General features: G+C 41.3%; 2 protein-coding genes across 6 annotated transcripts; one reads left to right on the forward strand and one right to left on the reverse strand.

Annotated features, from left to right (window-relative positions):
• Positions 1–25948: 25948 nt before the first annotated feature.
• On the forward strand, positions 25949–35716 carry ENPP5 (ectonucleotide pyrophosphatase/phosphodiesterase family member 5). 3 transcript variants are annotated; one of them, XM_032862014.1, is made up of 4 exons: positions 25949–26053; positions 28305–29168; positions 30848–31024; positions 34391–35716. In XM_032862014.1, the coding sequence occupies exons 2-4, from the start codon at positions 28340–28342 to the stop codon at positions 34816–34818; spliced, it is 1434 nt and encodes a 477-aa protein (XP_032717905.1). In that variant the 5' UTR covers positions 25949–26053; positions 28305–28339; the 3' UTR covers positions 34819–35716. The 3 variants fall into 3 exon arrangements, with proteins under 3 accessions (XP_032717905.1, XP_032717904.1, XP_032717906.1); XM_032862013.1 differs by lacking the exon at positions 25949–26053 and adding an exon at positions 26060–26195; XM_032862015.1 differs by lacking the exon at positions 25949–26053 and adding an exon at positions 26060–26195 and having other exon boundaries at positions 34394–35716.
• A 9523-nt stretch (positions 35717–45239) lies between these two features.
• Positions 45240–58093, reverse strand: ENPP4 (ectonucleotide pyrophosphatase/phosphodiesterase 4). 3 transcript variants are annotated; one of them, XM_032862019.1, is made up of 4 exons: positions 57909–58093; positions 49388–50246; positions 48567–48737; positions 45240–46619 (listed from the first exon to the last, which is right to left on the reverse strand). In XM_032862019.1, exons 2-4 carry the CDS (start codon positions 50211–50213, stop codon positions 46258–46260), a joined length of 1359 nt encoding a protein of 452 aa, XP_032717910.1. In that variant the 5' UTR covers positions 50214–50246; positions 57909–58093; the 3' UTR covers positions 45240–46257. The 3 variants fall into 3 exon arrangements, with proteins under 3 accessions (XP_032717910.1, XP_032717908.1, XP_032717909.1); XM_032862017.1 differs by having other exon boundaries at positions 45240–46622; positions 57909–58090; XM_032862018.1 differs by lacking the exon at positions 57909–58093 and adding an exon at positions 57825–57891 and having other exon boundaries at positions 45240–46622.
• Positions 58094–71708: the final 13615 nt, after the last annotated feature.

Below are 71708 nucleotides of genomic sequence, written 5' to 3' on the forward strand. Positions count from 1 at the left end.
GCCCCCATGCTGGTGTTCTTGAGGTACCAGAGCTTGACTCTGGGGTTTTGGCCCGTATGGCTACCTCCACGTCTCTTTCATTTTTATGGTCTGTGAAGTGGTCATTTGACTTCTGTACCAGATACTATTGGCTGCTTTTCCCAAACTATGATACTATCTTTTGTCTTTATTGACAGAGGTTTATAGAGTCTAAAAATGCCAGATACTTCTTTTCAGCATCTTTGAAGCTAGAACTTAAGTTCATAGGACCTTAAGGGAAGCCTGAGTGGGTTTTCTGGCAAGGGCTTCTCTCTAGAAAAGGAAACATATGAGAAGGAATACCTCCTTTTGTTCCCTGCTATAACAAATTACCACCAACTTGGTGGTTTTAAGCAACAGAAATTTATTTTCTCATAGTTCTCATAGTTCAGGAGGACAGAAGTCCAAAATCAGTATCACTGAGTGAAAAGCAGGGTGTCAGCATGGCCACACTTCCTCCAGAAGCTCTAGAGGAGCACGGGTTTCTTGACTCCCTCAGCCTCTGGAGGCTGTTGGCTTTCCTCAGTGTGGCCACACCACTCCAGTCTCTGGCTCTGTGGTCATACTGCCTTCTCTTCTTCTGGTTGGCATCAGGTCTCCCTCTGCTTCCCTCTTATAGAGACACCTGAGATGGCATTTAGGACCCACTTGGATAATCTGGGAAGATCTCCCTATCTCAAAGTCCTTTTTTGGCCATATAAAAATAATATGCGCAGGTTCCAGGGATTAGAGTGCAGATATCTTCTGTGTGTGTGGGGGGGGGGGGGGGGTTATTATTCAGCCAACACTTTCCCTGTGGGAATTGAGGAAGAATGAGATGTCTGTAGCTGTGTATGCCAGCTAATGATCACAAAGGGACAAGCCTGAGGAGCCAAAAGAGAAAGAAGGAATGAAGCTGGGTTCCTGACCTGGTTTTGCTGCTGACATAACCAAACCTGGAATCATTCTCCCGGGCTTGCACTTACGTGAGATAACATACCCCACTGTTGACTACTTGGAGCTGAGGTAATGTTACCTGCAACTTAGCTCTTAATGGACACAGCTACTGGCTTTCTTTCTTTCTTTTTAACCTAAGAAGATGATAAGAATAAAGATGATACGCTAAATGTCAGCTAACAGACACATGAAAAGCCACTCAGTATCACTCCTCAATAGGGAAATACAGCTCAAAAACCTCACACCTATAGGAATGGCTAAAATCATCAACACAAGAAACAACAGGTGTTAGTGAGGATGCACTCGTGCACTGCCGGTGGGAATGCAAACTGGTACAACCACTCGGGAGAACAGTATGGAGGTTCCTCAGTAAGTTAAAAATAGAACTGCCCTGGGTCACCTGGGTGGCTCAGTCGGTTAAAAGTCTGACTTCAGCTAGGGTCGTGATCCCAGGGTCCTGGGATCGAGGCTCACGTCAGGCGCCCTGCTCAGCAGGGAGCTTGATTCTCCCTCTCCCTTTGCTGGCTTCTCCTCCTTCTTGTGCTCTCTCTCTGTGTCAAATAAATAAATAAAATCCTTTAAAAAAAAAATAGAACTTCCTTAGCACCCAGCAATTGCACTACCAAGTATTTACTCAAAGGATACAAAAATACAGATTCAAAGGGACACATGTGCCCCAATGTTTATAGCAGCATTATCAACAATAGCCAAGCTATGGAGAGAGCCCAAATGTCCACGGACTGATGAATGGCTGAAGGGATGTGCTATGTGAACACGACTCTGCCATCCAAAAGAATGCAATCTTGCCATTTGCAACGACATGGATGGAGCAAGAGAGTATAATGATAAGTGAAATAAGTCAGTCAGAGAAAGACAAATACCATATGATTTCATCCATATGTGGAATTAAAGAAAGAAAACAGATGAACATATGGGAAGGGGGAAAAGAAAAAAAGGAGAGAGGGAAACAAGCCATAAGCAGCTCTTAATGATAGAGAGAAAACTGAGGGTTGATGGAGGGCTCTGGGTGGGGGATGGGCATTAAGGAGGGCACTGGTTGTGATGAGCACTGGGTGTTGTATGTAAGGGATGAGTCACTGAATTCAACTCCTGAAACCAATATTGCCCTATATGTTAACCAACTAAAATCTAAATTAAAAAAAGAGAGAGATGATAAGCTAGATGTAAAGGGGTCAATATTGCCAATATTCTTATAAAAGACTTTGAGATTCACCTAATCTTTGGATGTTATCATCCCCGTTTATAATATTCTAATTGATTTCCTGTGTCTGTATTATCACCCTAACCAAACAGCTCAATAAGAACAGGGATGCTGAATCATCATGACTCTTACCTATGACGCACTGTTACGGCAAAGGAGACAGTCATTAAATTATCAGCTACTTAATAAATTTGAATATTAAAGTCCTTCATTAGAATCGATTATATTTGGATTATCTGTGGATTTCCAATGCAAATGACAAGACAGTTTCCTATAAGAATTAATAACTACACTGTGTTCACATTTCATATGCAGAATACAGTTTCCATTATTCTCTTGCGGGTTCATACAGCTCCTAGCACTAAGCCAAGTAAATAATATTCCCTGTCTCTGTCTGTCTCTCCCTCTGCCTCTCTGTCTCAATCTCTCTCATGAACACACACATTTCTTGTTTAATTCTCAGACCGTTCTTCTAAGAAATCAGCTTACAAATGAGAAACCGGAAACACCAGTTGGCTGAATAACTCACCCAGAATCACAAAGCTAGTAAGGACCAGAGCCTAGATTCAAACCAATTTCCAACTGATTCCAAATTCGATGAGCTCTCTCTCACACACAGTGCTCCCACCATTCTATACTATTGTCATAAAGTGATCCAAGATCTTTCTCAGAAAGATTTGGGGGAAGAGGATTTAAGAAAAGGAAAATATAAATACATACACACATACCAATGAGGCTGATTGCCTTATCCCACGCTTCAAGCCTGGATTAAGAAGAAGAGTGTGGAAAACACTGTGGGAAGAACAGAGGAAATCGGGGAAAGGCAGGAAAAGAAATAGGAAGGTCTCAGCCCCTTTGGAGACCTGCCTTCTTGATAATGGTAATCATGTGAATTCTGGCCACCCACTTTAGTAGAAATCACGAGTTTCCACCTGCAATAATTTATTTGTGACTGAACATGCTTCAATCAGCATTTGAGAACTAAGCCTGAATTTGCCCCTTTAAGGAAAATGGAAATGGCATTGCCTAAGACCAGGCAAAGCAGTCATACAGTGCAGGCAAGGATTTTCCCCAGTGATAAACTTTAAAAGGACAGGAAATAAGAATAAAATCCTGCTTATTCAAAATACATATATTGTATATATTACAGGATTTTATGTTTCTATGTAAGTAACTATAATTGTGAATATATGTTTATGTATTTCCTACGACAAATTATTACTTGATAAAAAGAATAATGCATAAAACATAAATACCACTTATGTTAAAAAAAAAAGAAACGAACAAGTCCAGAGTATTCTTATTTTAACTTTCCTTATTCTACCTTGGAAATTTTCAGTATTTAAAAATTCCGATAAAATTCAACAACCTAATCCCACATCCAAACATTATTTTTCTTTCACATTTACCATCTCCACAGTTTTTAAACACAACAGTGGTATCTGATAGTATATCATTAATGACGCCAACTCTTTCCAAAAACACGAGACAGGATGGAAGTTAGCTATTAAAAAAAATTGTAAAATCTTTCTGTCTAGAGAGTCTGACTGTTTCGACCACTTCTCAATGGCCCAGATAAGTAAACATTTTATTCATGGGTCAACCTGACTTAACTATTTATTCCAGAAAATTCTTGCTCAGGAAAATTGAGACTGTTAACCAATAAATAACTTGATTGTTTGCGTCAGGAAATTCCTCCAAGTACATGTGTCCAGAAACGCGTTTCCCTAGATGCAGAAGCAGCTCTCCTATGAGACAATGGCAGACTCAGCAGTGGCCTTACCTAGACTCACTTTCAGACCCACGTTTTGTTGCATCCACCAATCCAAAAATGATGCCATAAATTTTATCCAATTCTCAATCAGTTTTCTGCCTTGAAAAAAGGGCCTTAAACCACTTGACCCCAAGCAACAAAATCCAACAAATAACTTCCCTGCCCACTCCTCTGAGGCACGTTAAGACTGTTAAAGCGGAGTTCTTCTTCACTGCAGTGGGTCCAATAAACTTAGCTTTGTTTGCTCGGTAGGTTTTCGAGTGGTCTTTTGGGGGACCTGATAGTCAAGACCTCTACCAGTCTGTGAGTTACATTTGTTTCCTTAAATCGGATTCATTACGTTCCAAATTCTGGTCTGGTCCATGGGGTAGGGGGTATGATTGTAGGTGAGGGATCGCAAAAAGTTGGTTGTTCTTGTCTGACACCTTCCTTCTCAACTTCCCAGAGGCTACTCTGTGGTTTCCTGCTCCCATCTATTCTCAAAGAAAGGCTCTTCTCACCGCAGAGAAAGCCATTACCGGGAAGCCAGAGAACTGCTCCTCCAGGAAGCTATCCTGGGACTCTTGTTTCTTTTGTACTCCCGGTGCCTGCCAGAGGGCCCATTTTCTAGTTCCCTCAAATGAGCAGCTGAGGCCCTGACCCTGAGAATGATGGGAGACAAGTACCCCTCCATTCTAAAGGCACTAGATCCGCTCCACAGGGGATATAGTTACAAATAGCACAATTAGGCCTGTAACCTCTACCCCATGCCCCACCTCCAGCCAATAAAAAAGAAGTCTGTTTAAAAGTGGGCTTGGGGAGTGACATCAATAACCAGCCTGGCAAATGTGGTTATTGCATTTCCTTCCTTGCCCCACCTTGTTTTTTAAAGTAGTTTATATTAGGACCCACAATTGAAAATACATTTTAGACACTGGCTGCAGCAGTATTTTTCTAGCTATGCCTCCTGAGGCATGGGAAACAAAAGCAAAAATGAACTCTTGGGACCACATCAAAATAGAAAGCTTCTGCACAGCAAAGGAGACAAGGAAACTAAAAGACAACCTACTGAATGGGAGAAGATATTTACAAATGATATATCCAATAAGGGGTTAGTATCCAAAATATATAAAGAACTGATATAGCTCAACACCCAAAAAAAACAAATAATCCAATGAAAAAATAGGCAGAAGACATGAACAGACATTTCTCCAAAGAAGATATACAGATGGCCAACAGGCACCTGAAAGGATGTTCAACACCACTCATCATCAGAGAAATGCAAATCAAAACCACAATGGGATGTCACCTCGCACCTGGCAGAATGGCTAAAATCAGCAGCACAAGAAACAACAGGTGCTGGTGAGGATGTGGAGATAAAGGAACCCTCTTGTACTGTTCGTGGGAACGCAAACTGGTGCAGCCACTGTGGAAAACAGTATGGAGGTTCCTCAAAAAATTAAAAACAGAATTAACATATGATCTAGTAATCATATTACTGGGTATTTAACCAAGGACTATGAAAACACTAATTCAAAGAGATAGATGAACACTTATGTTTATTGCAGAATTATTTATAATAGATAAAATAGGAAGCAACCCAAGTGTCCCTCAACTGATGGATGGATAAAGATTTTTAGATAGATAGATAGATGGATGGATATATAGATAGGTGGATAGGTAGATAATGGATTATTCAGCCATAAAAAAGAATGAAATCTTGCCATTTGCAATAACATGGATGGATGTAGAGGGTATAAAATGCTAAGTGAAATAAGTCAGTAGAGAAAGACAAATGTTATATTTGTTCATTCATATGTGGAATTAAAGAAACAAAACAAACTAGCAAAGAAAAAAGGAGACAAGCCAAAAAACAGATTCTTAACAATAAACAAACTGATGGTTACCAGAGGGGAAAGCGAGTACGGAATGGATGGAATAAATGAAGGATATTAAGAGTGCCCTTATCATGATGAGCACTGAGTAATGTGTAGAATTGCTGAATCACTTTATTGTACGCCTGAAACTAACATAACACTGTATATTAACTATACTAGAATTAAGAAAACCCAATAAATTAAAAAAATACATTTTACATTGAGACTCAATGCATGAATACATATATATATATATATGTTTGGGTGTGTATAAACTGAAATAAAGTTTTTACAAAGTAATGCCTATTCTCATTACATGTAACACACTCTCATATTTTCTATTCCGATTCAGTGTATTCTGTTATTTTCAAAATGTAGTCGCCAACCATGAAATGAATTTGACAACCCATGAACCACAAACCCCAAGCTGAAAAACAATCTCAGAGATACATGGATAGAAATTGGGGCACCTAATGAAATGGCGGCCGGCATCTTAGTCCCGGCTGGGTGCTGGGACTCTCAGCATTGACTCTGGAATCTCAGTCCAAGGAAGTCATAGAGCCAAAGTGAGTCAGGCTGAATCGATTTCAGGATTCACTAATGGGTCACAACCCATGGAACAAAGAACAATAACAAACCCAGGTTTTTCCTAGACTTCATTTGGATTGCCAATTCCCCATTAGGATAGGGTTGACAGAAACAAGGTCCATTCAACCTCCCTCTTGCAGAGCCTTTAAGCCTTGGGACATAATTTCTCACAATGTTCTCTTCTTCTCTCCTATCTCCTGTGGATGGTGAGCCTAGAATCCAGGGTGTGCAAAGGAAAAGAAAATTTGTCCAAAGTCTCCTGGTAACTGGAGAAGAAATGGCTTTCTCAATTCCCAGTCGAGGATAGTAACAACAAATGCTCTGTCGGGAAGAAATATTCTTTGCTTGGGAAGAAGTGGCTCCATTCCAGTCCTGGCTAGACACAGCAAGATTTTTCCGGGGTATGTACATGTGTGTGAGTGCACCCAGCATTTATTATTATTGCCCAGAAAAGGAAGACCTTTCTCCATATTGAGAAACCACAGAATTTTATTTTTACAAATTCTAAAAATCCTAATAGGGAGGATGAAGCAATATTGTAAGCACACCCTTTGACTTCTGTTGAGGAAAATAGCTGTATTAGTAAACATCAGAAAAATAACTTTCATTATTCCAGCTATACATGGAGTTTTTTTTCTCATCGCTTCAGAAACAAAGACACCAGTGACCCATTTCCTAACCAGCTCTAACTCCTCCCACTGAAATAGAATGCTACATTTAGAGTCAGACATGAACAGAAGTTGTGAAATGTCATTTTATAAAGATCAAATAGCTTCTTAGTTCATGCTGAATGATTTAAGCTAGAGTGTAGGGACAGGATAAGAGAAATGGAATATGTCACTGTTCCTACATTTGGCAAATCTGACCTTCCCCAAGAAAGAGCATTTGACTCCAAAACTAAGCTAGTTATGGAGAAAGAAGTTACCCAGAGGACAGAAGCATAAAGAACCCTGGAGGGATATGTGCATCCAGTTGGCTCAAAAACCACCACGTGGTCTGAACCATCACAGCAGGCATCATTGGACTGTCCCTCCCTGCTGCCCACAAACCCCTCTGGTCATACACTTCATGGCTCCTTTATGCCCTCAAGGCCACCAATTACACTCACCTTAGGCTTGGGGACTGGTGGGGACTGGAGACAGGAGAGAACACAGCGTAACTTTGTCAGATTCATGCCCCTCAGACTGGTTCTGTGACTTCCCCTGCAAGGCAGATAGGGTCTAGGAGGGACACAAACACAAAACCAGAACCATCCAAAAAGGAACAGGGAACCACACAAAGGCCTTCACACAGCTACCAGGAAAACACTCTCCAGTAGCCCCTTCCAACAACCCCAACACAGTTCAACTCCCTGCTAAAGTTGGGGAAATAATAATTTGTAAAAACGTAACTACTATATCTTTTTATTATTTACCCTTATGAAGGCACTAGGAAGAAAAGCAAGAAAAGGATCAGAGAAACTTCCCCATTCTACAGATGAAGAAACCAAGGGGAGACATAGAGATTTTCCTAATGTTCCTCAATCTAGTAAGTGGCAGAACCAAGTCTCAAGCCAGTCAATGTCCTCTCTTGGGTGAAGAGGGGGCAGAGGGACTCTGGGAGAGGAGCAGTGAGGTAAAATGTGTGACAAAGTCCTGTCCCTGAGGCCCAAATGTCAGCTCAGCCTCTCTCAAAACTCCATTGGGGATGGAGTAATTTGTTCAACAGTTTTGGGAAAGCAGGAAGGGGTAACCACGTGATGTAGACGATAAAGAGAAGGAAAAACCTGCTAATTCAGTCCTGAACAGGTGAGCCACTTCTGATCACTATCTTACTGGTGATTTTATTGGTGCTACCAATTGAAACAGTCCCAGTATGTATTGATCAATTTTACTGTCTCATGAGCTGAATGCCATCTGCTCTGCTCTGTGGAAACTTTATGAGCAGCTGCTTGTCAAACAGTCACTGCTTTGGACCCAGTTCAAGAGCTCATTGGTTGGAAAGGAAACCGGAGTTTTAAAATGGAGTCTCTTATGTCCCCAAACTTCACACATCCCACAGATACGTCCTGCCACACTGGCATCTTGTGAGGTTTAATAAGCGAATATGTGGAAAAACTAGGCGTCCCCTAGAACCTCATAAGATCTCAGAAGTATCAGTAATCCTTAGCACTGGGTGTTACAGAATCACTGGGCCCCTGACTGAGCTGTGACAGAGAAGCAGGAAGGCACTTCCCAGAAATGAGACAACACAGCAAAAAGTGGCAGAGTGATGAGCAGCGGTTCTCCATCGGTAAACAGAGACATATAGGAATAGTCATACAGGGGCTGAATTCTGTCCCCCTCTCCCCTCTCTGGGGACATTTAGCAATGTCTGGAGACATTTTTGGTTCTCACCAAGAGGAGTGGATGGTGATGGCATCTAGTGAGCAGGGGCTGGGGAAGGGGCTAGCGGGCTACAATGCACAGACAGGCAGCCCCGCGACAAAAACTAGGCAGGTCCCCAAGGTCTGTAGCGCTGAGGCTGAGAGATCCTGGTGCAAAGCACGGGGTTTCTGTAGCCAGAATGCCTGGATTTTGTTGGGGGAGGAAATCTCCTCTGTTGTCAGGTTTGACGATGAGCCCACCAGTTAAAGCGAAAACAGGCGATTCTAACAGGAGAAAAGGACATATTTGTTTGCACACGGGGGTCTACAGATGTCGTCACTGGCTCATTGGATGACCGAAGTGAAAGGCTTATACAGCTAACTTAGTGGAGGCAGAGAGAGGGGAGAAAGGCTTCCATGGGAAGAGCAAATAGGTTTCTTTAGGAAAGATAAGCGGGTTTTAGAAGAAGAGGAGATGAAGTTTGGGACAGTGAGTGGTCTTTCCGTCTTCTCAGAACCGTACGACTCCCCCAGAGAGGGGATTTATGGCAGGTGTACTCTTGGTCCCTCTCTCAGGAGTAGAAGTTGTCCCTCAGGTGGAGCTGAAGGCCGTCCTCATTTCTCAGTTTCTGCTTTGGGTCGGATAAGGGAAACTCCGCGAAGGCTTCTTTCTACATCTATTGAATTTTAAGTGTCTTCAGCTTCAAATCATCTGTCCCAACTCTGTGGTTCCAAGTTTCCCTCCACAGTATTAATTCTGGCTCTGTCACTCACTAGCCGGGTGACTTCAGGCAAGTCACTGAACCTTTCTGTGCCTCATTTACCTCATTTGTAAGGGAGCACTTCAAAAACTGAGTTAACACTGATAAAGAGTTAGACTATAGTAAGAAGTACTATGCTATACTTACATAAATTCCAATGTCTATGTAAGTCCTAAAGCATATTTTCCCCCAAATCAGGAGTAATCACCTACTGACATCCACTCTTTCTACATCTTATATAGCTGCCGGGGAGATCACTATGAGTTCCATGAATTTTTAGTAATTATTTCCTTTGGACTCTGTATCTCAGTCTCAGTCTGGTTTACTTGGCTCAGTCCAGTGTGATCTAAAAGTCACACCAAGACGTGCAACAGAGAAGCCTGGCCCATTCTGGGATGCTGCTGGAGAAAGGGCAGGAGGGGCAAGGAAACATCAGAGCCAGGGACGGACCATCACTAGCCTTCTCTTCTGGGACACTGGCTTTTTAAAATTTTTTTTTTAAATTTTTCCTTCCTATTTAAGACTTTTGTCTCTAACATCCCCAATATGATCCTTTGCTACTTTTTTCTTAAGAGATATTATGATAAAGTGTTCATAGCTTCTCTCCGCCTAAGGGCATTTTGGAATAACAACCTGTGCTCACACTGTTGAAGAACAGACGAGAACTTCTTGGATTTCTTTACAGTTTAAAGAAATCCTTAAAATTCAGTCTCTTAACTAAGCAAGAGGGCAGCTGGGGCACTGGAGAACTGACAGAAACACCTGCATGTGAGCCACTTGTGAAAAGGAAAGGCTTGGAATCATCAGCCTCTTACAAGTGAGGTTTTGTTTTGTTTTGTTTTTTATTTTAGAGAGAGGGCAGAAGGAGAGGGATAATCCCAAGCTGACTCCCCAACATGGGGGTCATCTCACCATGCTAAGATCATGACCTGATCCCAATCAAAAGTCAGAGGCTCAATCAACTGATCCACCCAGGCGCCCTGACAAGTGAGTTTAGTACGGAGCATGAAACAGTCTGGAAGCAGGGTGATGCTTCCTTTCTCTGAACACTTCCCCCGTACTCTCTTCTTCCCCATGCCTCGTGATTGTGAAAGTCTGTCCCTCAGGCTGGACGCATGCAGAAATTCCATCTGCACTCCTCTCAAGACCTTTCCAACCTGAGAATGCAGTGAGGGCCTTGACACTTGAAACCTCTCAAGGACACAGTCATTCCTCTTCCTGAAGACATCCTTCTTCTGGATCATGTCACTGTCTCATTTCTTGTTTGTTTCATTCCTTAGGCCAGAGAAACTCCAAACCATCAACACCATCCAAAGGGTCAACCAAATCTAGAAATTACATTGAGACATTCAAAACGGGATGAGGAAAGGGCCCAGCTCCACAATGCCTTGATGTTTGATGTCTCCACAGTGTCAATCCACATGTTAATGAGACACAGCCCATCAAGTTGCTTATTTAATTTCTTTAAACAGCCAATCCAAGAAGGGGCATCAAGGTCATTAGCAAAAAGTACTTTCTCTCTTGCCCAAAACATCTTCCAAAAAGTTGAGGTCAGTAAACCTACTTCCTTATAGGAAGGCTATGACAAGGAGTGGCTCCATTTTTCCATTTACTATTCTTACGAAGTAAGTTGTGGAATTTATAGACTCTTGTGGTTCACCTTTGATCAGAGCTGATTTTATAAAACAGAGTTAAAACTATCTCATTTTAAAGACAGGTTCCCATACAAATATGTTCTATGATTCTAAGAAATGGGGCTATTTGGGCAGTATTCAAATCTAGGTCAAAATTCAACCTGAACAATAATACCTTGTGTTCTTTTTTAAATAAACACTCAGGAGCTCTTTGGAAGTAGCCCTGTGTTAATTTGGCTTTTGTTTCCACTGCTGCTTTTTCTTCATCCCCACCCCACCCCTGCCCCGCCTCCTCTAACTCCTCCCGCTTCTTTACAAAGACCTTGAAAAGACCGACATTTCTCTCTTGTTTCTTTGTTTCCTACTTGAGATTCTATCCCTGAGGTTAGCTAATTTATTTAGGTTTTTGTTAAGGTTACTTATATTGAGTTTTAGCAAAATAAAACAGTTAATATCAAATTTTGAATTTACTATGACCTATAAATTAAAAGAACATTGGTAATGATTCAAAGAAAAGGGGTCAGGAATAACTTTATTAGTGGCCCAAATCCCTAGAACAGAGGTCATGGGCCACAGCCACTGGGCTAAGAATGCTTTTACATTTTGAAATTACTTTAAAAAACAACAAAAAATCCAAACAAATATAACAGACCATTTACAATTGGCTCTTCACAGCAAACATCTGCAGATCCCGGTTCTGTTGAATCCTTCCTTTCCTGACCCGATAGATCACTGATCTATTCGTCTTCAGATTATTAAATTAAGCTTACACTTTCTATTTGCACCATGTTTTTGATCTGCAAACACTTGTAACATTATTCCTTGGATTTATTTTCTGCGGTGACTAATTTTGTGATGTCCTCATACATTTATATTTATGGAGCTCCTACCATGTGGCACACACTGAGATATTACTTAGGTAAACTAAGCTGTGGTTGCCAACAAAGTTCCAAATCCCGGGACTTAATACATTGATACATTTCAAACAGACTCATTTAAGCTTCTTTAAAAAAAAAATATCTCTTCTGATAAATATGTATTCTTGCTATTTGACACTCGAAAGCCTTCCATGGTCTCCCTTTGCCTACAGGACAAACTGCTTGGACTGGCTGGCTTCTAGAGCTTTCCATGACCATTTCCCTCCCTGCCCTCCCACGACTTCCCACACAAACTCCACGCAGGACTAGTGGCAGTATGCATCAGCCAAATGTAAGTTGTTCCCTTGATATTCATTCTGTTTAGCATGCCAACCTCTCTGCTTGGAAACATTCCAGATAATTCCACTAAAAATACAATGAGTGGGTAGAAATGCTGTTGTGGGTATGTGGCTACCAGGTGTGGCGGACCATTTGGATACAAGCCTCGTTCCTCATAATGAGCAGTCTCATCCTCAAGGTGTAAAGAACAGTGAGTTCAGAACATTGAAAAAGACTGATGTGTCAGGCCCAATGCTATGAAGGAAGCATTGTCCTTGACTTCAAAGGACACCAAAGTTGAGAACACAACAAGGCAACCCAACAGTCTCCTCACCACTCAATCACTCATTCATGCGTTCAGTCAACTTTTACTGAGTGGCTATTGGCCATACAGGGCTTTGTCAAGCCCGGTGTTAGCTGAGGTGTGTGGGGTGCTCTGGGAGCATGAGGGAGAGGCACACAGCCAGGGCTGAGGGCAGGGGAGGTGCACCGGAGGAAGGTACTCATGAGCCTGGTCTTATAGGAGGTAGCCAGGCAAAGGGTTGACAGAGAAGTACCCAGAGTAGCTTTCTCACCTCCACAATTTCACCTACAGCTGTGAATATTATTCCTTTCTGGAAGCACCATGCTTCTCTAAGAACTGGGAGTCATGTTATAGAAAGAGTTGGGGTTATTTTTTTCTCGATTTTTCTTTTCATTAGATTGCATGGCATGACAACAGAAGGTATATCTTGTTCTTTTGTATGTTCAGTTGTTTGCCCTAAGTAATGTCTGAGTTAAACATGTACCAGTGAAGCTGGGAGATTCCTAAATTCAATCCATATTATTGGTAGGTTAAGAACAAATCATTTCAAGAAAAGAAAGGAAAGGAGAAATGGAAGGGAAGGGAAGGAAAGGAAAGGGAGGGGGAAGGGAGGGAAGGAAGGAGGAAGGAAAGAAAGAAAAATATCAACTCTAAACAGATTTAAAGGAAATGCCAAAGTGGTAGCTTAAAAATGTAAGCTAATGAGTTACTTTAAAAATTGCCTTTGTTCTTTTAGTATCACAGGATGTACTAGAGGCAGGATAGAGTTAAAAGGGTTTTCTTTGGAACCACACCTCAAAGGGTCAAATCCCAGCTGTGTGAACTGGGCAAGTTGTTTAGTATCTCTGGGCCAGGTTCCTCAAGTATAAAATGGAGAATCATAATGGGAGCCAAGTCACTGAGAAGCAGAGAAATCAACAGGAGGAAGTGACTTAAGGAAGTGAAGTAAATGTCTGATACAGACTCTCTGCCGTTAGTAAATGGCTGAGTAGCTTCCCCCAGGGGGATTTTGTCAAGGCCCACAGCAAGTCCTGTTTTCCAGGTCCTGGAGTGCTATCAGTATGGAGGGATAGGGATGGTATGTTGGCAGGGGACCACATCCAGGTCACCCTGGGAATTCCCCATGGCCCTTCCATGAGCATATGCTGCAGATGTATTATTATTATTATTATTATTATTTTTAGAACAGCCATATTCACAACCTGTCCAAGAGCTACAGGGAAAGTGTAGTACCAATCCACTTTCCCACACATCGTGTTCAATTCAAATATGCACGCTCATCTTTGCCTGTCTCTAGCTTCTCCTTGTCAGGTAATACCTTAGGGTTTCCTGTATTTTACTGAGCCACTGAGGGCATGGGCTAACTCATCTCTTTTCAAGTGTGAGTGTGTGAGCGTCACTGATCTCCTGATTTCATGTCTACCATCCTCCAGGTGTGCACCCCTCTCCTCTCTAACTCCAATGTGACCAGCATTAGATAGTGAGTCTAAGGTGCCACATCTCGAAATTTCTCAGGGAAATTATGGACAAATGAATAGAAGATATGACAATCCTGAAGTAATATTGGTCTTGTTTATTTTGTTTTCTGCCCAGTTTTATATAGAGGAAAAGAACTCATCATGTGGGCATAAACAGTGCTCCAGTAGAGCAACCCAACCATTCATCTAGAGGGCCAGGGGGTTCATCTAATATCATCCATAAAAATTTGGTCAGCTCTGGGGTACAAAACACATCACTGGATGTTCTACCCAATAATGCTGAGATCCCATAGAGGAAATTAAATGTCATGATATGCCCCTTCATCATGGGAGATGGCAAAATTGCTCCTCACAGAGAACATAGCAAAACAGAGTGCATCATGTGAGGGAGAGGGAAGAGCACATCAAGGGCAGAGTCTGGGGTCAGAGCTCTGACAGAACTTTTGGAGGCAACTTGAGCCTCCAGGACTGAACTGTTCTGAGCGAGAGAGAAAACTGTATTTTGTTAGTCCCTCTACCAGAAAAGGGATTACATATGCAAATCAAGGCAATTCCCCAAAGGACTGGCTTTGCTTCAGATTTTGGCAGTTTGTCCTGTTTGTCCTCACTGACTTTTCTAGGAGCTCCTAGTTTGAAATGCATCCCCCACCCCCTCACCAGGCTCATGCAGGACACAAAGAGATGTGTCCTGGAGAGCACTGCTGGTGGGGAGGACAGTGGGGAAATGGAATTGTCTGGTAATAAAGTCACTGGGGTTGGGAGAGTGAGAAGGCAGTGTCACCGTGTCAGTTTGCCACATGATTGCCCCACGCAGAGAACCACGTGGAACTAGGCTCCTAGTTAACAACAAAGATCACAGAAAGTTCAGCAAAGGGTAGTTGGGAAACAGGGAATATAAATACTGTAACTATCAGGATCCTTCTGTATAGACAATTTTCTAAACTGCCCTTCTCTTTTGTCAGAAGAATTTTCCCTTATTACTAAATATTCTTCAAAAATATGCTTTTTAATGGCTGAATAGTAGCCATCATATGAAAATATCAAAATGCTCTTAATCATTTATTTTTATGAAATACTTAGGTCATTTCTCATTGGGGAGTATTAGTACTAAGACTTTGGTGAATATCATCATGCCAAAATCCTTGTCCCATCTCTGACAGGATAAAGTCTTTTTAAAAAAAAAAAATTTTTTTTTTAATTTATTTGAGAGACAGAGAGCATGTGAGAGTGAGCAGGGAGAGGGGCCAAGAGAGAAGGAAAGACAGACTCTCAAGCAGACTCCTCACTGGGCATGGAGCCCAACGTAGGTCTGGATCCCACGACCCTGAGATCATGAACTGAGCCGAAATCGAGAGTTCATTGCTTACCGGACTGAGCCACCCAGGTGCCCCTGACAGGATAAATTCTTTAAAAATAGACTTACAAAAAGAAAGAAAGAAAGGAAGAAAGAAAGAAAGAAAGAAAGAAAGAAAGAAAGAAAGAAAGAAAGAAAGAAAGAAAGAAAGAAAATAGACTTACTAGGTCAGAATTTATATTTTTTCCTTAAATTATTTAATTATGACAACAAGGACTACTGGCAAAAACGGATACTGCAAAAAACAGAGCGGACTCCTGATGAGCTTACAGATCGCCTAGCCCAAGCGGAAATGTTAGACAGAAACAGTAGCCAATAAGGTTTACAAGGCCATGGGGTAGCCATGGAGTAGCAGTCAGTATGATTTGCAGAAGGAAGAAAGAATGTAGGGCAGTTAGGTGAGTCAGTTAAGTGTAAATATATGAAAGAGTTTTTGCTGCTTTAGTTTTATAACTCTGGCAAGTCACTTAGGGTCTCTAAACCTCAGTTTGCTCATTTTGAAACTTAGGGGTATTTACTACCTTCATAGGTTATACTTAATATTGTGAAGTTAAATTTTCTCTCTAACTTACCCATAGATTTGATGTAATCTTAATTACAATCTAGGCCAGCATTTCTGTAGAAATAGACAAGCAGCTTTTAAACTTTATATGAAAAGCAAAAGAACTAGAAGAGCCAAAACGGTAATTGAAAAAAAGAACAATGTTTGAGAACTCCTACTTTCTACCTCAAGATTTATTATAAAACTATGGTAACCAAGTCAGTGTAGTATTGACATAACGGTAGACAGACAGATCAATGGGTCAGAATAGACTGTCCGGAAATAGGTATGTAATTGGTAAATTGTTTTTGACAAAGAAACCAAAGAACGTCAAAGGCAAAGGGAATACTTTTCAACAAATGGTACTGGAACAAGTGGCTATCCACATGAAAAAAAAAAACAAAAACAACCCAACTTGAATCTCTATTTTACATCATGCACAAAAATTAACTCTGGATGGTAGAAAGATCTGTAAATAGAAATTTGAGAACCTTGAAGTATAGTTTATAGGAGAAAGCATCTGTCTTCAGGCTCAGATTCTCTCCCATCCTTAAACACATCAAGGTTGATTTAGATTAGGTTAGAGCCTGGCCTTCAGCTCCTCCCCTCCATATGAGCATACAGAGACATTTAAATTTGAAATCCAAAATTATCATGTATCTAAGGAATATAATTGCTTCAAACTCAAAAAAGGACAGAAATCTTCAAGAGTTTCCATCTGAGTCAAAAATATTGAAGATGAGAATCAAGGATGTTATGTAAACAAGATAAATATTTTTAAAGAAATGAAACAATATATTAGCAATATAAAAATAAGAAATTATTAAAAATGGAAATATTAAAGTATAACAGCTGAAAAACTTACACAAAAAATGAGATAAAGAACAGGATAGATGCAGCTAAAGAAGAATTAGTCAACTAGAAAATCAGACATGAAGGAAATCTCTTAGTAAGAAGAAAGATTAAATAGTTAGAAAATTGAGGAGCTAAGCATACTTCATCCTGTCCCTATTATATGGTATCAAATCTCTCCCCTCAAGATAATCAGGGTACTTATTCCCCCATTAATGTAACTCCCTTCTGATCCACTGGCATAAGAAGCCCAAAGTGGTCAGGTAGTGACATAGCTTCAAATTTAGTAGAACCCTCAATTTTTCTGCTAGTCTAGGTGTATCCCCTCCTGGGAACTGAGATCTTTAACCTAGCAGAGCCTGAAGTCATGAAAATGGGAAGAACAAATTCCACAAATGGGTCACTGGGATTAAAGGTATAGGGACCACTCCTACTTCCACACCTTGGTTCCCAGACCTATGACCCCAACCATATACTGCGCTTGTTTTAGTCCATAGACACCAAAACAGAGGACTAAACTCTAACCCTTATGGTGTGTTCTCTGAGAGGCCACTGGGCTGTTCAGCTGGGCCAGTCACTTCTGGCTGATGGGCTATATGATAAAACCAGTGAGTCTTCTGATCCCTGCTGCACCCTCTTTGCGGTAAAATTGGTCCCTCATCTGAGGAAATGTTGCAGGGTACCATGTTGATAAATTAGACATTCGGATGCCTTTGGTTGGAGATACTGATTCATAACTAGCATAGAGAGAAAGTCTGGTAAGGACAAACTGCTGTTGTTCTCCTCATGTGAGGGCTTGGCATTGGTCTCTGGTACTGATGTTCAGCTGTGGCTGGATACATCTTGGTGGGCTGAATTCCCTCCGATTGGAGGCCAAGGTTTTAAAACTCTTACTCTACCTTTCATTTCAATATAAAGTGACTATCTTTAACCCAATGTCTTTTCAGTTCTAAAGATGGTACCTCCCTGGGCTACCACTCCAGTGCCGTTTGCTTACTCTCTTACACATTGTCTGTGTGCTGGCTGTTGAAGAAGAGATTGTGAGAGCTCCCTGTCACTATATCATCTAATAGTGGAACTGAGTTATTCAACCGGCCTGCAAAATACCAAATCCTCCTTCCACAGATGCAGGCCTGGGCCCTGGCACTCCTCCACTGTGCTCTACTCCCCATAGATTCGTACCATGAAGACCTCCAGGCTGAAAAGGAAATCCAGAATCCCCAACTCTGATGTGAAGACCACAGACTCCTTGTCAGCATGCAGAGCCAAGGTCTTGTCAATCTGAAGACCATGTCTGTCCCCAGAACATCTCTCTCGTGTCCACACTTTGGGGGCTCACCGAGTTGAATTAATTGCCTGGTTCCACTTACTAGTTGCCTGACCTTAAATGAGTTACTCAGCATTCCCAAGATCCCCTTTCTTGAGCTGACGTAGGAAAAGGCTCATTTACCTTTCACAAGGCTATAGTATTGCTTGACACAGTGTCTGGTCTCTGGTTCCCACTGAATAATAGATATTGTTATTATATTTTAGTAATATTGTTATTCACCTCTTTCCATGCCCGCTTGCCCTCCCGTGCAGGTGACCATTAGTCCAGCTTTATGACTGTCCCACCATCCCCATCTCTTCTATATTTCTCCTAGTCCTACCTACAGCTGCCTAGTGGACTTTGCTTTCTTTTTTTTTAATGAGGCTCTCATACCCATTCTGGCAACTTTTATAATGCCCCTCCTACTTTTGTCCTTGCCTTATACACCATGTCCTTTTCTGTTGACTTTATGATTAATAAAAATGTGTAAACAAACTTACAGCATGATAATGAAGTCACTTCCACAAATGACTGGAAAGTACACATCCATCTGTGAGGACATGCATATTTCTTCTGACTCCCAAGGCTTCCCGGACCCTATCCTAAAACTGGGGTGGCACTGGAAACAAGACATGACAGCCTGTGCCACACAACACACCAGGAATAGGCCAATAGATGTCACCAAGAAAAAGCAAGACAAGAAAAGTTATCGATTCTCAATGTGTACTCAATGAAAAGCCAAAGTACTTTACATTTTTCAGTATAAGAGGCTGAAGAACGGCCTGATCCATGGCATGAGAACTGGCAATTCCTGCCGAATGAATTCGTTAAAAAAGCAATGTTCATTTCAATGTCAATTAAACATTGACATTAGTTCAATGTCAGTATGCTGGGTCACTGGGCCACCTGGCACCACTGGTGATTCAAATATGATATTCACTGCTTTGGTCACAACGTGCCCCTCCACAGAAACCTGCAATGGCCCCTCACTGTCCACAAGGACAACTCCAAACTCCTAGTTCAGTTTCCAAGGTATGGGCGTCTCTATTCGCTACCCCTGAATATACCTTGGACATTCTCACCTCATGATTTTGCTTACAGGCTTCTCTGTTCTATCTCTTCTGTTGAAATCCTGCCCATCTTGCAAGACGTGACTTGAATACCAGCCTCTCCATGTCTATACCATGAAATCCCAATATCTTCTTCAGTTACAGCTAATTTCTCAGTCCTATGTATTTCTGTATCACTTCTGTTTTGTTCTTCTCTGGTAGAAATTATTATATTTTGCCCTGTATTCAAATGCTTAAATATGCAGCTTTGATTAAGTCACTCATTCCCTCTGAACATAAAGAGTGGCAAAGGTGTTCAAAACATACATCAAAAACCATCAAGCACTATAGAAAGGTAAAAGGGTCTCATTACTCCATATATGTCCTGTGAAGGAACATTTGGTTAATTCTGTGGAATGATCGTTCTTAGTGACATCACTTGGTTAAAGCAGGTCAAGGAGAACGTATATGGTGGTTAACACTGAATTTTATACTTTAAATGGGTGAATTTTATGTTATGTAGATTATCGCCTATATAAAGCTGTTATTTAGAAAATAGTAGGTTAAATCTCTATGTAGATGGTCAGCAAGTTTACTGTGCCCCACGATCTTGAGCAGCAGAGCTCACTCTGACCAGTGAATCCAAACATGCGTATGTCTTTTGTTCTAAACAAGAATAGATGTGTCAATCAGCAAAACTCCATTCACACTGGATGGACCCTCCCATGAAACAGGGTCCCCATTAGAGAGCAGAGAAAGAATGAGGCCAGCAGGTGGCCATACCCAGCTGAGGTGGGGATGGAGTCCTTCATGAAATCAGACAACAGGTGACAACAGGTATAAATGAATAAAGATGAAAGTGACTTGAAGAGTAGCAAGGATTTTATATGAGGAGATTCATGAGCTGTTGAGTTTTCTGATGAATCTCAACATTTACTACGAGTTTTCTAGATCAAAGGCTATTCCAAAAAGTGAAGGAAAAACTTGAAGCACCTCCAGAAGCCAAGTGTTCTCTTCGTTACCTGTGACTTTATACCTCCTTTCCATGGTCTGCTGCTTAATGACGGCCAAAAAGCGGAACTTGCCTTAAGCAAGGTATGAGAGGTATTAGCTTGGGTCGGCTCCCCTTACTTTCTCTTTCTGTTTTCACTTTCCTCTAGGTGCTGGTCTATTTACTCAACTCTCAAAAGAAAATGCCCAACCTATTGATCCATTCATCTAGGCCTTTCTCTACAACAAAATTGAGTGATTCAGAGACTTATTAGTCACACACATGTGTAAGTAAATGGCTAATAGAGGTGGATCTGACATGGTTCCTGGGAAAAAAGCCATTAAGACAAAGAGATGAATTTCCCATTATGACATTGGAGACATGCAGGAAAGGGGCAGGGAGAAGCCTCCCCTGATTTTCCTCACCCTGAACTCCAAGAAAAGCCATTAAGCTATGAAGCGATTGCTACCAGCTTTGCCTCTTAGTAAAGTGTAATACTTGGGGCACCTGGGTGGCTCAATTGATTAAGTGTCTGCCTTTGGCTCAGGTCATAATCCCAGAGTCCTGGGATCAAGTCCCACATTGGCCTCTCTGCTCAGGGAGGAGTCTGCTTCTTCCTCTCCCTTTGCTCCTCCCCTGCTTGTGCTCAGCTTTCTCTCTCACTCTTTCTCTCAAATAAATAAATAAAATCTTTTAAAAAAATGTGTAACATTTAGTAAAATGTGTAACATTTAATAAAATGTGTAACATTTAATTTGCAATATAATGGTTGTAAAGGTGTCTACATATACATTTTAAAGGTAATAATACCTAGAGTAGAAAGAAATGTCTATTTGACCTGGGGGGAGGACAATATATTTTAGGTCCTCCCGCACTCACAGTGAATTGGCAGAATTATAACACCCATGAGCAACTTTTCCAAGTAAATGATGAGGTTATCCTAAGTGCTCTGAGGCTTCCTCCGGCTGCGTTCTTCACAAAGAATGGAGGGCAAGGCTGGGAATAAGGGCGCTCTACCCCCCTCCCCCTGCCCACAAACATATGTGCAGTTTTGTACTGAGAGTGTGTCTTTCAAAATAGGCCTCCAACCAGAGACCAAAAGACAAGTGTCCCTCTGCCTGCATGACCACCTCCACTATTGATGGGAGTTATTCAACAGACGACATCCACTGCTAGCCTGGAAAATAATCATTCTTTGCTGAGTGATTTCCAGACGTCACTCTGGAAGGTGAAAGAACACGAAAACCAGCCAAGCCAGGGCCCCAGGGGATTCCTACACCTGCCAGGTCTGCTCTCCCGCAGACTGAACTAATAGGCCCTGGGACACACCAAAAGTGACCCAGAAGAATCAAACAACACTAGGCCTGCATCATGAACATCTGGGCAGGTGATCACCGATTAGGCCTTATTTTTTTGCTGCTATTGTTTCTTGAGGTATAATTTACATATGGTAGAATGAAATATTTTCCAGTGTATCATTCTCTGAATTTGGACAAACTTAGACCATCAGGTAGCCACTGTCACGGTCAAAATTCCTTCACATCTGAGAGTTCCCTTATACCCTTCTGTAGCCAATGCCCTCCACCAACCTGATTTCTGTCCTTATTGTTTTGCCTTTTCTAAAAGGTCATAGAAATGGAATCAAACAGGAAATAGCCAATTTGTATTTGGCTTCTTTCACTTAACAAAATGCTTTGGAGACTCATTCACATAATTGTTGGTATCACTAATTCATTCCTTCTTATTGAGGAATAGTATTCCCCTCATGGATAGACCACAATTTGTTTATCTATGCACAGGTGAGGGACATTTGGGTTGTTTCCAGTTTTTATTTTTTAATTTTTATTTAAGATTTTATTTATTTACTTATTTGATACAGTGGGAGAGGGAACACAAGCAGGGGGAGTTAGAGAGGGAGAAGCAGGCTTCCCACTGAGCAGGGAACCTGATCCGGGGCTCGATCCCAGGACCTGGGGATCGCAACCTGAGCCGAAGGCAGATGCTTAACGACTGAGCCACCCAGGTGCCCCTGTGTCTAGTTCGTAACGATTATGAATAAAGCTGCTACTAAAATGTGCTTATAAGTTTTGAGAGGTCATCTTCATTTGTCTTGTCTAACTACCCCTGAGTGGGATTCCTGGCTCACATGACACATCAATATTTAACTTTATAAGACACTTCCAAACCATCGTCTAAAGAGGCCATATCATTTCCACCAGCAACACAGGAGAGATGCAGCTCCTCTGAATCCTTTTCAGTACTAGATGTTGTCAGTTTCTTTGATCTGAGCCATTTTCATAATTACTCATGAACTTTGGATCTATCCTGAGCTATAAAATAAAACATTCTGAAAAAAAAAATTAACATTCTGCTAGCTACGTTGTACTGGGTGGAATGTCTCCCCAAACTGCGTTCACCTCAAACCTCAGAATGTGACCTTATTGGGAAATAGGATATATATTTTTTTAATATTTCATTTATTTATTTGAGAGGTAGAGAGAGACAGTGAAAGAGAGAGAGATGAGAGGAGAGAGATCAGCAGGAGAAGCAGACTTCCTACTGAGCAGGGAGCCTGATGTGGGACTCGATCCCAGGACTCCAGGATCATGACCTGAGCCGAAGGCAGTTGCTTAACCAACTGAGCCACCCAGGAGCCCCGGGAGATAGGATCTTTGCAGATGCAATTAGATTTGTTTAGATGAGTTCCTCCTGGATTAAAGTGGGTCTGAATTCCAATGGCTAGTGTCATTATAAGAGGCCATCTGAAGACACAGAGACCCACAGAGGAGGCCACCCTGTGGCCACGGAGACAGCTGCAACAAGCCGAGGAACATCAGAAAGCACCAGAAGCTAGAAGAGACAAAGAAGGATTCCTGGAGCCTGGGGGGAGTGTGGCCCTGCCAACAACTTGATGTCAGACTTCTAGTCTCCAAAAGAGACTAAAGAGAGAATAAAGTTCTATTACTGTCAGCTACCTAGCCTGTCATATTTTGTCCCAATAGCCCTACAAAAATGATACCCTATAAACACAATTTATGAAGCACAAGAGTACAAAGAACTTTAGAAGATTATATTTGGCTTATATAAAGTTTTCTGAGGTTAAAAATATAATAATCATGTGTGTGAAAAAATGGTTTTAAGAGGTACAAATATATCATTAGCAGCCTAAATTACTAACAAGTATGTACCAATTGGACTAAATCTTGAATAATCTATAATGTAACTTTGTACTCATCAAGCTGACCTTCTGTTAGTAAATCCAAATTAGTGAAGACCTATTTTTTTAATCAAGAATCAAGGTCAGTCCAGAACAAGAGTCCCAATGGTTTCTAACCTATGACTCTTGGATATGTGAGACCCACATTTTGCAGACTGTTCTCTAAAAGATCATGAGATAGACTTTGTTTTTGTTTGGTAGTTTTTGTGTTATAACCTGTACTGCAACCTTACAGGTTTTTTTTCTGATTGCAAAATAGTATGTTCATTTCCCCTGCCACAGGACAGAGACTAGTTTTGAAAACACAGCTTCTGCAGCAAAGCCAGTCTTGGCTATTTCATAAAGTACACGTCACATTTCAGTTTTTGCACAAGCCTCTTCCAGCTCCTGAGGAAGAAAATAATCCAGCCCTCAAATCCCTATCAGACTTCTTTAGGCATGCAAAGGGACACCCCTTCCCACTCCAAAACTCATGAAAGAAGTTGATTCTTCTTGTACTCCATTATTCAGAAACATATTACTAGCTCGATGGTGATTATATGAACTCAATAACATAAAATAAAGGAACAGTCCGTTAATAAAAGTCAGTAACAGGTTGCAGCTTATGCCACCGTGATGTGCTGAGTGGTTGTTAAAACAGGACAGGAGTTGAGGCAATAGGGCAGGAGACCTGGTACAGATGTAAGCAGGAGTTCCATTTTTTTTTTTTTTTTACAATCATTCCTCTATTTATACTATGAAAGAGCCTGATTTTGTTTCCCATTATTGCATGAGCTATACAACAAGCCTACTTGTTCCAGTCGAACACCACATGTCGTTATATGAAGATCTGGGAAGAGTCTCTGGACCTCACTGAGCCTCTCCTGAGTCATTTTCCGTATCATGTGCTGTGGAGGAACAGCTGTACCAAGCCTATGTCTCTAGGGTAGCTGGTGAGCACAGTCACCCATTCCATACCAAGTTTGTAGGGTAAGGCCAAGTGTCATCACCGAAATTGAGTCCAAAATTGTTCAGCGACCCAGATAAAAGTCTGGTTTCTCACTCCCCCTGCTTGCTAGTCAGCATGCACTGTTCTTTGAGCATCTGGAACAATGCAGGGTTGGTGGGGGGGGGTGAGGGGAGACAAGGACTTATAATATTGGACCACCCCGTTCCAAGCTTGGGCAACTTCAAAGGACAGAGCTTAAGGAACTTGGAACAATCTGTACAACCTCACTGTCGCTGGGTCTGGCTAAACACCGAAACCAGCCTCTCTAATCCCCACCCCACATGTGGAGAACCATAAACTCAAGTAACTACAAATAAAAGACCACGGAAGAGTGCCCAGATGCCCTTTGGGATGGTATGGTGCAATCAGAAGGGAGCGATTGGGGTAGAGGCTGTCCTTCCACAAGAAGTAAAGAGAAAGAGAAAAAACCATGGCCAAAATGTTTGCCTTGTTTAAATATCAGCAAGAATCTCTATTCATATTACAGTTCCAATACTCTAGACAGGGAGCTAGGGAGTGGGAGGTGCAGAGAGGATCCCAAGCCACTGGTTTGCTCTGTTTTATGGGCTAACTAGATGTTGAAATTTAACTTGTAACAGCCAAGCACAGATTATTTTCCATTGCAGGGCGGTAGGAATTAGGCCTGGGGACCCTGTAGATGAAGAAATCCTTCCAGGGAGCTCAAGGTCATTGTTACAATTTACGGCATAGTTGAGATCAAACTGACAAACCATGCACTTGCCCACACACAAACAGAGCCACTAACAAACCAGAAGACTTCCTGAGAGAGAAATGAGACTTAATGCTTGTAGCCTGACTGCATATTTAGAAACAAAGCTAGAAGCAGAGTCTGGAGTCTAGATGAAACCATCAGAGTAGCTGGTCAACCTCTCCCCCCTCTCCCCCACCCCCCGTGCAAATTAACCTACTCCTGAACCTGGCTTGGTTGATTTCGAGCAGTTTCAGCTACCACAGAGACCTCATACCGCAAAAACCTGCAACACTGCGGCTGCACAACAGACTGAATTAAACCCTCCTGAATCAGACTTTTCTAAGGTAAAGCTGGTCACACCAGCTAATAAGGAGTTAAAATGTCATTGTCCCATTGACTTTCTGGGGTGTTCGAGTATTCCTCAGAGCAAAATCCAGGGTATGGAGTCACCAATTTTTGATAAGAAAAAACAGAGTAACCAAAAAACCTTGAGAGATAAGAAAAGTACTGCTAACCGAAACAGTTGAGTGTTGACAAACCACTGGGGGTAGAGCTTTCTAATCTTCCTACATCACTGACGACAACACAACCAACCGGCAAGAAAATGCCACACCGCAGGACAGGGTGTGACCGGGCAGAGATGAGACCTCAGCGAAGATACAACCGGGGTGTCTGCCTCCGCGACCCCCGCGACCTCCCCGCGACCCTCCGCGCCCGCAGGCTGCGCCCCCTCCACCCTCCAGACACAGGCAGTGCCCGCCCCCCGGGCCCGCTGATTGGCAGGCGGTGGAGCGACTCCTAGAGCCCGGCTTTGGTTTGGCAGGCCCAGCGGAGGGCACCAACCTACCGTAGCCAATAGGAGGCAAGAGGCGGGACTTGCGGCCAGGAGGAGGTGCTGGTCAGGTGCTCTGCGCCGAGGCTGCTTGCAGGTGAGCGGCTGCAAGTTCAAGGGGCAATTCTCGCTTCCGCCACCTCCCCGCTATTGCCCCTGGGTCTGCGTGAGCCCCCCTACCCCCCGACTCACCATCCTCTTGTCCCAACCCCATGCGGGCCGTCCGGATCACTGCAAGGGTAAGAGTCCAGGGGAGTGGGCTGCTTGCCTCCCGGGAACCCACGGCTCCTGTGGTCCCCTCAGACCAGCCCCCCTTTCCTTGCACAAGCGCACAGCTCACGTGGGGGCACCTGCCGACCTCGGTGGGCGGGAGGTCAGCGAATGGCTAAAGTATTCAACGCCCGGACCCTTCCCAGTGACTAGGTTGGAATCCCAGGGGGGAAGATAGGGCACTACTTCGTTCTCTCGACGTCGAGTCCCTCTAAACCCACCGACTCCTCCTCCACTTTCTTCTCCGCGTTTGTTGGCGCCCCTTCCCTCTATTTCCAAGGCAGCCTGTGGGGCAGGGATTGGAGGGGAGGAGAACCTGGAAAGCAGCCAGGTGAAATCTGGACTAAGAACTAGGGATTCCACTGCACTGTGCAGCAGTTTGTGCGTGGAAAAGAACGAAATCTGCTATTTCTTCCATTCCCACCCCCACCTCTTTGTTTATTGCTTTATGTCATCGATGTGATAATGTTGATTCTTCTTACCAAACATTCCTAAGCTGTAGACAACACAGCATTTATTTTCTTCAGCCCAGGAAAGCAGTTCTTTCCTGCTTACCACAGTTGCTGAATTCATTTACTTAGGGGAAAATCAGGCATTTCATGTAGTTGTTTTTTTTTTTAGCCTTAAATTATATTTGTTTCATAACAGCTTTTCTTGTGTGAGGAAGGTGAAGGGGGAAAAGGGAGAGGAAACAGCATCCTCAGCCAGATGTTAGTAAATATAGTTGGAGTTCATTATTGGAACTGGTTTTTAAATGTTCCTTCCAGAATTAGAAACATTATTGCCATTTGAGAAATAGTTTTTAAATTTAATTTTTGAACCATTGTCTGGAGACCAATACCTAATGCAATTTCAGTTTAAGTAATATTCTAGGTACAGTGAAATCATAGTTAAAAATTAGTGTATCTGAAAGCAAAGCAAGCATGCCAAGCTGTTTTTACTTACCTATACCTCTAATATAGCCAGCAAGACAAGACAGGATCTGTTTTTGAGGTTTAAAATATCTTCAGCATATTCAAGTTAACAAGGCATCAGAGGCTGAATTCAGGAGATTTCTTGGCACAAAAGTGTGGATAGATCCAGGTTTTGGTGGACTTACAAATACCTTCACGCAAGAATGGACAAGAAAAAAGAACCAAAAATCCTTGCTTGCTTTGTAAGCCCAATTAGAGTTCACAAAATTTACATATGTGTTGTTTATCCATACTGCCTTTTGTTAGCTTTCTTGAATAGAATAAAAACTTTTTAGACATATAAGCAGATTAAAAAAAAATAGAACAACCTACCAACAACCTTGATCCAAAGGGAGTCTTTAATCCTGGCAAGTGCCTTTTCCACACATATCACAAAGATTAAATATTGATGAATTTTAGCTCTCAGAAAGTCAACACCAAACTTCAGAATTATGTTTCTGTTCATACAGAAACTGTTTTAGAATAACAAAGGCTATGCTTTAATTATGAAATAAATGAATGCAAATTACACTTCACAAGTGTATTTGAGTATCACGAATTTTATGTCACTTCAAAAAACCAAGTTCATCTATTTTCTCTTTTCTTGAGTAACATCCCTAAATATAAGACTTTGGCTTTGAAAAATAGACGTGTGTATTTTTTTTAAGCATTTTTATTGGATTTGCTGATGGTACTTCCTTGTTTCTAGGTTCCTGTAGTTGGTCTAACAATAATGATCAATACTTTCACAGATATTAATTAGACTACATAAACTTTACAGGCCAAAAGTCAGAAGTCTGGGTCCCCTGCAAAAGTTTCTGAAAAGCTTTTGGTTTTCTCAAAAGTAAATTATAACATTTTAAAATGATATTTGGGGGGTTTACTTAAATAATTACTTTGAGAAATGTTTTGATAAATTCTTGGAAAGTAACAGTTTCTAAAATGCAACTAAATTTCTTAGCTTTATTATGCAGGAAGCCCCAGGTCTCTTGTTTAAGGTGGAACAACATAATTCTTCCAGGCTGTGATTTATGACATAACTGGTATTACTAAGTACTGTTACTGTCAGTTTTGGGTAAGGTATAAAAAAAAATTGTTATTAACTTCTATATGTTTTCTATACAGATTGTCTTACACTGAGCTGATCAAATACTTTGAAAATGACTTCCAAACTCCTCTGGGTGTCCTTCATACTTTCTGCGTTAATACTGTCCGTTACATTTTCTCTCCAGCCAGACCAGCAAAAGGTTCTACTGGTTTCATTTGATGGATTCCGTTGGGATTACTTGTATAGAGTTCCAACACCCCATTTTCATTATGTTATGAAGTATGGTGTTCATGTGAAGCAAGTTACTAATATTTTTATTACAAAGACATACCCTAACCATTATACTTTGGTAACTGGCCTCTTTGCAGAGAATCATGGGATTGTTGCAAATAACATGTTTGATCCTATTCTGAATAAGTCTTTCTCCTTGGATAACATGACTATTTATGATTCTGAGTTTTGGGAAGAAGCAACGCCAATATGGATCACAAATCAGAGGGCGGGACATTCTAGTGGTGCAGCCATGTGGCCTGGAACCGACGTAAAAATACATAATAGCTTTCCTACTCATTATATGCCTTACAATGAGTCTGTGTCATTTGAAGATAGAGTTGCCAAAATTATCGAGTGGTTTACGTCAAAAGAGCCCATAAATCTTGGTCTTCTTTATTGGGAAGACCCCGATAATATGGGCCACCATTTGGGACCCGAGAGTCCGCTTATGGGGCCTGTCATTTCGGATATCGACAACAAGTTGGGATATCTCATACAAATGCTGAAAAAGGCCAAGTTGTGGAACATTCTGAACCTAATCATCACAAGTGATCATGGAATGACCCAGTGTTCTGAGGAAAGGATCATAGAACTTGATGAGTATCTGGATAAAGACCACTATGTCCTGATTGACCAATCTCCAGTAGCGGCCATCTTGCCAAAAGAAGGTAAGTCTGACTGAGTGGTGATCTGGGGCTGGGGCTGGATGTGCCCAGTGCAACTGAGGGGGGAATTTTTGTTTCTCTGTCTTCATATGCTTGCCTGTGTCATGGTAGTTTTCTAGGGTTTAATCCTTAGTCTCTGAAAAGACAAAATCTCTTTTCTCAGCCTATGATTTTTCACTTTTCCCAAGAATTTGAAATTGATGTTCTCTCTATATTTATGGTAGATGGATTTAACCATCTTGGAACCACCAAATATGATGAAAGCTACAGCCTCCTTTCTGAGGAAAATTGAGATGGACAGAGACATATAGAATTCACATGCAATTACAGTGATTTTATGGAAGCCCTAAATTAGGCTTCTGTGGATCCTTTTGTAGGACCTGCTTAATAGGGAAACAGTGCTGTATAGGGAGGAGAAAGCATTGGTCAAGCTGAAGATTTCTTTTCCCTGTCTATAAATGAGGAAGTCATAACAATACATTGAACTTCTTACAAACCTTTTCTCAAAGCCTCCTACCAACCTTGTCACCTAAGTATTACTGCTGTTTTAAAGACAAGTGAACTAGTCCAAGTTTAACCTCACCAGATCACGAAGGAAGTGCAGAGGGAGACTCAGACCTCTGACTTCTTTTTTATCACCATCTAGATTAACTCTAGATATCCGGTGAGAGGACAGATTTTGAAAAGCTGAATACCTCCCACACGAGCCTTACATGCCTCACAAGGGAATCAAGAGGATCATATGAGACAGCGAATGTTAAACTATACACGTGTTCACTTGCACACGAACCTTTTAACAAATTCAGTATAAAATAACAAGTCTTTTGTTGTTTGTGGAAATCACATTAACTCTTCAGTTTTCCTTATAAAATTGGAATGTGTCCTATGTTGGGGGTGTTGAGAGGCAGGGAGGAACCCCCAAAAAAGGATTTGAAAAACAAGAAAAGGATTAAAGATACTGCATTTGAAGTTCCAGGGAGTGCTTTTGCCACGCCTCCAGGGTTCACAGGCTGCGTTTCACCTCCAGTCTGCCCTTCCTATCTTTTTTTTTTTTTATTTTGTTTTTTCAGTGTCCCAAGATTCATTGCTTATGCTCCACACCCAGTGCTCCATGCAGTACGTGCCCTCCTTAATACCTACCACCAGGCTCACCCAACACACCACCCCCACAAAAAAAAAAAAAAACCTCAGTTTGTTTCTGAGTCCACAGTCTCTCCTGGTTCCTCTCGCTCTTGGATTTCCCCCCAAGGGCTGCCTTGCCCTCCTCTCAGAGATTCTCTCTCCTTGGTATGCATAACTATCAGAACTTAGCTCTTCGTTTTTGTTTGGGTAGACATTTTCCTTAGTGTCAACAGCTGCAGGGAGGGGAGGGTGTGTAGTTAAGTCTTTTTGCATTAGAGATTTCTGGTTCTATATAATGTCCTCTCAGTTCTGTTAAGTGAATTTACGTACAGCAGAAGATGGGTCATTTCTGTTTGTCCCTCAAAATTCTTTGCTCAAGGGATAAGAGTCTTCAAGTATCTGGCTGTATTTCCCTGTGTTCTGTACAGTGGTGGTTTACCTCAGGGGGTGTTGTTGGCAAGGAAGAAATGTTCGCTGGCCTCTGTTACCAGGGTGGTTTCTTTAATCGTAACAGTGAATGCCTGGGTTCTGAGTCCCTCTCCGTATCCTTCCTCTTTGAGGTAAATTTGATGAAGTCTATGAAGCCCTAGCTCATGCCCATCCTAATCTTACTGTTTATAAAAGAGAAGAGCTTCCAGAAAGATGGCATTACAAGTACAACCATCGAATTCAACCCATCATAGCCGTGGCTGACGACGGGTGGTATATTCTGCAGAATAAGTCAGATAACTTTCTGTGTGAGTATATTACACCATTTCTTCCCATTCTGTGTCACTGTTTGTTGGAGTGGAGACTGTGTGTAATAGAGCAGTATTTATTAATCAGATAACTAATGGGAGTCCTACATGAATAGCAAATCAAAGATCCTTGGGACTTGCCCCGAAACATGCATTTTGCTGGAAGTCATCAGACCAAATGTATGCAGAGTGACCCAGACAGCTAATTATAGCCATCATGTTCTTGAGAAAAACCTAATTGGAAATTTACAGATTGAATGTGTTTTTTGCATCTGTTTTATGTTCTAATTGCATAAGAACATAATCTCTGTTTTTATTTGCAGTTGTTAGCTTTCTAGTTTTCTTTGCCCTTCTGGCTCTACCAAATACAGGCCAACTTTGTTTTCTACCTTGTAAACTATTCTGAAAAGAAGTGCGTATGGCCTGGAGGACCGATTTTGAAAATGTATTTTTCTAACCCCTAATGATAAAATTTTGGAGATATTTCCACTGAATTTTTAAAATAATGGGCGTCCCATTTGAAATTCAGACATGCAAAAGAAGGGGCTTTCTGCCATCCTTAACATGTAATTTTTCTCTTGTATAGCTTCTAGCAAGTTAGTCAAATGGAAAAGCCTTCCACAGGCTTTTACTGCTCTGTAATGGGCCCCTCATGTGCATCAACTCCCTACCCTCTCCCTGCTCTGCTTTGTCCTGCTGCTGATTGACTTCTAACGACTAATTTCCCAGGCTCCTTTGCCAACTGGTTTCTGGTTATACGTGGCCAAAATAATAGAAGACACCCACGGGAGTTTGGGAGGCAGGAGTTGGGAGTTGGGAAGAAGCCAGGATATTTGTCCCTCTCATTCTCCGTCTTAGGTGGTGTCTGTGATGGTGACTTCATTTCCTCTGTGGTCCCAGCTCCCTCTGGACAGCTCTTCCTACAGCCTCATCTCCTACTCTGCAGCCCTAGCCTTTGGGCTCTGGTAACACCACCTTCTGCCCCTCCAGCCGTAGGGGGCCTAGGGGCTGTTCCTAATCCCTTGCCATCTGGAGGAGGCTTCTCAGCTCTTAGAACTTCCCTCTGGTGAACTACCTTGCTGGCCTGCTGCTTTCCTGGTGGACATAGATATTAACATGGCCACTGATCAGTTCTCAGGGAGTTGTTTCTCCTCTGTTACTTGGATAATGAAGGAACTACATTGTATCAAAACTACATAGGAATGCTTTCTTCAGGCTTGGTCCTTGATCTACCTGAGATGTTCAAAGATGTCCCTTGAGGTAGAATTGGGTTCCTATCATATTTGTTGACCAAAGGAAAGGCAGTTGCCTGACCGTGGCATTTGTAGTACATATGGGAATCACAGTGGCAGATGTAAAATACAGGTGCCTGGTGTCCGGTTCTTAAAGGTTTTACACATGGATGATGATCTATAAGCTGATACTTACTCACACCAGGAGATCTGTTTTAAGAAAGCCTTTAAAAATAATTTCTTGGGTGCCTGGGTGGCTCAGTGGGTTAAGCCGCTGCCTTCGGCTCAGGTCATGATCTCAGGGTCCTGGGATCGAGTCCCGCATCGGGCTCTCTGCTCAACAGGGAGCCTGCTTCCCTTCCTCTCTCTCTGCCTGCCTCTCTGCCTACTTGTGATCTCTGTCTGTCAAATAAATAAATAAAATCTTAAATAAAAAAAAAATAATTTCTTTCAGGGCACCTGGGTGGCTCAGTCAGTTAAGCGTCTGCCTTTTGCTCAGGTCATGATCCCACGGTCCTGGGATCGAGCCCCACATCAGACTCCCTGCTCAGTGGGGAGTCTGCTTCTCCCTGCCCCTCTGCACCTAACCCACTTGTGTGGCACATGTGCTCTCTCTCTCTCTCTCAAATAAAATCTTTTTTTTTTTTAAGATTTTATTTATTTATTTGAGAGAGAGAGTGAGAGTGGGAGAGAGCATGAGAGGGGAGAAGGTCAGAGGGAGAAGTGGGAGAAGCAGACGCCCTATGGAGCTGGGAGCCTGATGCAGAACTCCATCCCAGGACTCCCAGATCATGACCTGAGCTGAAGGCAGTCGCTTAATCGACTGAGCCACCCAGGGCACCCTCAAATAAATAAAATCTTAGAAATAATTTCTTTCAAAAAAAATTTCTTTGGTCCAGAGAATAATTGCTGCCTTTACATGTTCAGATTCTCAGGTACTGTGCAGATAGCTCTTGTGGTAGCAGGGTTGCTCAAAAAAGGACTGCTATCTCTGAGGAGATTTGTCCTTTATAAGTAATGTGAATCTGAGGGGCTCTCTTGAAATTTTGGTGTGGTGAACTACACTTACGCAATAGATTGGTCATGCCTACTTTTGCTAGAAAGCCTTAGTAACGCTCCTGTTTATGTTATGTTCAATGTGGTTATTTATTCAACAAATAAATATATGAAATAATTATTTCTTCAACAAATAATTACGTGTTGGCTAGCATATTCCTTCTCAACCTGAGTTCCACAAGAGAATGAAGTCCTAATGTCCAAAAGCAGTGCTTCGCAAAATAGGTTTCCTGTAGGGCCCCTGGGTGGCTCAGTAAGTTAGGTGTCCAGCTTTTGATCTCAGCACAGGTCTTGATCTCGGGGTTGTGAGTTTGAGCCCCACATTGGGCTCCACGCTGGGCGTGGACCCTACTTAAAAAATAATAACAACAACATAAAATGCAGTTTTTATTATACAGGAGTTTCATGCTTCAGTGTTTACATATCCTGATAAATCAGAAGACTTCTAAGGCTTTTTACTTTCTTTGTAGCCACACAAGCGCACAGTGCTAAATTGTATTTTGATCTGAACCACCCGTATCAAGGTTTTACCCATAAAGGTCCTGACCTTAAGTTTTCCGCAGCCAGTTGTAGCTGTCGCTAGGGGTTTGATTTTTGTGGTGTCTTTTGTTTTCTTGATTGTGTTTCCCACAACTGGTAATTGGTAATGGTGAATTTACTGTGTTAATGACTGAGAGCCGCTTTATCCCTTTATCTTTAGAACATAATTGGAACAAAGTAGGTTACCTAACAAGTACTTACTGAATATTAGTTTATCGGCCACCAAAAAAAAAAGAAAAAAAATTGCTTTCATTTGCCCCTGACTTGGGTTCGGCTTTGCTCTTTACCCCTCCCCCTCTACTATTTCAGGTCGCTTCTGCCTGCGAGAAAGATTTGTCATCAGTTTGACTTTTCATTTTCTAAAGTGGATGGTGATGTTGACCACAGTGGAGATGAATCATAAAAGATTCTTTTCTTTTAAAATATGAACAAGTTAAACTTTGCACTTACGTTCAGAATTGGACGATACAACCGTCATTTTCATTGTCATGCCCTGGGAGGGGGGTGGCTAACTTACTCATCCATGTTTTCTTTCCAGTAGGCAACCATGGTTACGATAATGCATTAGCAGACATGCATCCAGTATTTTTAGCCCATGGTCCTGCCTTCAGAAAGAATTTCACGCAGGAAGCCATGAGCTCCACAGACCTGTACCCACTGCTCTGCCATCTGCTTAACATCACTGGCATGCCCCACAACGGATCCTTCAGGAACGTCCAGGATCTGCTCCGTTCCACAAGCCCAGGAGCGCCTCCTCACACGCCGGGTCCCACACTCCTCCACGGCAGCGTCAAGCCCGGAGACGACGAGAGCGAGGAGTCCTATGCTTATTTCTTAGGGGTGTCTCTCGGCAGTATTGTGGTGATTGTTTTCTTTGTGATTTTCGTTAAACATTTAATTCGCAGTCAGATACCTGCCTTACCAGATGTGCAGGCTGAAATCGCTCAGCCATTATTACAAGCCTAATGCTACTTCGAAGTGGAGATGGTGTACTTACTTCAGTGTTTAAGGGTTTCAGATTCTAGGAAACCGGTTTCAGACATTTGCACAGATCATGAGGCAGTTATGTACATAGAGAGGCACAGACACATACCTACGAAGGATTAAAGTGGGAGACAAATGATTCTGTTATTCTCTCTGGCTTAGGGGTAGATAAAATCCTGCTGTATTTGGACATGGCACCTATAATGTATATATTTAATGGCTTTGCACTGTTTAAAGTACCTTATGTATTACACTTTGAATTACTCTCCTCATGGGTACTTTTATATGAAATGCACTTTATTGCTGATTATGTCTTATAATTTTGTTGAAAAAGACAAATTGTTTTCTGCCTACATCATAGACTACTTGTTATTTGGTGGTCACACAGAATGAAATGTCTAATAATTCCTGAAAAGTGCCACAATCTGTCTCCTTAAACTCAGGAGTGCAAAAAGAAAGTGAAAACTGTTGGAAATTAAACACGACAACCTTTGTACATCGAATTTTGGAGGGATGCATTCCCAACAGCGGGGTGCATCTGTGGGCATTCCTTCTCATATTTCTTTCTAAAAGACATGGGTTTTCATTGTATTTTCTTTAAAAAAATTAAAAGGTTCAAGTACTGACAGACTCCTTCTAAACATCCCATTTCTGTCATGAAATTCATGATGGCTATTTTCTGAGGAGTCCTTTTGCTCTGATTCTATAATAACAAAGACACCATGATACCCGTGTCCTTCCTGTGTAGTCTAGCCCTGGCCCGCTGTGAACAGAAGCCATCGGTGACCACCCCAGCAATAAGCTTCTCTTCTTGTTCTGTACTTACTTGCTTCTTTGAAAGCTAGATCATTATGAATCACATTAAAAATCACATAAGATACAACAGTGTTTGTTTTCTTTCTGGTAACAAGTAGTAAGAGAGCACAAGCACCTCAAAGCCTTGAGCATTTGTGGATCCAGAGTCGCCAACTATGTTGGGTAAAACAGACCACCGGTCCTCCAGTGGGACTGTGTGGAGCCAGGGAAGGAAAGTTAGGTGGGACCTTGTCTGAGATGTACCCGCCTTCCCCAGAGCAACACTGAAGGGTGCCTCGTGGCAGAAACCAGTGAAATAGCTCATAGCAGAGATAGGTATTGAAACAAGGGGAGTGGAGATCACAGCCTCGGTTCGTGATCGAGCCCTGGGTGCTCGGGGATCAAAGATGAAATCAGGCTCACGGACATCTGCTTGGTCACTCAGCTCTTCTCATTTCAACCATCAAATCTGTGCTTTAGATCTCTGAACGAGTCAGGCTGGGGGGACCTAGGGCTTACCTGTCGTTTCTTAGAGGAAAGAGAAAAGCTTAGAAAGAACTGGTTTCTTTGAAAAAAAAAAAAAAAAGTTTATATAGACAGATGGCACATGGATGATACTGTGATTTTGTGTTGTTAATGCACCAGCTGGCTAATGATTAGGTAAAATAGTGTAGGTACTCTAGAAAGAAAGATAAAGCAGATGTAAAGAACAAAAGTAGTTTTACCTTCAAAAATATAGTTGAATTTAAGTGCTCCCTAAAATAAAGTGAATGGGTTATTTTTTAAATGATACCATAAAGAAGGTTAGCACCCAAATCTCATTTCATTACAAAGCCTTTTAATCAAACAGAATGGAATTTGTGGACCTGCTCTGACATTAAAAAGCTGAGAAGTTAGATGGTAGATGGCAAACTCAAGAGGTCTGAACTCTGAATGAGACATTTGAGAATCCTTGGTGGCCACTCCCGTTGGCTTGCTGCATAGCCATGAACTTTACCTGCATTATTGAGATGCCAGCATAATGACCAAAAGATGAAATTGGTCTTTTTAAATGCATTACTGTTCAAATTCTGTCTGTACATTTAAAAATTGTTGCATTAAATTCACTTTAGAACTGCCTCAGTGGTAAGAGGAAAGCACATGCTATATCATTGATGAAACCATTAAAATTCTGATCTGGATATTGGATTATTGCAAGGTTTCTTTTATTTACAAGTACTTAGTTTCCTGTAAAATGCAGGAGAATTTACCTGAAGGAAAGTAAAATTTTAAACTTCACTGGGAAATCTCATCATACCTTGAGAGCTTTTTTGTTTTATCTGTGTGTCTGCACCCTCAAGCTTTGTATGCACTGAACACAAATTGCACATAGAAATAAAATGTAGGCTAGCTGATCTTACTAATTGTAAGTGAAAATTTTTTTAAGGCCAGAGGAATGGAGTACCGCCCTCCCTCACCACCATTTTTGCTGAACATCACTCATCAACTATTTTGTACAATCTATTAATAAGATTTGTCTTCACTGTACATTTTGCAATTTCTTCTCCCTTTGCCACCTGACGTTGAAATTTAAACCTGCTTTCAAAATGCTCTCTGACCTCTTCAGGTAAAACTAGGATCCTATTAATGTCGGTTTCTTGCAAGAACCTATTATCTCTAGAAAATCTGATGGGGGTACTAGCTCTTCGAGTTGGTTCATTAAGGGGGACAGACTTGAGAATCTCTACAGCCGGGAAACATCTTAGGGACCGTTCAACCTCCCCTACTTAACAAGGATCTTAGGGACCATCCAATCCCCTTGACGGCTATGATGATTGATACGCATGGACCCAGGATCGGATCGGATGTGAATCTGAATGCACAGAATGAGTGTTGAGGGGACATAGTTCAGTCCGTGACAGGCAGGGGATATGAAACAAAAACAATAATAAAACGCCTGGAAAAGTGAGAAACTATACAAGAAAATGTATTCATAGCTCCTAGTTGATATCATTCCATTGCTTTCCCACAGGGCTGCTATTGAGAAGTCTTAGGACAATTTATGTCACTCTCCCCCTCCCTCTCTTTCCCGCCCTCCTCCCCACCCTCCTCCACTTTCATAATATTTCTTTTAAAGCCCTCAGTTCCTTGGAATTTTACAGTTGTTAAGATACTTCCCTTGTCACTCAAAGACTTTTTTTATTGGAAAGGCTCATATCTCTTTCACAGTAAAGCCAATTTTCAGAGTTCGTTTTAGTTACTAATTTACTTTCATCCAATTTCTGTTTCCCCTTTTCAGCACTCATGTTAGTTAGATGTTGAACCTTCTGCCAAATGTGACCTCATAGGCATCCAGGACTGCGGTGTCTGGGCCAGGAAGAACAAGGCTAAGCATCCTCAGGCTGTATCTAGGGGAAGCTGGTTCACCCTGGGATGATACTGGAGGTAAGGGGTAGGTTGAGTGGGTTTGAGGCATGAGAGATGTCTGATACACTCACACGTGTATGGATTCATCATTTTATGGAAGGTCCTCAGTTCTTTTCATCTCTTTGTCTATCCTTGTGTCAACACCATACTGACTGAATTATTACAACTTTACAATAGTTCTTGATGTCCAATGGAATAAGTCCTATCATGTTATTGTGAAGACTGTCTCGGCCCTTTACATTTATTTCTGCATCAATTTGAGTCTGCTTATACAATTCCATAAAAAATAAATAAAACTCTGCTGGGATTGCTTGGATGCAATGACCAGTTTGAGGAGAACTGACATCTTTACAATATTGAATCTTTCAACCTAGAAACATGACACAGCCTTATACTATTTTGGTCTTTTTTTTTTTTTTAGGATTTTATTTATTTATTTGAGAGACAGAGGGCACGAGTGGGGGGCAGAGGCAGAGGGAGAAGGAGACTCCTCGCTGAGCAGGGGCTGGATCCCAGGACCCCAAGATCATGACCTGAGCCAAAGGCAGGCGCTTAACTGACTGAGCCACCCAGGTGCCCCTATTCTGGTCTTTCTTAATTCCACTCGATGCTATAATTTCCCATGCAAAATTCTGCAGATCCTTTGTTAGACTAATCCTGAGATATTTCTTGCTGCTTGATACTGGTATAAGTGATACCAGTTTTAAATTTTCATTTTCTGGTGATGCATAGAAATACACTTGATTTTTATATATTGATTATATAACCAGCAATTTTGGCAAGCTTCTAGTTTGTCTGATTCCTTTGGATTTTCTGTGTGTGAAATCATGTCATCTGTGGATATGACAGTTTCATTATTTTTTGAATCTTATCTGATTCCTTTTTCCTGTGTTACCGAGTGGCTAACACCTCCAGGGCAATGTTAAATAAAAAGTGATGACAGTGGACAGCCTTGCCTTTCTCCTGATTATAGGAGAAAAACACTGAGCATTTCCCCACTCAGTGTATTAACTGTAGGTTTACTATATTATTATTATTGTTATGATTCAGTATGATATTGGCTGTAGGCTTATGGCGTATATACCAGCTTGAAGTTCTCTTCCGGATGTGGTGAGTTGGTTTTTTTTTTTTTAAATAATAAATAGGTGTTGAATTTTGGCAAGTGCTTTTTCCACATTTATTAACATGCTCTTGTTTTCCTTATTAATATAGAGGATAACACTGATTTTTCAAATATCAAACTAATGGTGCCCTTCTGGAGTAAATCCCACTTGTTGATGTTTTGATGTTTTGTCCTTCTAAAATATTGGTCAACTCAATTTGGTGTTTTGCTAAATAATTTTTTTTAAGATTTTATTTATTTATTTGTCAGAGAGAGAGGAGCTAGAGCGAGCACAGGCAGACAAGAGTGGCAGGCAGAGGTAGAGGGAGAAGCAGGCTCCCTGCCAAGCAAGGAGCCTGATGTGGGACTCGATCCCAGGATGCTGGGATCATGACCTGAGCTGAAGGCAGCTGCTTAACCAACTGAGCCACCCAGGTGTCCCTAAATAATTTTTTTCATAGAGATATTATTCTATGGTTTTCTTTAAACATCTTTATCAGATTTTGGTACCAGTGTTATACTGGCCTCCTAAACCAGTTTGGACATATTTTCCTTTCTTCTCTATTTTCCGTAAGTTTGGGTAAAATCATTTCCTCCTTAAATGTAACTAATCAGTGAAATCAACTGGACTTACGAGTTTTCTCTGTGGGGACATTTTTGATAACAAATTAATTTTTGGTGATAGCATAAATAAGGCTATTAAGGTTTTTTATTTGATTTTGTACGAGTTTTGGTTAAGTTGTATTTTTCAAGGAATTTGTTCATTTTACCTAAACTGTCAAACTTATTGTCATAATATTCTCTTGATATCCTTTTGATAAGTCTAGAATCTATAAGTGATGACCCCTCTTTTATTTCTTATCTTGCTAATTTGTTCTCCCTCGCCCCCCCCCCCCTTAATCTTGTTAGGGGCTTATCAATTTTATTAAGACTTATAATGCCAAAATTTGATTTTCTTAATTTTTGTCTTTTCTATTTCATTGATTCTGATTTTATCTTTATTATTTCCTTTTACTTACTTTGGATTATTTTCTTCATCTTACTACCTTTCCAAAGTGGAAGCTTAAACCATTGGTATTGAACCTTTCTCTCAAAGACAAGCATTCGAGGTTATAAATTTCCATCCAAATACAGCATCAGCTGCATTCTACAGAATTTGGTAGCCATTTAGAAGTGTATTGTTTAATAGAAAATATTCAAGGTTTCTCTAGATCTTATTGTTATTGAAGCTATTTTAATTCCATTGTGATCAGAAAACATCCTTCATAAGACTGCAATCCTTGGAGATTATTTACTGAGACTTGTTTCGTTGTCCTGCATACGATTTATTTTGGTGATGATTGTGTGTGCACTTGAGAAGAGTATGTCTCCCGTGGTTGGGGTTGTAATCTCTAAATGTCAAGTAAGTGTATGTGGTTGACATCACACTCAGGTCTTCCTGATTTTTTTCTTGGTCTAGTTGTTGTATCCGTTATTTAAGAGAGGAGTGCTGAACTTGTCAGTTTTCTTTATGGAGTCTTTCTTGAGTTCTATTGCTTTTTGATTCATGAACTTTTAAGCTCTGCGTTTAGGTGTGAACACTTAGAGTTGTTGTCTTCTTGATATATTGGTCCCTTTATTATTGTGCAATGTCCTTCACTATCTCTGAAAATTCTTGTCTTGAAGACGACTTCATTCCATCTGTCTCACAGTTAGTTTGCGTGGTGTATCATTTTCCATCCTTTTACTTTCAATCTGCCTTTGGATTCAAAGGATAAACTACAAACAGCTGACTCTTGTTTTTTCATCCAATCTGCCCATCTGCCATTTGATCCAAATATTGTTTATTTACATTTAGTTTTTGATATGGTTGATTTTCCATTTTGCTTCCCCCCTTATTCTATATTGGTCTACCATTTTGTTTTTGGGGTGCTACTTTTATCAGTTTTAATATCCATGGTGTAGTCACCTCAAAAACCCACATTTTTAAATAAAAAATTTTAAAATAAAAAACCCACTTTTTCCCTAAAGCATGTTTTATGAAGCAAATGTAACAGTGATAATTAAATGTAAGGAAGAGGTACTAAAAAAGATTATTGGCCTTTGAGTCTGGACTTTTTGATCAGTAGTTTATAATTCACTCAATCTCTAATTCAGAAATTAGTCTGTTTCCTTCCTCTTCTGAAATCAATTTTATTCATTTTTTTTTGTAGGAAATTATCCACTTCATCTGTATTTTCAAACTTATTTTTCTCAAACAGTATAAGGTAGGCTGTTAAGATTTTTAAATATTCTGCTTCTCCTTTTTTACATCTGTATTTTCTCTCCTTCCATACTTCTATCCCTTTTTTTTTATTATGTTGGCCTCCAGAATTTACAGATGCCATGGGGGGCTCCCTTTTATCCGTTTCCTCCTTCTGAATCGTGGCCTTTTGAAACCTCACTTTCTTGGTAATTTCTCAATGCCTTAGCACAGGTCTTTTATACTGAATCCAGATTTTCTAGTCCTCAGCAAAAGGGTTGGTTTGAATTCCTTTGCCACCATTTCACTGAAAACACAACTTTCACTATTTAAAAAAAAAAAAAAATCTTCACAAAATTTTGTGTATCTCCTCAATGCAAAATTCAAACAAGTTTGAAGGCAGTAGTAATGGGTTTGGGTCTGACCAATAGAAACCATTTTATAAAATGTTTGTATAGTGGGGTTGTCTGAATTTGCTTTGGGGTTAATTTCTATTGATCCTATGCACCACCCCCCCACCCCGGCCTATGAAAGTGAAGTAAGCAAGGCAGATGAGCATGTTGATGGCGTGCCTGACAATTCAGATCTTCACCACAGGAGGGCAGTCTGAGCCGGACACAACTGTAAGCCATCCTTCCAGCATGGGTAGCCAAGGAGCTCACTAAATTGTTTACTGATGGTGGAAATCAGGTTTCTGCGGTGAAGGAGGTAGAAGATAAATGGAAAAACAGGTCTGCCTGGCAGTTTCTCTTGAATTTTGGGTAGGACTCTGCCTTTGCTAGATCATGCGGCCAGGAGACATGAGTCACAGGACTGAGTGGTTTCAACACCAACCACCAGCTGCACACACACATCCATTAGGACACAGAACTATATACATATACATACATAGTATGACCAGCATGTTTGCGGGGGATTTTTGGCCTTAATATCTCTTTTTATTGAAAAATGTTAACTAAACCATTCGAGTAAAGAAGAAAATGTTGATGAAAAATGAAGATCCAGAGGGTTTGTGCCAAAAATCAAACCAGTCCTCTGAAGCCTAACTCAACAGGACCCAACACGCTCCTTTGGATTCTCACATGTTCTCTGAAGCAGTGTGTGTGTGTGTGTTGTGTTGTGGGAAGGGAGAAGTGCAATGACACCCAAGTACAGGCACCAAGGAAGCAGGAGGTTGGGGAAACTTGAGAAGCACGTGGCCTGGAAAAGGACTATGTATCCAAGGATCTCAGCAGCAAGAGTCAAACCATGAGTAGACATAATTTGTTGTTATAATGTTTTACCACTTCTGAGATGTTGCAGAGCTCTCTTCGGAGTAAAGAATGTACCTTTTCTTGTTGTTTTCTCCCACAGTTTCTAGCAGTGTTCTCTGAGTATGAGCATGGGAAATGCATTTATCACACTGCTCTACTTTCTTGAACCTGTACTCAATTAGTATGGCTATTTACAAAACACAGTTTAAATGCTATAATCCTCCCTTACCTCGTTTTGTAACCTGCTTTTTCAAACTTCTTCCCTTCTACTGTACATCAATAAATTAGAGTTATGGAAGCTCTGCAAAATTTAGTTTGGCTTTCTTTGCAATGATATTCTCATGCTAAATTGCCTAATTCTCAACTGTCTTAAAATTTTGTTAATGTTTTATACTTGATACTGATTTTTTAAAAACTTGTAATGAATGCCTACATGGATTTTTGCAGTATAATTGGGTCATGTCAACATTTGTTACGGTAAATATATTTTGCAGGGTGACAAAAAAATCAATAATATTGCATTCTCTATTTAATAATTACAGTAAAAGTGGTAGATTTTATTCACATAAAATGTTTTAATCATAAGCAAAATCATTAACTATGAATTCAGACAATATAGTCAAAATATATTTTACTTCAGCTTAAGGCACTACATACAGATTTCTTTAAAAGCACACTTATGTCATTTTATTTACACACTATTTTAAGTGACAATACATACTTTCTATCTTTATCCTTCATTTATAACTTTACGTATTCACAACGAAGTAAAACCCTCCAAATAAAAGGAATTAAATGCCATCATCCTTAAAGCTTACCAGATACGGACAAGAGAGGGAGACACCCAAGAACAATGCAAAGGCATCTTTAATCTTTTAATGTGTCAAGATTTTATCTTTAAATTCTTGTATGAAGCTTAATGAAACAATATCACAAAACCTATAGTACACAGCATTGAAATAATTTATATTAGAAGTCTATTGTTGTTTACCAGAAGAACTTGCCCATTAGTAACAGCAGAACTGTCCTTTATAAGTAAATGCACTTACTCTGAATTCACCTACTGAATTAACAAAAACCACTCAATAAGTTTTCCTATTACCTTTGACTATTGTTGTCATAAACAGGTAAATGTTTCCTGGAGCCAAATATTTTCCATCACCCAGAAAACATGTCAGGATAATTATTTAACAAAATATACACCAAAACCTTAAAGTAAAGGCTGGCTTCACTGAAGGATTTTCTCAGTGTATTAGGGGAGTCACTGGCTTTAACAGTAATAACTTTCTAAAGATACAAATGAAATAACATAAAGTTCAAAATAATAACATATAAACATCTCTTTGGATTAAATAAATACCGTTTTGTCCCATCAGCATATATACAACAAAATTTTACAATTTTAATTAAAGTTAGTATTTTGAGAATAGAATGAAAGACAAGACAAAAAGGTAAATATCTTGTTCAAAGGATTAAGACATGGACAGGACATCCCTTCCTTTTCCAATCCATATGGATGGATTTCCATCCCAAATCCACTCACAGGCTCAGTGCTCGTTATGGATTTCTGAAACTTATAACTACCACTCAAGCTAAGGCAAGGACTGAAACAGCACCACAAGGACCGAGCTCTACTGGACGAGGATAAAATGTCCTGCTACTAGTTCAGATAGTTCAAAAAAGTGTCCACTGTGTTAACTGGGACTGTCCTTTGTTTTTGTTTTATTTTTAATGGAAATTGAAACAAACAAATTTTTCTATTATTTTGTTCAGAAAAACTATTAACTTCTAGGATAAATCTTAACGTCAGAAAAAGACAAAATAAAATTTTTCAAAAAGCAAAATTAACCCTATTGGTTTTATTTATTTACTGTGCTATTCTTAATACAGTCAACTTATGACCAAATAGCATGAACTACTTATGCAGGCTGTAGAAATGCTTCTCAAGAACTCCAGAAACAATAGGTACCAAATCCTCAGGTCGCAAAATGAATGGTGACCAAATGAGATGAATTGTATGTCCAATGCCTGGTACCACTGTTCTTTACCATCATAGATGATCACCACTTAGCTGGGTGGCATACTGATCGTAGATAATATTTCTATCTGTAAAACAGTTACCTAGCTTATTTTATACTGTCAGAACTGTAAGTATCACACTATTGATTGTTTGCCTCAAGTCCTGATGGGCAGTTCTTGAACCCCATTTTTCCTTTAACAGAGATAATCTTGTCTGCCACAACTCAGTTTCTGAATATTACTTCTGATTATTAGAAAGTATCACCCAGCAAAGGCAGTTCTTTACAACAAATCCTTAGTTCTGGACATACATGTTAAAAAAAAAATCAGAGCAGAGTAATTACTTCTGTGAACCAAACACTGGAGAAACAGAGGGGCAGCACTCAGGCTACACAATGTCAACAGTGCTTAGCGTTTGTTTACTCTGCCACTTCACATAGGAACAGTGGGAAAGATCCAAGATACCAAATTCCATTTTAAATTTACTCTACTGCCTAAAAAGTAAGGCATAAACGCCCCAAAGATAGATATCAAAATCTTTCTTCCTCATTCTGACCCAACTGAAGCCAGATTTGTATTCAGGTCATACATTTTTTTTTTTGTTTTGTTTACAGCGCTTGGATACCTCTGGCTATAATAAACAACATGAGAAAGTAAAACATGGTGGCAAAAACTAAGGAACTTCCTTAAGTTATGACTTTAGCTTGTGAGTCATAAGAAAGTAAACAAATATGAAGTGCAAATATACCCTTTGCTGAGAGCCACGTTCCGTGGGAATGTGGAAGTCAGCCCACAGACCAGCTGCTCTGACCGCTTCGGTCAGTCACAGGAAGTCTACACATTCATACATGCAAACACACTTATACACACAAGAATAACTTACACAACAGCATTAAGCACAGACAGAGAAAAGTAATTCTTTCCATTTTCTTAATTTCTTATAGCAACAGTCTTCGAAAGATATCTTTCCTGGCTTCAACAGCTTAGGAATCTTAACAAAGACAATGGTAAAGACTCAAGCTTTGTATCACATGGTCTTTGTTGTTTTTCTTATAATAGCTTTTCTTAAAATAATTTCTTCATATGCTAGATCTGTTCTGCCTGCTTAACCAATTTTATTAACCTTCACAAAGGTCTTCCAAGGTCATAGGTTTACCTGGGATACAAACTCTATTAAAATTATTAAATATAAAAATATAGAAAACTTTCCCTTCCTGATACACAAAATCCACTAATTGCATAAAGATTTCTGTTATTTCAGTTACAAATATAAAAATTTATTAGAAAAGCATGCCTACTAAATTTTGATGTATTTTTATTTAAAAATGTGTCAAATCTTCATTGCAAAAGAAAAAGGCAGAGGCATTATTTTTCTTACAAAAAGTTTCTAGTTGGAGAAATAGTTGGTGTTGACTACTGATTTACTAGCAATTTTTGCTATGGTCAGGGTTTTATGTATTAGCTGATGCAGTAAAACAAAGCACAAGGAAAAACAAAATAATTCTAGCATGCTTGGTCTAAGTTCTTTGTCTCTCAAGGTGTATTTTTCATCGTTAGAATACCATTCTTGAGTGTTTCCTTAGAATCGTGACTGATCAAAGACACTCTATAAACTCCAGCACATGCTACTCAATTAAAGGATCGTCGTCGTCCTCTTGCAGCTGAAGTCGGGAAAACGGACGGGGTACAGACAGTCTATTCTGCATGATTATAATCAGGCATGTTAGCGTGGTTAGGACCAAGAGCGCACCAATAACAATTCCAATGGCTTCCGGGAGATTAATGCACCACTGGTCAACTAACAAACACTTAGTATGACCGAAGGTTCCGTTATTGGGATGTGGTTTTAATCCCAGGATGTGGCACATCATTGGATAAATATCCACACTGTTAATTGTGCTGTGTTTGTAGCCTTTGTGAAACGCTGGACCGTGGGCAGCTAGAAATGGATGCATACTCGACAAAGAATTGTCATAACCATGGTCACCTACTGAAAAAAAGAATAAGATTAGGTTAGTTCCTAAAAGAAAGACTGATCTTTCTATTATAAAACAACTTGCTTCTAGTGTAAATATACTCATTCTTGCCAGTGTAATTCCCATCCATTAAAATTGATTAGCTGGACCTGACAGGGGCCAGAAAGAAAATTTTCTGGTTTTTTCCAGCTCAGCCATGTGTCCCCTATTTCACACATACACCCTTTTCCCAAGCGGTCATGATCCAAGGCTTTAAAACTATTTCTCCACCTGATGTGCCTGTCCTTCAGCACCAACCCCACTCATCTCACCCGTCAATTTCCAGCACTCTGTGCGTGCAGAGAGCACTAGTGCCTAGAAGAGAGTGGCTGGGCTGAGGGTCCTGAATAACTGGGGAGAGCAGAAGTGAGTAAAACCAGTGAATGGGGAAGAAGTACATCTGCAGCCTTACCTACATCAACTGCTCCTGTGATAAGAAACAGGATTACATAATATACTCCTGGTTTACTGACAGTGAACGAATGCCTTGACCTCTGGAGGGCCCAGTGAGAACGTTACAGAAGGGGTTCCTGCAGTCAACATGAAGTCTAACCAGTTCACCAACCTCTAACTCCAAATCAAATTCACAGAAAAACATGACAGTCCCGGACAGAACCCCAATACCAAATCCTCAGTTTTTTAGCTTTATTTTGGCAAATATTCCTTTTTCCTGTACGCCTGTTGCACTGATAAGCTCCAGCTTTCATACAAAGTACAAGTGACTGGGTGGTGAGTCTATTAGTTTGTGTTACAGCATCCCTTAATCTCATGTCTGAAATATTTCTTAACAGAAATAATGAATGTGATCAACATAATAACAGAATATAACACTTTATTATATAGACTTTAGGATTTCAATAATGTAAAAACATAGAGGTATATAGGATAGAAAAGAGTTTGGAAGGGGGAAACTCTACACTTCTGTATTGATAGATTTTTCTCTCTCTTCTAAATTTTCTGTCTTTTCTCAGTTTTCAACAGTCAGTAAATAAGCATAAATAACATATAAATTCCATTAACCTTTAGTCTTATCCTTGTCTGAAGCTTCTAATTTGCTATAGATCAGGGATCTGCACACTATAGCCCCTGATCAAATTCAGCCCTCTACCTGTTTTTGTAAACAAAGTTTCATTTCAACACCCAGCATCCTTTAGTTTACATAATGTCCACTGCTGCTTTTCCACTACAAAGGCAGAATTGAGTGAGTGAGAAACCAGGGGGCCTATAAAGCCTAACATATTCACTATCTGGCCTTTTACTAGTCTGACTCCTGTTACAGACTACAAAACCAGGTTTGTTTGTTTTTTTTTTTTTAAAGTACTCAAACTGAATTTAACATATGGATCAATAAAGTTCGGTGCAGGGAAGACCTGTAACTGTCCCCTCTGTAACTTCTCAAGCTTTAGGAGAGGTTTTGATACACCTGTTTTGTTTACTGGGTAAATTTCGGTTTGTTTATCTTTTGGTTTTTGCCCAGTGTTCCAAACAGCTATAGCGCTCAGGTACATGATTTCATCACTGGGGGAAAGACTTTGAGTTACTAGGACAATGTTTTATAAACCCACACACACAATTTAAAAAAGCATTTGAACTATCAAATCTCTCCCCTTTTACTTTGTTTCTTTACTTTTTTCTCATTCTCTACAAATCAAAAGAACCAACCTTGAAAAGTTACTGACAGTAACTGTGGTGTGGGTAAGACAGTACTACACCTTTGCCCTTAATGTCACCTACCTTCCTCATCTAAGCGTAAAACTGGTTATAAATTGCTTTTGAATGAAAACCTGAGAATTATCCAATCAAAAAGTGAACTGATTACACAGTGTTAGTATCTCTAAATCAAAGTATGCTGTTAACAGAATAATGTCACAATGTGTGATTTATCCCCAGAATACAACAGAAATATCCTAAATACTTACATTTTGGTAATGATTTATTTAACACAATTGTCCAGCCTTCATCAGCAACCAAAATAATAGGCTGAATTCGATCATTATGTTGGTAATGAAATCTGGCAGGAATGTCTTCTTTGAGATAAACATTCATGTGAGGGTTACAGACTTTCAGTTTGTTATAAACCTCTGTTGTATCTGGAAGAAAAAGGAAGCAGTAAAGGAAGAAAGTCATGATTGCCTGATAAGGAAAAAAAAACTTCTAACTAGAATAACTGGAAATAAATCCTGAACAATGCCATCTATTAAATCACTTTTAATTCTTAAAAAAAGAGAGCAATAATTATGTGATATTGTTGGACACACACACACACACATACACACGCACACACACACATACATCCCTAGCTTTCCAAGCATTCACATATCGCTTTTTTCATTTTGTGATTCTCTCTGGTGGACTTTTTATACAAAAGGGGACATTTTCATGTATAGCTTCCTATGTAAATATAAATTATGTATTGCTGCTAATTACTAATTCTAAGATCAATAGATAAACAATACATCTCAAACAAAAATCCAAGATTTTTTAAGGATAAAAATTTTCTTTTTCGATTAGTGTGAATACTTAAGAAATTTATCAAAAGCAAGGAAGTAATCTCTTCGAAAATGAGCCTTAGGCTAACTGCTTAAGGACTTGTTAATTAAGGGGGTAAACATATAATCCCTCTGTGCGTAGGAATATATGGTACTGCACTACAAAAAGCCAGAGCTGTATTCTTTTGCAAAACCATGTCTCTTAATTCAATTGCTCCCTTTGAATATCCCTCAGGTAAAAGGTTACTTACTTATTTTGGGAAGGACAGCAGCAACTGGAGTCAGATCTACAAGAGTGTAGCTTGAGCGATCAATGCAGAGATCCAGGTTTATCAGTTTGTCCTTAGAGCACTGGGTCATCCCATGATCACTGGTAATGATCACATTGAGATTTTCCCACAATCCTAGCACCTTGAGTTTGTGGACTAGCTCACCAATAAGGTCATCTACTTCCTTCAACACTCTGTACATGTTTTCTTTATCTTCAGGTCCATATTTGTGGCCACTTGCATCTGGTTCTTCCCAGTAGAGTGTTGCAAAGGTAACTGGTGGGTTTGAATTCATCAGCCACATGGTAATATTATTTAGTCTCTCCTCAAATGACACTGAAGAGCTATAATTCATAAAATAGGAAGGTGTGGTATTGTGAATGGGTACATCAGTACCAGGCCACATAGCAGCGGCACTTGATCTGTTTTCCTGAAGCTGATTGGTCACCCAAATAGGTACCGCCTCATTCCACCAAAAAGGATCCTTATCATCAAAGTCAGAAAAATGTTTCTTTGTGATTACATCATACATGGAATTAGCCACGATGCCATGACTTTCTTCATACAAGCCCGTCACAATGCTGTAGTGGTTTGGAAATGTTTTTGTGATAAAAACATTTTTAACATGCTCTACCAGGACTCCTTCTTTGATAAAATTCTGGAGATGAGGAAATTCATAGTTCTGTAGATAGTCAGCTCTGAAACCATCAAAGGACACCAGCAGCAGCTTGGATGGCAGGCTATGGGAAGAGTTACCTCTACAACCAGTTATAAGTCCAGAAAATAAAAGTATTACTAATAACTTCATAATGAATGTGTTGAAGGAGAGCAATCAGGGTTCCTAAAACATAAAAACACAGTTCATAAGTGGTAGTGCTGTTGTTCAGAAGTTTAGCCATCAGGAGAAGAGAAGCAAAAATTTATCAAATTTTTGTATACCAGCTTTATATCATCTTAAAATTAGGTAATGTCATTTACTGAAAGATAATGTCATTTACTGAAAGATAACTGAATAAAGCCAAAATTGGAAAAAACAAAAATTGCCTTTCCCTGTCCAATTTCCTATATACACGTCCTGCCCCATTCTTAATGAAGGGGGTATGGACCACTCTTATACTCCACAGAAAAACTCCTGTTTGGTTGCCTTGCTTTTCTGTAGTAGCAGAAATTATTCTAAAGACTTAATAAGAACAGGGGCGCCTGACTGGCTCTGTCAGTGCAGAAAGCAACTCTTGATCTCAGGGTGCAAGTTTGTGCCCATGTTGGGTGTAGAGATTACTTAAAAAATAAAATCTTTAGGGGCTCCTGGGTGGCTCAGTGGGTTAAAGCCTCTGCCTTCAGCTCAGGTCATGATCCCAGGGTCCTGGGTTCAAGCCCCACATCTGGCTCCCTACTTAGCAGGGAGCCTGCTTCCCTTCCTCTCTCTCTGAGCGCCCCTCTGCCCACTTGTGATCTCTGTCTATCAAATAAATAAATTTAAAAAAAAATCTTAAAAAAACCCTTAATAACAGATGAAGAAAAAAAAAAGATCCTTTTGCACAAAACAGAAATAATACCAGTCTTCAGAAGCTCCAGGGAGTACGATTATTTTTCTAGTTTAATGACTGGTAACCTATGTTCTTTTTACACCACAGAAATAGATGGTGGAAATTCTACCATGCTGACTTACCACCAACTCTTGTTGAAGATACTGTCATGGAAAAGGGGGGTAAGAAATAAATATTACTTGAGAAAAAGATCCCACCTCTATCTATACACTCCCAGTATTTACAGGAGGTTGACAAACAAAGCCCACAGGGGCTTGGCTGCCACAGGGACTTCTGAAAAAAATCCAACAGCTGTTGAGAACATCACCATATTCCTTAAACTTCCTTTTTACTATCAAGGACATAACTATTCTACTTAATACCCGAGGCTCAGAGCTTGCTCTGATTTTTTTTTTCTTTTTTCTTTCTGGATAATCCACTGATTATTAAACAAACAAACAAACAAACAACAACAACAAAAAAACCAGCTTTCCCATAATAAATCTCCCTGCCTTTAGTCTCTATCATCTTTGGTCCTTCAGAAAACGGGATAGGTGATTTAAGCATGACCCACTTCAGTTGGACAGGATATATCTTCCACTGTAATAGATGAGAAGCTTTACCTACCTAAAGCTAGGTAAGCTAACAGGTCTGAGGGTTGGAGATGAAGGGAGCTGCATTCTCTGTGCTGCAAAAGGTAGAGGCAATTACTGGGAGGGAGCAGGATGGCAAAATGTTCTCGGGTTTGAGAAACAGAGAACGTCTGAAATGGCCAACATGGAGAAGGGGGGAGAGTGCAGGGTAACAGCAGGATGGGGGGTCAAAGTTGACAGCAGGTGTCATGAATTCCTAGTGGCACCTTTGGCTGCTTTTCTCTAGCAATTCAGAAGCCCTCGCACGGGCCTGAACAAAACAGGCGGCTGATCGTGCCTGCACTTGAGACTCTGTGAGAAACTGAAGTACAGCGAAGGAAGCGGACAATCCTGACTAGGGAGTGACTAAAATCTGAACTGCGGCATCTAAGTTCAAACTGCCACAGATCATGAAGGAGAGAGGTTTCTGGACTAGAGCTTCTGAGGGAAGCTGCAGGATGTGAGGCTGTAGTGGGAGGGAGATGAGTGAATTATTCCAGAGGAAGAGCCAAGGTACGGCCGTGGGGGGTGTGAACCTCGAGGTCCAGGCAGAAGTGGCCGCGAGCTAACTGACATGGTGATTAAGTGCATGAGCCACTTATCGTGTGTTCTTTCTCCCAACTAAACCACAATTACTTGAAGGCGGAGACTTTCTTTCCTTCAAACATGCCAGCTAGACGATCTGTGTGTGCGCATTCACTCATGACTGAAGCTGCGGCCGTCTTAGAACCAGGAACTTGAAATTGGGAAGACCAAAGGCACAGAAACTTGTTTGAGAGGGTCTGTGGGTGTCAAGCGCCAGGCCACTGTAACCCGACTTGAGCCGCCTTCTGAGTGTGGTGCGCGCGCCACCTGCTGCGGAGGCCATCGGTGAAACCCCCAACAGGACGGAATGACGAACCGAATCCGCTCTCCGAAGAGAAGAGTAACCGGGCTGTTCGGTACGGAGACACGCCGTCCAGACACAGTCTCCGGAACCGAGACAGAGAGCGGCACTTCTCACTCCGTGTTCGGTGCCGCGACCTCGTGTTCAGGCACAACTCACCTCCTGCCTCAGCGGGTCCGTGCGAGTTCAGCCACACTCGGGCTCCAGCAACCCGAGCGCTTGTGCGGAGGCCACGCCGGTCTCCGGGGGAGCTTGGAGGGAGCAGACCCCCCGCTTTCTCTCTGGGTACAGCTACCTTCCCAGACACAAGTACTGGTCTCCAGTACGAGCCCACTGAAACAGCATGTCGGCGGTTCCGCAGCTTCAACATCCACACCGCCCCCCCCCCCGCCCCGCCCCGCGGCACTATTTCGTACAAAGTGTCTTAGGCACTGCCCTGGTCCCTCAGTAACCGGCGCACCTTCCCCACCAATTCCGCCGCACAAACTATCCCGCGCGCAAGCCAAGTCTGAGTAGGTCAAAGTGAACGCGTTCTCTGCAGCTCCAGACTTCTCCTTTCCTTCATTCCCGTTCTCTCACACCGGAGCTGCCCTGAGGAAGCCCCTCACCGCCAGCCTCATCGCTTCTATTTGCAAATCATCTCCTGCAGCGCAGCAGACAGAAAAATCACCGAGGGGAGCCTGTCGTAAGTGTGGCTGCCCAGTCTTCACACCCAGGAAATTCGGACTCCAGAGTACAGTAGAAGCAGAGCAGAGTAGAAGCCAGGAACCTGCATTTTGAGCAGCTCCCCATTCTCTCCATCTCTACCGTGGCCAGACTTCTAAAAGCCCTTAATTCCTCTTGCCTCTTAACTGACCTTCCCACCTTATTATCCACCCTCCCCTTTCTTGCCCAATATCTGCTCCCAACTTACTTTTCCCCCGTGTAGCTCTGTTCATAACACTCCTCTAAAAAAAAAAAAAAAAAAAAAGTTCCAAGAGTCCCCTGCCTATACAAACACTTTGGCCTGGCAGTCAAGCCCCTGCAGTACCCAGGCCCAGCCCACATGCGCATTACTAAAACAGTTACAGAAAATCATTGCCAACCTTGCTTTCCTTTTACCATATTTCACCATCACCATCTGCCTCAAATGTATCACAAAGACATGTAAAAGGCAATAGGCCTTTATCTGGGTGACCTATAGGTGATCTCTAAGAGCTCTTCAGTAATAGTTTGTGCTTCCAAACACCCTGAAGTTACCTCCTGTGCATGAAGTCTGGCTCAAACATCCTCTTAGGTTATTTTTTTAGTATCATTCAATACATAGCTAATATAACTTAAGATTATACTACAAAAATGTATGTATGTGCCATGTATCAGGGGACGAGGGCTTTACACTTTTCAAATCTATCATACTCACAATAGGGGCATAAATAATCAGAGTACTGAATCAGGCTGTCATCCTGAAAGAACAAAGACAAGGGTGAATGAACTCTGTTCTAGAACACCAAAACTTCTTTGTAACGCTATGCTTGAGAGCCATACACCAGAAAGTCTTGTTTCTAACACTAAGCCCTTTGAGGAATTACTACAAATGGAATATCATATATGTCCAAACCTTTTTCAACAGAGTTATCTCTAAGAACAGCAGAGTGCCAAGCCAATTCAACAAATGGTGCCTGGACAACCGGATATCCACACGCCAGAGAATGAATTTGGACCCCTCATCTCACACCATACACCAAAATTAATTACAAATGGCTCATGAACCAAAATTTAGAGCTAAAATTATAAAACTCTTAGAAGAAAATATGGGAGTAAATCTTCATGACCTTGAGTTAGGCAAAGCCTTCTTAGGTACAGCACCAAAAATAAATAAATAAATAAATAAATAAATAAATAAATAAATAAAATTGGACTTCATTGAGACTAAAAACTTTTGTGCTTTAAAGGATACCATGAAGAAAGAGAAAAGACAACCCACAGAACATGAGAAAATATTTGAAAATCGTCTGATGAGTGATTTATAATTAGTATAAAAATGTAACAATTTAAAAAGTCAAACAGTTCAATTAAAAAAATGAGCAAAGGATCGGGAAAGACATTTCTCCAAAGATATAAAGGGGCAAATGAGGCCACAAAAAGATGTTCAACACCATCAGGGAAATGTAAATGAAAACCACAATGAAATAACACGTCAGACCCACTAGGATGGAGAGAATCAAAAAGACCAATAACAACAAGAGTTAGGGAGGATATAAAGAAACTGAAACATTTATACCAGTGCTGGTGAGAATGTAAAATGGGAGAGCCACCTAGAAAACATTCTGGCAGTTCTTTAAAAGTTTAAACAGAATCATCGTAATACCTAGAAATTCAACTACTAGGTATATGTCCAAAAGAAATTAAAACAGATGCTCACATTAAATAAAACTTGTTCACAAATGTTCACAGCAGCATTTTATAAGGGCCAAGAAGTGGAAACAATTCAAACGCCCATCAGGTGATGAAAAATGGACAAATAAAATGTGATCTACCCAGAGCATGGAGTATTATTTGACAATAAAAAGGAATAAAGTGCTAACAGACACTATAAGGATAAACCCTGATGCATTACACTAAGTGAAAGAAGGCAATCAATCACTAAAGATCTCTTTTTCTATAACTCTTTAGATTACATGCCTAGGACAGGCAAATTTATTAGAGATGGAAGTACACTGGTGGTGTTTGGTGCAAAGGGCTGGGGGGAAATGGGGAGTAAATTCCAATGGTATGAGGTTTGTTTCTGGGACGATGAAAATGTTCTCATATTGACTGTGGTGATGGTTCTATGACTCCCTAATGTTCACTTAGGTGAGTGAACTGGATAGTGTGTGAATTATATCTCAATAAAGTTATTATATTAAAAACAAAAAGAGGGAATGAAATTGTAATCTTAAAAGCATCTGAAATGCCCTGCCATAAAACAGGAAACATCTCTGATGTCTCAATGTATGCCCCAAATTATGTAACATTTGTATTCTATAATAGACTTGGGTGTTTTAACATGAAAATGTTTTATAACACCTTCCAAATGCAAAAACAATAACAAAATAAAAACCTGTGTCTGACCCTCTCTCAAAATACGTATAAATCAAAATCTTTCTTCCCTAAACCTTGAATGAAAATTATGTTCAAATATATGTTCTATTTATTCTGTGGTTCAGGAATGCATTAGCACACTGTTAGGATCCCTGTCTCTAGGCTTCAAGGCACAGACAGAACAGAAAGATTATAGGCTCTGAAATCAGAATGATCCCAGAACTTAAGCTCACACTTAGTCAATGGGCAATTAATTGTGAGCAGATCTAACTTCTCCCAGAGTTAGCTTTAGTGTTTGTGACATGATACACACACACACACCCCTATATATAGCATTACAGAACACGCCGTCAAATTTAGTTTCTTTTTATCAATGCTGGTTACAAAGCTGTTATGTTAGGAAAAAGTCTGTACTATAACAGGCAGAATACTATTATTGTGCAACCCTAAAATAATTAGAAAAAATTTAGGTCAACCCCTTCTTTTTACACATGATAGGGCTGAAGTCCAGTGATAGGCCAAGCTCAGAAGGCAATATGCACTTATTAATTCATGCCCCCCACAAGTTTACAAGTCTAGTAACAGCAAGTTAACAAGACTAGTAACAACTCCAAATGATTACCAAAACTTTTCCTGCCAGAACATGTTCATTAGCAGCACATGTATCTATGTCTACCGCATTCTGTTTCATTCTAACAGGGGGTGTTAACTGATAAACAAAATACCAGCGAAAAGTTCTCAAGTAGTTTTCAAGGAATCAAAATCACTAATTGTTATATTACTCAACTTTGAGAAAAATTCTATAATTTTTCAAACAAAAAAAAATAGTGGAGGGAAGAAAAAAAAAGCAGACTATCCTAGTCTCAGTCCTAAAAATATTGGGATTCTAAATAATTCTCCCATTTTCAAGTGCACACAAAATTTTCTAGTATCTTAAGAACAGCTACACCATCTTACTTTCTACATAGTAAAATAACTCCAGTTATCCCAAGAGCAACCAGAAGCAGTAGGTAATAATCTTTAATTCAGGGGACAAAACGTGCTCTACCTCCTCTGGGATGACTTTTTTACCTGGATGGAATGCATGTCAGGCAGTTCCCAGTGGCATTCTTAGCCCCAGTGAAGTTGAGAGAGTCCAGCAATTACAGGAAATGGTGAAAGACATTTGTCACCATTAACTTGCCATCTACTTTGTAATAATACAAAAGCCCTCATCCAAAGACTTCACAAATATTTATAATGAAACTTTTACACAGCTTTAAAATAAAATAGCATTGCCTGTGGACGTGGGAAATTTCGGTGGTTTCCTGTAGATCATTATTTTCTTTAGCCAAAGGGGAAAAAAACTACTCTTTAGAAAACTTTCTCAGTCCTAAAAATGCTGGGATTCTAAATAATTCTCCCATTTTCAAGTGCACACAGAATTTTCTAGTATCTTGAAAACAGCTATAGCATCTTACTTTCTACATAGTAAAATAACCCCTCACGTACTTCTTGCATTTTCATCAAAATTTCTCCCAAATTATATTTTGTAGCTAATCTAAAATACATAAAATATTTCCTCTTTGCTTTCAAATGACCTTAATTTCCTTAAAATAGCCTGGGAACAACCTCTGGGGGAAAAAAAGGAAGAAAAGAAAACCATGACATTAAAAGGAGCAGCTGACTGCCTAGAACACTGAGTAAGTTCTCAGGCTTAGGTCCAGCAGATCACCTGGTGGTCAGGCAAAACCACAGTGGAGTCAGACAGGCAGATTCAGGTTCAGTATAAACCTGAATCTGCCTGTCACCAACTGTACAATGTGGAACGTAACTCTTCACTCCTCGGAGCCTGAATTTCCCCATCTGTATAATGGGACGCTATGATCTCACACGGTTGCTATACCGTGAAAAGGAAGCATTGTTTGTCGAGGGCTTAACACGGTGTCCAGCCTATAAAAAGCACTTAAATGTTATCTTTGCTGTTTGGTTTTCTAGGAAATTAGTTCTTAAATTTGATTATGTAATTGCCATGAGCTCTGATCTAATATTCAGATAGACGCAAACGCCCACCCCGCCGCCCGCCTCCCCTCGCTGTCACCCCTGCCCACCTTCGCCCCTCCGCTGCTGTCAGCCCACGGCCCTCCCCACCCTTCACAGCACGGCCTCCCCCCGCCACCCCGCCGCGTCCCAAACCATCTGCCAACTGCTCTTTCCGCCCTCCACACCGCCCTCCTCCTCGCCCAGCCCAGCCCTCTCCCGGCGCCTGCGGGTCCCTGCACGGACGACCCGCCAACGCCCCGGGAGCCGGGAGAAGGGTGGGGGGTGTTTCTCACTACCTCCAGTGCCAAAGCCCCAGGCGACCGAGGAGGGGGTGGCATCTCCCTCCGGAAGGCCGGCCGCGCGAGGCTCTCACTCACCCGCTGCAGCTGGCGCGCGGAACTCAGCACTGTCGGAACCCAGCGCTCGTGGGCCCTGGGGACGAGGCCGACCCGCTCTCTGCGCGAGGCAGAGATCTTCCTGAGGCGCCTGCGCAATAGCGGGCGCCCCCGCCGCGGGTAACAGCCCCAACCTCCCCCAGAACCGCTTTGTTGCGGGCGCTCTGGAGTGTGCGCGGCCACGCGACGCGCGACTGCGGAACCTGCTGCCAGCCGGCAGGGACCCCCGCAGGCGGCGGAGGCTGAGACGCGTCCTCGGATTGGCTGGCGGAGCCGCGTCAAATGTAATCCCCTTTGCGATTGGTTAGAGTCGGGTACCACCTGGAGACAGCGGCTTTGGTGGGGTCGCATTGGACCTCGAGGAGGTCGGTTCCTATCTTCCACCCCGCCCCTTTCCTATCTTCCTAGGGTTGGACGCCCTTCAGGAGACCTGAAACCCAGCGTGTCCGGGAAAAACACCTAACTGTTGCCAAGCCCAGTTAGTTCCTAGTTAATAGGCACCTGGCGACTTTGGTGTCCTCAAGAAAAGCGACTTTGGCTGCACCAAGGGCCCAGCGCAAATCTAGAGTAGCTTTAGCCAGTTCCAGGGACTTGAGATAAACGCAGTGTGATTCTACCCAAAGTACCTGTTTTGCTGGAAAATTGAGCACCTTTACACCCAAAGTTCTGTAGTAGGCAGTTTACAAGGAAAGTCACAAGAAACAGAAAAAAATCCTTGCAGTGGGGAACCAGCTGAGAAATGGGCATGTCTTTGGACAGATATATATGGGATTGTGCTCCCGCCTTCAATTGGAAACTTAATGGAGCAGAAGAATGTTATCTTTAAATTTACTAGTAGAGAGAGAAATTACCAGATGAAATCGATTTATTTGTTAACGCTTGGGTTACCCAGGCATAGTTGGTGAAGAGTGGGTGGTATCTTTTTTCTCTTTGTATTTGCAGTGCCAAATACAGGATCTGGAGTCGAAAAGGAATTTATTAAATGTTTATTGAATTTAACAGAACTTTTAAGGTGCTCTTGGTTCTTGCCTCCCCTCACTTTAAAATGCAAAATCCAAGGGAATATTTTCTTTCATAATCAGTAGTGTAGCTCCAGCAGTTGCTTAAAAGAATGCAATTAGATGAATTAAGAATATTAGTCCTATGTTAATATTTTCAGGTGTTGAGGATTTACTGGATATAAACCCAGTACCTGGATTAGTAACCTTCTATAGTGGACCTTAGAAATCAAGTTCTATGGGGCTGGCTCAGTCAGTGGACTGTGTGACTCTGGATCTTGCAGTTGTGAGTTTGAGCCCGACATTGGGTATAAAGATTACTTAAAAATTAAATCTTAAAAAAAAGAAAGAAAAATCAAGGTCTAAGGTCTGCACCTTGGGTGTGAGCTTTAAAGTATAGGCATGGATGGTGATGTTAGGGTTAGAAGTCAACAGAAAGAATTCTTGAGACTTCTTTGGTACAAAAAGGTCCTGGAAAGAACCGCAGTGTGTTCCTGAGCCTATTATATGCTTTCAGGTTGGGAGGGGCTTAGGTTTCCGGGTTCTTGAGGAGGCTAGCTATTGTTGGGAAAAGGTCTTTTATTACTGTCTAGTAAAACCTTAGTCATGAGACCCTTCAGATGTATATTCTTAGGGGATGATAAAGGAAGTTTCCAAAAGAATATTTATACGTTGAAGTAGACTTACAGGATGGTGGGGGCAGAGGCATGTTCCGGGCTAGGATTGCCTTTTGCCCTTCTCAAAGTATTAACATTGAAGCAGTTGAGTCCCTAGAGGAATGTCACTCTGCCCGTTTCAAGGACTTGTCAATGGGCTGTATGTAGTACGGAAATTTAATGATTTTTCTTTTGCCTTTGTTTCCCATATCAGCTAGGACTCCAGAGTCTGCAAGCAGCTGCAGAGACAATTTGGGCCAACCGTATTCTGTTGATTATGAGTTTGTACCTTCACAAGTTAATTCCACTTGCAACTCTCAAGGCTGGCCTGTGCATTGGTGAATTGGGCATCCTAGATCTGTGGGTTGTCAGAGCTGGAAGGAGTGGCAGAAGCCATGTAATTCCGTCCCTACACTCTGCCAGACCTGAGTTTTAATACTCATTCTACCACTCAGTAGCTCAGCTATCTGGGGCCATTGTCTCTTACCTAGTTGAGCCTCCAATTCCTCATATGCAAAAACAGCCCTCTTACAGTACCAGCCTCTTGGTGTTATATTGTCAAATAAATGAGAGAAAGCAAGTGAAGTACTCAGTGCAATGTCTGAAACATGGTTAAGTGTTAGCGATTATTATCACTATGACCAGAATACATTCCCCAACCTGAACAATGGTCAGCAGAAGTCAGAGTTCAGAGAGAATTTACATAATGTCCAATTTAGTGGAGCTTAAATTTTCTGGCTTTGGGGGGAACATGATTATACATAGCCTGTTTGTTCATTCATGAGGTGCATGATTGCTTAAAGAGTAGACAAAACAGACTTCTACAAAGGTCAGATGTATAGTGGAGAGAGCAGCTGGATGGGCATAGAAGAGAAGCGCTTCCTTTCTCTAGGCCACTACCCATGTCGCTGGGTCAGATCAGGGAGTCCTAGGCAGTCACGTTTCCTTCTTATAGATAATATGGTTGAGAACAGGGGGACAAAACGACTCACGAGGCTCTTTTGACATCAAGCTTCTGTTATCCTTCAAATATTTACCATTTCAACCACAACTGAAAACTTGTTTCAGATGAGCATAAATAATAAGGTTATTTATAATCCCGTGAAATAGGAAGACTAGAGGTAGGATAGGATTTGGGACTGGTTGAATTAGCAGCTCAACAATGTTGCCATGTACTGGGTTCTTTCTAAATCTCCAAGGGGCTATTAACAGACTTGGCTTCTGGTTCCTCTAGTAGTAAACATAATAGTAGCAACAGGAGCCATATGATTCATCTTTCACGTCCACTGAGTAACAGAAGTGACTTCTAGATTTCTTTTCTCTGTCTCAGAAGTCTTCAGCAACCCTCACTTACTTTGACTAAAATTGGGTCATATGCCCAAATCTAAGCCAGTGAAGAATGTGGAATTACCAGGGGATCAATTGGGTCCAGACAGTGAGCTGAGGTCTTTCCTAAACTGTGCTTCTTTTCTCAATAGGAAGGAGGGGGAATCAGTACAGTTAACTCTACCAGGAAGCATGCTATAGATTCATTGGAGGACCTTAATGATAATAAAACAAAACACAACAGTATCATAAATTCTTCCTTTCCATAGTGATTTTTAGACATATATATTATTCATTTAGCTGGCAAAATGATAACTTTCATTTGTAATGTTCTTTCAGCTCAGCTTTTGAAAAAGAAATTTTATATAAATCTTAGAAATATGGAGAAGGCTTAAACCGATTTTGTGTTAGAGACTGAAATGAGCTAGAAGCAATGATTTAAACTCATCATTTACAAATGAATGTTGTGTCTCAGAATTGATTTGGCTAAATTCACAAAAAGTAGTTTCAGTTAGAGTCTTTGCCCCATAGCCAATGTCAAGTTTGGAAGCACTATGTTAGAGGCAGTTTCTTCTTTTCCCCCACCATTTACTACAAGATTCATCATTAGTATATAATAGTTTAAAATTTTTATCCTGTTCTCTAGATCGAAGACATAGCTCTTTATGTAGCTTTCTTTTTTAAAACTCCTAATTGGGATGCATAACTCATTCTGTAACTTAGAAGTTACAGAAAAAACGTTTCAGAGGAAAAGCCACACCCTGCCCAAAGAAAAACAATTCTTATCCGCTGCTCAGTCTGATTAAATAACAAAACTGAAACTAGTGAATAGAATTTCAGATCACTAGAAGAGTATTTTAAGTTTCACTTTTTAATATATATTAGATGTTAATGTAAACGCAATACCAGGTTTATCTTTAATATAAGGAGATTGGAAAGGACAGTGGCAGGGGTGGGGGAGAGAGGGATCATCGTATTTCAGTGATTTTGTAAGTTTAATTACAACTCTCCACCCACCCCTTTTTCTGCAAGATTACATTTTAATAATCTCAATCAAGTAAGATTGTAAACTATTTTTAAATGCTCCTGTTAAATGCGATTCTCTATTATCCATCATGAACTAGTGTTAGATATTCCTCACTCACTCTGAAGGAATTTTTTCAAGTATTTCATAAAGTGATACAAGAAGCAGTGTAAGTTCTTTCGAGGCTTTCCTGGGTAGAAAGCAACGTACTCGATTTTTTAGAAGACTCAAAAATGAGTAAGATTCAGTCCCTGCCTTCAAGGTAGCTCTAATATAGAAAGGTGAATGGAGAAGACATCTCTCTGTTGCTTTTACCCACCCAGCATTCATTTCCTCTTCTTCTGGTGGTTCCTCCAGAAAACCACCTCCTTTTCAATTTTAATCAATGGGAGTCATTTGGGGCTGACCACATCTCCCCTCATCTCCAGCATGGAGTTCCTGGTACCCAACTATCCCAGTGTGCTCTACACTGAGGGGTTTCCTGGGGGGGCATGGGACTTTTAATGCTGAAATCAGAAGAGTCCCAGCAAATTCAGATGAGTTGGTCACTCTTACTCTGACCAAAGCCTGGCCTATGAGAGCCAATTCCAATCCCTCAACTACAGGAATTGGTTTGGTGATGGGGACATGCCCCAGACCAGACCCAAAAAACTCAATCCTGAAACTTTTTTGGAAACAATTGAGAAAGAGTCAGTCTTTTAGCCCCAGCTGCTAAATAGGTAGACTATAAACCTGCCCCAGCTAATGGTGATCGTTGTAGTTACTGCAGATGGAAAGTCTGTCTACTTGGGAATAAAGCCAACACAGAAAGCACAGAGTCAAGAGATGGAGCATGATACCTGGTGACTGAGCACTTGGATCCAAGTTTCCCTGAAGCTCATGGCTGGGCTTTTCCAGTCACATGACTCAATACATTCTTCCTTTGTTTAAGCGAGTTTTAATTGGGTTTTTATCAGTTACATCTAAAGGGGAGGGGGAATAAGAAAAGTAAATATTTGCTTACATTACCACCGAGTGAAGTAAATGCTATAAGGGAAGCCCAAAGAGGGAGAGGTAAAATCCTGCAGAGTTTACATTCAGCTGCAGGAATCTGGAGATAGATGGAGGATGAGAGAACCCCTGGTTAGACGGTGAGGTGGTTTCCTATGGCTGCTGTAATAAATCACTATGTTTTATCTTGTGTTTTATCTTATGGTTCCAGAAGTCAGAAATCTAGAAAGGTTGGCAGGGCTTCAATCCTTCTGGAAACTCTTAGGGAGGATCCATTTCCTTGCCTTTTCCAGCTTCTCAAGGCCAACTACATTCCTTCACTTGTGGGCCCATTCTATTTCTTCACAGCCAGCAGTGTAACATTTTCTCATCTCTCTCTCTCTGACTCTGACTCTTCTGTCTCTTTTTTTCCTTGTAAGGAATCTTCTGATTACCATGAAGTTAGGCTCACCCAGGTAATCCAAGACAAGATCTCCCCATCTCAAGATTCTTACCTTAATCACACCTGCAAGATTCCTTTGACCATGAAAGGACCAAAGTCACATATTCTGGTGCTTAGGATGCTGACATCTCTGGGAAAGTGTTAATATCTGGCTTTTACTTTCCAGAATGTCCTGATTTGAATAATGAAGTATATGGTCATCTTACTTATGTGCCATCATTCTCAATATTTATTGAATTTTGCCAGGTAGGAATTCTGTGTTAGCCCCTGGGGGGAAAAACAAGAGACAGAGGCAAATTCTGTGTTCATGTTGTTTACCACCTAGTTTTAGAGTCCAAAGATGTTTGTAAAGTGATAAGGTAGCCAAAAATTAGTCAAGCAGGCAGCAATATAAATGTTAAGCACGAGAAACAGAAGAAAATAGGGCCTTCAGAGAATCAGAGCTATAGGAAGAGAGATAGCCCGGCAGCCTGGATAAGCAGATGGGATAGATTGGTTGGCTGCTGGACCTTCAGGTGTGGCAGGCTTGTGGAGGTAGACAGGCAAGAGGGTGCCTCGAACCTAGATCACTTGTGTGTCAGTAGGGATGGAGGAAAGCATCATTTTCTGGTGCTTCATTTCCATATTTCATTGAGTACAAAATGCTGTGTTAAGAAGCCCTATTATTTGATGTATCACTAAGAAAAATTGTAGCCAATCAGCTGTAAGATACATTCTGATTTCAGAGATGTAAAAATGTAGGGGGAAATGTATATATTTAAATCACTAAGATAGTATCTCTTCTTAAATGTGAAGATTTGTGGGGAAGTGGTACATCTCTGGACTTAGATAAGTTTAATTACTTTACATCCTTTTATTGTTTGATGTTTCTGATCAATTGGCCACTTTATAGCTTTTCTTTTGAAGATATTCAGATCTCAAACTATGGAACTACAGAAAAATGTATATAGAATTTAATAAACATTTCTCTTCATAGTGTGATTTAAAGAATTCTCTTCACTCATTCATAAATCCCCTCTAGGGTTCTGCTTGGAATTTCCAGAATTAGTATAACACCTTTAGGATCTTTAAGAAGCTGAATATTTTAATTGTGTTAAGTCCAGACAGAGTAATATATTAGCTAACTCATGCATTTGCATTCATTAGTTTACTGTTTGAGCTTGTCAAATCACAAAATCACCTGGGACTTTTGTTAAAAATGTCCTAAGTCCTTGCCCTGAAGACCTGGACCCAGTCAATCTTGTGTGGCATCTGAGAACTCTATTTTTCACAAACACTGGATATTTCATGATGAGACAGGTTTGGAAAATATTGGGTTAGGTATTGGTTAATAACTTGGTATCCTGCTGTGTTACACAGTGGAGTACAACTAACAGGACATCAAGGGGATCCTTGGATCTAGGAATAGGTCACTTTGTGATACGTGGGGGCTTTCTGCACTAAATATAGAATAACATAAACTTGGCAAAGAGCAATGTGAGGTCAATAAGTGCTTACAGTGGGACAGAGATCTAGGATAATAATCGAACTTTCATGGTTTGGTGCTTTACAGCCTACAAGTGTTTTTACAGAAGAGTCTTATTTGACTTTCACATATAGCTAGCAAGCAAGCATGCCTTTTATACCCGTGTTACTTGTAAATCACAGAGGTTAAGGTGCTTGTCTGACATTCTATGGGAATGTCAAAGCTAAACTCTAATCCCTGATCTGACCCAGCCATGTGGGCAGTGGCCTAGATGAACGGAGCCCTTCTCCCCTATGCCCATCCAGCTGCTCTCTCCACCATCTGACCTTTGTGGAAGTCCATTTTGTCTACTCTTTTTTTTTTTTTAAAGGTTTTTTGTTTGTTTGTTTGTTTTTTATTTGACAGAGACAAGAGCACAAGTAGGCAGAGAGGCAGGCAGAGAGAGAAAGGGAGAGAGAGGAGGAAGCAGGCTGCCTGCCCAGCAGAGAGCCGGATGCGGGACTCGATCCCAGGACCCCCGGATCATGACCCAAGCTGAAGGCAGAGGCTCAACCCACTGATCCACCCAGGTGCCCCCATTTTGTCTACACTTTAAGCAATCACGCACCTCATGAATGAACAAACAGGCTATGTATAATCATGTGCCCCAAAGCCAGAAAATTTAAGTTCCTCTAAATTGGACATTACATAAATTCCCCCGGAACTCTGACTTCTGCTGACCATTGTTCAGATCGGGGAATGTTCTTCTGGTCATGGTGATAATAATCGCTAACACCTACCATGTTTCAGACATTGCACTGAGTACTTAACTTGCTTTGTCTCATTTATTGGACAAAGAGGCTGGTCCTGTAGGAGGACTGTTTTTGCAGATGACGAACTGGAGACTCAGCTAGGTAAGACACTGGCCCCAGATTGCTGAGCTACTTACTGAGTGGCAGAATATTAAAACTCAGGTCTAGGGGCAACCTGGGTGGCTCGGTCAGTTGCATGTCTGCCTTAGGCTCAAGTCATGATCCCAGGGGTCCTGGAATGGTCCTGTGCTGGGGTGGGGGGCTCTGCTCAGTGTGGGGTTTGCTTCTCCCTCTCCCTGTTTCCCCGCCCCACTCCTGTGTGTGTGCGCTTGCTTTCACTCTCAAATAAACAAATAAAATCTTAAAAAAAAACAACAAAAACCCCCCAAACAACTTGGGTCTGGCAGATTCTAGGAACTGGATTACATCACCTCTGCTGCCACTCCTCTCTCCGACAACCCACAGATCTAAAATGCCCAATTCACCCATGCACAGGCCAGCCCTAAGGTTTGCAACTGGGATTAACTCGTGAAGGTACGAACTGATCATTAAGAGCACAAACTAATCAGCAAGTTGTCTCTGCAGCTGCTTGCAGACTCTGGGGTTTTTGGTAATAGCTGTACTCTGAAGTTCACACCAATAGGGTCAGGAACCAGTTCCCCTTAAATGCTGAGGCACACGCTCTCATAAACCAATACAAGTATATCATAGAAGAGGATGAAAAAGAATAGCATGACTTTTTATAATTGTACCCCCAAGACTTCCAAGAAAATTTAAATTCACTTTGAACTGCGTTGAATTGTTTTAGGCTAATACCCATTCCTGAAGATACCTGTTCCCCTCTTCTTTGCCATGAGCAAAACTGGCGGGGCCTTTTTCCATTTCTGACCTGCCATGAATGCAATTGGGCTTACTTAACCTGAGGCTTCTGGATCAGTTATGTAACTGGTTTTGTTAGACATACATAAGTATCTTTGCTCAGGGTGCAGGAGCCCCCGGGTACTGTGATGCTTTCTGAGATCCATTAAAAATAAAAGAGATACTTGTGTCATTGACATGTTTTTCAGAGATAAACAGAAGATTGCTCCTGTCTCCTAAAAGTCCCTTTCCCAGAAGGAGTACAAAATTGGTTAACATTAATTTAACTGTGTTAGTGCTTCACGAAGGTAAAATCATATGAACAAAATGGAAACTTTTAATAACTGTAACTCTTTATAGTAAAACTTGAAAGTTAAAAAAGAAAAAAAAAGTCATTACAAAATTATAGACCTAGATGAAAGCCCCAGGTTTGGAGTGACTCATGCGGCCTGCTTGCCTTGCCGAGGCCAGGTCCTAACGGATTCTGCAGACACAGAAACATATTAGGTAGCAGAAAATTTAGTAAAGCCAAATATTTGGTAAGAAGAGAAAGTCAGCTTCTGCCCTCAGGTACTGCTTCAGTGAAGGAGGAGATGGATTTCTGGCTGCTTTTCCAAGACCTGGTGGAGTCCTGACTTTTCCTCATTGCTGTTTTAGATAGTGGTATCATTACTGACTCCACCCACAACACCCAGGCCCAACTCCCCAAGTGACACTCAGCATCGTGGTTTCCAGACGCCCTCCCAAGCTTCTCAACCACAGTCACAGATGCCCTCCAGGGTCCCCTGCTGTGGGCCAGCCTCTAGGAATTCAATGGAGTCACCAAACTGCTCTCCAAAGTCCCCTGTCAGCTCATTTCCCCTCCACGTAACTCATCTCCAGCCCCTGTTACTCTCGTGCCAGTGAACTGTTTAGCTATCATCTAGATTTTGGCCAGGGCCGCCTGGTAATTTGCAGAACCCCGCCCAAGAAACTCATGAACCCCATGTCTCCCCCGGACTCAGCAACCTCCCTCAGCTGCTTACATGTAACATTCCGACTGGGCAGGACCTCTCAGAGATTTATGGAAGTCGTCCACCTGGATTGGTTTGCTAGGGCCGCCCTAACAAAGTGCCCTGACTGGGGCGGCTTAAACAACCAAAATGCACATTCTCACAATTCTGAAAGCTAGCGGTCCAAGATCGAGGTGTCAGCTAGAATGGGTTTTTTGTTTGTTTGTTTTGTTGTTTTGTTTTTGTTTTTTCGGAGGCCCTCTGTCTTTGGTTTGCAGATGGCCGTCTTCGCCCCATGAATGTCTGTATCCTAATCCCTTTTTATCAGGACACAGTTGAATTAGGGTCCAAATGTAGGACCTCCTTTCACCTTAGGAACCCCTTTGAAGGCCCTGTCTCCAAATGCAGTTACATTCTGAGGTACTGGGAGTTAGGACTTTAACAGGAATGGGGGAGGGAGGAGCACAATTCAGCCCATAATACCACCTACTTAAAGACGGCGGGTCCACTTGCAGTAGATTTACCTGCTTGCCGGTGTGCCCTGCCTGCTGACCAATGTCCTACACTGCTTGTTCACATCACCCACCTTCCTGCTGACCAGAACCAACCACCTGTCTAGGTGACTAGCCTTTGCGCTAAAGAAAGCCCCTGTCTCCCTAACACCATAACTGACTCTCAACATCCCCTGCTGCAAAGTCGCCCCACTACTTGCTTCTTATCCCCTCCAGCAATACCTCAGTCCACCTCCTCCTCTTCCCTGGACCCTGCTACACCCGCCTCCAGAGCTCCTTTTCCTGCCCTTTACTCTCTAGTCATCACGCAGGAGCCGAAAGGAGCTTTTCCAGTTAGAAAATCACCATCTGTGGCTTGTCTGCTCACACAGCACAAATGGTCTCTCATCATATTCAGAATAAATTCAGACTCCCTACACTTGCTGGTCTGGTCCCATGTCACCTGACCCCTGAGTACTTTCTGGACCTCACTTTCCTCTAACTCACTGCGTCACACACCTCATTCTTGATGAACTGGCCTCTCCACTTCTCAGAGACCTGGAGCTCCTGGTTGCCTTGGAACCTCTGTGCCACTCCCAATGCCCCCATCACCCTCCACACACCCTCCACCTTCCCACACCCCCCTCCCCCAGTACTTGCTACATCCCTGCTTAAGTTGAAATTCTCTCGCTTAAAATCGTTTCTAGGGGCACCTGGGTGGCTCAGTGGGTTTAGTCTCTGCCTTTGGCTTAGGGCATGATCTCAGGGTCCTGGGATGGAGCCCCACATTGGGCTGTCTGCTTGGCAGGGGGCCTTCATCGCCCTCCCCCCGCCCCCTCCTGCCTCTCTGCCTACTGGTGATCTCTCTGTCAAATAAATAATAAATAAAATCTTTAAAAAAAATTTCTACAATTGTCAGTAATTTCAAATGTTTTGAAAACTGCAGTTTTATAAAAACTTCAAGTTAGAGGGATAAAATGTATGCTAATTAATGTTCTTTTCAGGAAGAACTACATTTAAGATCCCCTAGGTTGGCAGCTTTTTTGTTTTTTTTTTAATCTCATTCCTCAAAGTCCCACAGGAAAAGGAATTATATACAATTTTCCAGAAGCCCATGCTTTTGTTGAAAGATCTTAATTATGAGTTCTGTCGAAACTAGTTACGTGGCTACAGGCCCATTACTTAATCTCTTCAAGTTCCTTGTAGAAAGGAACATTTTCTGTTTGCCATCCTCAAAAAGTTGTGTGATATTCACTCGGGACATGCTCAAATGAGAGAATACTTCGAGAAACTCTTGGGTAAGTCAAGAAAGAGAGAGTTTTTTTTTTTTTCTCTCACCAATTTCTCTCATTGGTATATTTCCTGTGCATTATGAATATTTATCTCTCTACAAGGGGAGAGGTAAAGCATTAGTACCGATCCTTTACACGGGATTCTTTGTTGGAATTTGTTCCAACCCAATTTTGTCTTTCCCTCCTTTGATTTTTACCTGTAATTTATATTATGCCACCTTAAGACTTCTCTGGAACAATCCTTTCTAGGATTAGGCTTTTTGGAACAAGGTGAAGTTTACATATAAATATATATTTTTTAAGATTTTATTTATTTATTTGACAGACAGAGATCACAGGTAGGCAGAGAAGCAGGCGGAGAGAGAGGAGGAAGCAGACTCCCTGCCTAGCAGAGAGCCTGATGCAGGGCTCGATCCCAGGACCCCGAGATCATGACCTGAACTGAAGGCAGAGGCTTTAACCCACTGAGCCACCCAGGCGCTCCCATATAAATATATTTTTTAAAAAGCACGCATCCTTTATATACTTGACTCATGCTTTAAAATTTTCACTTAAAAATTCAACTATGCTTTGAGCTCTGTGATGTGTCTTTTATTAGTCCTCTCTTTCCAACCTGTAATTTGAAGATGACTGCAGTCATTTTGCAAATAAGGACGCAGAAAGTTGTCAAATGACCTCAGATGTGAGTTTCTCCTTCTATTACCTCACTCCTTGCACACACATTTTTTCTTCTTTTTGACTTCTCAGTATGTGCAGAATGCACCCACAATGAACCTAAAAATATTTTATCCCTAAGAATGTGACATCATGGATGAAATGATTATTTCTACAGTATCTAAGTTTATGAGTGATCAAAGCCAAAAAAAAAAACACTCAAAGATTATTGAATTCAAACCTGCATTTTACATGTAAGAAGAAGCTTTAATTACCTGTTCAGTTCTAAATAACCAATTTGAAACACCCATTCCTTCCCTGAGGACATGATAAGGTTGTCAGGTTGTACTGTGCTCCTTTGAACAGTCTTCTGAGGCACATTTGTCCGTGCTTCTTGGGTATGTTAGAAACTATCCAAGCAGTGGAGCTGCCTTGGGAACTGAGTATTTCCATCTGAACAGATCATGAGTCTGGGTTTATTCACTTAGGAGGTTGGTACAGGACACATGTCAAGTCAGGTTTAATTAGATGAGCACAGGTTTTTTCCTTTACAAGATGCGTTTCCAACCCCCCTCCCCAAAGTTTCCTTGGGACATTCTTTGTTCTGTGGGGGATTAGGTAGGATGCAAATCTTTTTATCCACTACATTATGGAGGGCCTGCTGTGTGCATAACTCTGTACCACCCCAGGAAAGAAGAATAATCAAGAGTCTGCTTTGGCAAGGACCTTGTAATCCAGCTATCCATCACCCCAACTAGGAGAGTATCACCCAGCCAGTGCCTGAATAATGGTGGTCAGATGTATCATGTTGATTCAACATTCAAATAGGCCGTTTCCTGGTCTTAATGACCTGGTGGAGTGGCTTGGGTAAGAACGAAAGTAAGTGGTTTCTCGTGTTTCAGTAATGGAGAAAAATGCAGACTCATCAAATGTGAAACCCCGGAAAGTACCTTAGAAAGTATGTGAGTCCGTCTGCTCACTGTCAGGTGGGGAAGCTGAGGGCCAGAGCCCGGCACGTTCAAGACCACAGCGGGCTACTGTCCGACTCGGGACATCCCCCTCCAGCGGAAAGCTTACACGGGTACTAGTGCATCACTCACTGCACATGTGAGTGAGAGTCGGGGCCAGGTAGGGAGAGACAGGTAGGGGGCTATAGGATTAGGCTCACAGAAATCCTGGAAAAGCTGGGGTGTAAAAGACCAGAGATAAGGGAACAAACCAGTCCACACTGCCCTGGGTGTCCAAGGTGGGGGTCTTCTATGGCAGTCACCTTATGACCAACAAAGAAAAACCAGACCTCAGTGAAGAAGTAAGCCATTAAAGATGTGATCACCAGTCCTTACTCAGACCAAGATGTCACAAAAATGGTAAAGCCACAAGCTTCCTGGTCAGTTCTCAATAAAAGACTTGTCAGGGGAGGCCCCTGTTGGCAACCCTGTTGGGACCCCTCTCGCTCCTGAGAATTTAAAAAAAAAATTTTTTTTATATCCTTGCTTAGTAAGTTCTATGGCTTTACTCACTCTCCTTTGTCTGTGAGATTCAATCTTGCTCTCCTGCTTCACATGGACTGCGGGATTCAGATGGATGGAGAAGAAAAATACGGCCAGCTGGCACTTCCTATGTGGAAGGAGCTGAAGAGTGTGTGCACAGAAATAGCTGGGAGGTTGTCAGCCACCTAAACTCCTTCCCCAGCTCTCACACAAGTGTCCTGCATGGGGCATCTATGCCACTCTTGCCTAAGATGTCAGTTGATGTGGCCAAGGCAGTTGACGGCACCCGCTTCTCTCCTATTTTTGTGACCTG

Source organism: Lontra canadensis, unplaced genomic scaffold (assembly GCF_010015895.1).
Source record: "Lontra canadensis isolate GAN:19392208 unplaced genomic scaffold, GSC_riverotter_1.0 scaffold23, whole genome shotgun sequence".
Taxonomy (NCBI): Eukaryota; Metazoa; Chordata; class Mammalia; order Carnivora; family Mustelidae; genus Lontra; species Lontra canadensis.

What these genes read in the sequence shown, in the direction of transcription:
- ENPP5 (XM_032862014.1), top strand. Translation starts at nt 28,340, where the DNA reads ATGACTTCCAAACTCCTCTGGGTGTCCTTCATACTTTCTGCGTTAATA. An exon ending in GGCCATCTTGCCAAAAGAAG is followed by an intron (nt 29,169 to 30,847) that starts GTAAGTCTGACT and finishes TTCCTCTTTGAG; the next exon opens with GTAAATTTGATGAAGTCTAT. An exon ending in TAAGTCAGATAACTTTCTGT is followed by an intron (nt 31,025 to 34,390) that starts GTGAGTATATTA and finishes TTTTCTTTCCAG; the next exon opens with TAGGCAACCATGGTTACGAT.
- ENPP4 (XM_032862017.1), bottom strand. Translation starts at nt 50,213, where the DNA reads ATGAAGTTATTAGTAATACTTTTATTTTCTGGACTTATAACTGGTTGT. An exon ending in TGCTGTCCTTCCCAAAATAA is followed by an intron (nt 48,738 to 49,387) that starts GTAAGTAACCTT and finishes TTTTTCTTCCAG; the next exon opens with ATACAACAGAGGTTTATAAC. An exon ending in AAATAAATCATTACCAAAAT is followed by an intron (nt 46,623 to 48,566) that starts GTAAGTATTTAG and finishes TCTTTTTTTCAG; the next exon opens with TAGGTGACCATGGTTATGAC.